The 72089-nt window shown below is 44.2% G+C and overlaps 1 long non-coding RNA gene across 1 annotated transcript; it reads right to left on the bottom strand.

Moving 5' to 3' along the window:
* Window positions 1–23440: 23440 nt before the first annotated feature.
* Window positions 23441–35559, bottom strand: LOC124019276. The gene is made up of 3 exons (XR_006835758.1): window positions 35548–35559; window positions 26253–26255; window positions 23441–23672 (listed from the first exon to the last, which is right to left on the bottom strand). It is a non-coding gene; the product is annotated as an uncharacterized LOC124019276 (long non-coding RNA).
* Between the last annotated feature and the right edge of the window lie 36530 nt (window positions 35560–72089).

Genomic DNA, 72089 nt, shown 5'->3' on the forward strand with positions numbered 1-72089 from the left:
GCCCAACTAAGAAATAATTCCTGGCTAGGGTGAAACTGGCATTTTGATCAGACCCTGGAGAGGGCCTATCCAAACCCAGAAACCCAATAGTTAAAAAATAAACTAAAATATGCTCTCCCTCTTATATTTCACTGGAAATATGAAGTTGGGGGAGTACAGAACAAAGCATAGGGAATGTAAGATAGAATGATGCTTGTGGGTAAGTATGTTTTTAATTATAGTTGGCGTCCCCAGCGCCACCATATTAGGATTGTATTTGGGCCTAAAATACGATCAAGAAAATTTAGAAATGGGAAAGCAATATACCTAGAGCAACAGGAAGAGTAATACTCTTACCTAGAGTAAGTAAAGTAATATACCTAGAGCAACAAAATATGTGAAAGTGACTTAATCACATTTAGAACATACACAAACAAATGGGGCATCCAGGTACAATGTGACACAGCCAATGAAACTGAGTGTCCAGGTTTCCCCACTGTAAAGCTAAAAATGTTATGCTGGTGAATGAGGACCCAAAAGCGACTTAGCGAAAACAGAGTCTTTATTCCAGTAAATGGCAAAAGTAATAATCCTGGAACACTAAAGAAGAAAACAAAACAGGAAAAAACTTAAATCCACTCGTAGTAACGAGGACAGACTGGAGACTCGACCATTGACTGCAGGTTGCTTCGGGAAGGCACCGACCGTAGCAGACTAAGACACCTGCTCACACGCAGCATCTGAAGGAGACAAGACACGACAGGGCGAGACAAGGACACAGCACAGCGAACATCATACAAGGATCCGACAAGGACAGAAGTGGAAAACAAGGGGAGAAATAGGGACTCTAATCAGAGGACAAAATAGGGGACAGGTGTGAAAAGACTAAATGAGTGAGTTAGGAGAATGAGGAACAGCTGGGAGCAGGAACGGAACGATAGAGAGAAGAGAGAGAGGGAGGGGGAGAGAGAGGGATAGAAAAAGGGAACGAACCTAATAAGACCAGCAGGGGGAAACGAACAGACCCACTCCAATTTGCTTACCGCCCAAATAGGTCCACAGACGATGCAATCTCAACCACACTGCACACTGCCCTAAACCATCTGGACAAGAGGAATACCTATATGAGAATGCTGTTCATCGACTACAGCTCGGCATTCAACACCATAGTACTCTCCAAGCTCGTCATCAAGCTCGAGACCCTGGGTCTCGACCCCGCCCTGTGCAACTGGGTACTGGACTTCCTGACGGGCCGCCCCCAGGTGGTGAGGGTAGGCAACAACATCTCCTCCCCGCTGATCCTCAACACTGGGGCCCCACAAGGGTGCATTCTGAGCCCTCTCCTGTACTCCCTGTTCACCCACGACTGCGTGGCCATGCACGCCTCCAACTCAATCATCAAGTTTGCGGACGACACAACAGTGGTAGGCTTGATTACCAACAACGACTAGACGGCCTACAGGGAGGAGGTGAGGGCCCTCGGAGTGTGGTGTCAGGAAAATAACCTCACACTCAACGTCAACAAAACTAAGGAGATGATTGTGGACTTCAGGAAACAGCAGAGGGAACACCTCCCTATCCACATCGATGGAACAGTAGTGGAGAGGGTAGCAAGTTGTAAGTTCCTCGGCATACACATCACAGACAAACTGAATTGGTCCACTCACACAGACAGCATCATGAAGAAGGCGCAGCAGAGCCTCTTCAACCTCAGGAGGCTGAAGAAATTCGGCTTGTCAACAAAAGCACTCACAAACTTCTACAGATGCACAATCGAGAGCATCCTGGCGGGCTGTATCACCGCCTGGTACGGCAACTGCTCCGCCCTCAACCGTAAGGCTCTCCAGAGGGTAGTGAGGTCTGCACAACGCATCACCGGGGGCAAACTACCTGCCCTCCAGGACACCTACACCACCCGATGTTACAGGAAGGCCATAAAGATCATCAAGGACAACAACCACCCGAGCCACTGCCTGTTCACCCCGCTATCATCCAGAAGGCGAGGTCAGTACAGGTGCATCAAAGCTGGGACCGAGAGACTGAAAAACAGCTTCTATCTCAAGGCCATCAGACTGTTAAACAGCCACCACTAACAGCCACTCAACTCCAGCCACTTTAATAATGGGAATTGATGGGAAATGATGTAAATATATCACTAGCCACTATAAACAATGCTACCTTATATAATGTTACTTACCCTACATTATTCATCTCATATGCATACGTATATACTGTACTCTATATCATCGACTGCATCCTTATGTAATACATGTATCACTAGCCACTTTAACTATGCCACTTTGTTTACATACTCATTTCATATGTATATACTGTACTCGATACCATCTACTGTATCTTGCCTATGCTGCTCTGTACCATCACTCATTCATATATCCTTATGTACATATTCTTTATCCCCTTACACTGTGTATAAGACAGTAGTTTTGGAATAGTTAGTTAGATTACTTGTTGGTTATTACTGCATTGTCGGAACTAGAAGCACAAGCATTTCGCTACACTCGCATTAACATCTGCTAACCACGTGTATGTGACAAATAAAATTTGATAAATTTGATTTGATTGGATTTGATTTGATCCCGGGCTGTATCACAACTGGCCATGATCGGGAGTCCCATAGGGTGGCGCACATTTGGCCCAGTGTTGTCTGGGTTAGGGGAGTGTTTGGCCGGGGTAGGCCGTCATTGTTAAATAAGAATTTGTTAAATAAAGGTTAAATAAAAAATGTAATACAAAATACATGAGTATGCAACAAACAACTTTTACCATAACATTAATATTTTATTCCAGATTTAATACATTCACTATACTTGCTTAATCAATCCCCTCAGACGCAGTTATTTGAAGAACCTGTTAATTTTGTTACATGAGGATCATGGATGCAACATAATAACAAAAAATTGAAACTTTTCCCATAACATAAATATTTTATTCCTTTCAATACATTCATTATACTTTCTTATTCAGTCCTTTCAGACGCAGTTCTCCATAGTCTGCCCTGTATATGTTCATGGCATGTTGTAAGGCAAACCCATTGACACAGACTGCCACAATACCAGGGTCATCTGCCATGCAATAGCATGGTTCTTCTGCAGGCACCTGCCAACGACTTCTTGGCACTGACGGAAACATGGATCACCACAGACAACACTGCTACTCCTACTGCTCTCTCTTCGTCCACCCACGTGTTCTCGCACACCCCGAGAGCTTCTGGTCAGCGGGGTGGTGGCACCGGGATCCTCATCTCTCCCAAGTGGTCATTCTCTCTTTCTCCCCTTACCCATCTGTCTATCGCCTCCTTTGAATTCCATGCTGTCACAGTTACCAGCCCTTTCAAGCTTAACATCCTTATCATTTATCGCCCTCCAGGTTCCCTCGGAGAGTTCATCAATGAGCTTGATGCCTTGATAAGCTCCTTTCCTGAGGACGGCTCACCTCTCACAGTTCTGGGTGACTTTAACCTCCCCACGTCTACCTTTGACTCATTCCTCTCTGCCTCCTTCTTTCCACTCCTCTCCTCTTTTGACCTCACCCTCTCACCTTCCCCCCCTACTCACAAGGCAGGCAATACGCTCGACCTCATCTTTACTAGATGCTGTTCTTCCACTAACCTCATTGCAACTCCCCTCCAAGTCTCCGACCACTACCTTGTATCCTTTTCCCTCTCGCTCTCATCCAACACCTCCCACACTGCCCCTACTCGGATGGTATCGCGCCGTCCCAACCTTCGCTCTCTCTCTCCCGCTACTCTCTCCTCTTCCATCCTATCATCTCTTCCCTCTGCTCAAACCTTCTCCAACCTATCTCCTGATTCTGCCTCCTCAACCCTCCTCTCCTCCCTTTCTGCATCCTTTGACTCTCTATGTCCCCTATCCTCCAGGCCGGCTCGGTCCTCCCCTCCCGCTCCGTGGCTCGACGACTCATTGCGAGCTCACAGAACAGGGCTCCGGGCAGCCGAGCGAAATGGAGGAGAACTCGCCTCCCTGCGGACCTGGCATCCTTTCACTCTCTCCTCTCTACATTTTCCTCCTCTGTCTCTGCCTCTAAAGCCATTTTCTACCACTCTAAATTCCAAGCATCTGCCTCTAACCCTAGGAAGCTCTTTGCCACCTTCTCCTCCCTCCTGAATCCTCCCCCCCCTCCTCCCTCTCTGCAGATGACTTCGTCAACCATTTTGAAAAGAAGGTCGACGACATCCGATCCTCGTTTGCTAAGTCAAACGGCACCGCTGGTTCTGCTCACACTGCCCTACCCTGTGCCCTGACCTCTTTCTCCCCTCTCTCTCCAGATGAAATCTCGCGTCTTGTGACGGCCGGCCGCCCAACAACCTGCCCGCTTGACCCTATCCCCTCCTCTCTTCTCCAGACCATTTCCGGAGACCTTCTCCCTTACCTCACCTCGCTCATCAACTCATCCCTGACCGCTGGCTACGTCCCTTCCGTCTTCAAGAGAGCGAGAGTTGCACCCCTTCTGAAAAAACCTACACTCGATCCCTCCGATGTCAACAACTACAGACCAGTATCCCTTCTTTCTTTTCTCTCCAAAACTCTTGAACGTGCCGTCCTTGGCCAGCTCTCCCGCTATCTCTCTCTGAATGACCTTCTTGATCCAAATCAGTCAGGTTTCAAGACTAGTCATTCAACTGAGACTGCTCTTCTCTGTATCACGGAGGCGCTCCGCACTGCTAAAGCTAACTCTCTCTCCTCTGCTCTCATCCTTCTAGACCTATCGGCTGCCTTCGATACTGTGAACCATCAGATCCTCCTCTCCACCCTCTCCGAGTTGGGCATCTCCGGTGCGGCCCACGCTTGGATTGCGTCCTACCTGACAGGTCGCTCCTACCAGGTGGTGTGGCGAGAATCTGTCTCCTCACCACGCGCTCTCACCACTGGTGTCCCCCAGGGCTCTGTTCTAGGCCCTCTCCTATTCTCGCTATACACCAAGTCACTTGGCTCTGTCATAACCTCACATGGTCTCTCCTATCATTGCTATGCAGACGACACACAATTAATCTTCTCCTTTCCCCCTTCTGATGACCAGGTGGCGAATCGCATCTCTGCATGTCTGGCAGACATATCAGTGTGGATGACGGATCACCACCTCAAGCTGAACCTCGGCAAGACGGAGCTGCTCTTCCTCCCGGGGAAGGACTGCCCGTTCCATGATCTCGCCATCACGGTTGACAACTCCATTGTGTCCTCCTCCCAGAGCGCTAAGAACCTTGGCGTGATCCTGGACAACACCCTGTCGTTCTCAACTAACATCAAGGCGGTGGCCCGTTCCTGTAGGTTCATGCTCTACAACATCCGCAGAGTACGACCCTGCCTCACACAGGAAGTGGCGCAGGTCCTAATCCAGGCACTTGTCATCTCCCATCTGGATTACTGCAACTCGCTGTTGGCTGGGCTCCCTGCCTGTGCCATTAAACCCCTACAACTCATCCAGAACGCCGCAGCCCGTCTGGTGTTCAACCTTCCCAAGTTCTCTCACGTCACCCCGCTCCTCCGCTATCTCCACTGGCTTCCAGTTGAAGCTCGCATCCGCTACAAGACCATGGTGCTTGCCTACGGAGCTGTGAGGGGAACGGCACCTCAGTACCTCCAGGCTCTTATCAGGCCCTACACGAGAAAAAAGAGCACTGCGTTCATCCACCTCGGGCCTGCTCGCCTCCCTACCACTGAGGAAGTACAGTTCCTGCTCAGCCCAGTCAAAACTGTTCGCTGCTCTGGCCCCCCAATGGTGGAACAAACTCCCTCACGACGCCAGGACAGCGGAGTCAATCACCACCTTCCGGAGACACCTGAAACCCCACCTCTTTAAGGAATACCTAGGATAGGATAAGTAATCCTTCTCACCTCCCCCCCTTTAAGATTTAGATGCACTATTGTAAAGTGACTGTTCCACTGGATGTCATAAGGTGAATGCACCAATTTGTAAGTCGCTCTGGATAAGAGCGTCTGCTAAATGACTTAAATGTAATGTAATGTAACATCTTCTGATAACCTATTGAAATAAGCTATGCTGTAATATTGCATGGTAATGCTGATAAAGTCTTTAAATGAACTACAAAGAATCCTACACAAACCTGTGTAATCTCCTGGCAGTAGACGTTCTCCACCTCGGTTGACATTGTCTGACGCTACAATGCCCACAGGTACACCTGTGAGACAGCATGTCTGTCGCTCACTGTCCACAGTCTCCAATAAGGACGTTCAAATTTCAGGCAACATCGTTCAATACTTGTCCACCAAAATGCTCAAATTATAACCGTGTATAGTTTGCTATGGAAAGCATATTCAGTCGAAATCATATCTAGCCAAGATGACAGCTAGCTATAACGCTAGCTTATAGATTATGATCTAGTATAGCTTATACGTTGAAATCAAATGTCAAATCAAACAATTAGCCATCTAACAAGCTAATAGGCATGCAGTACAGTAGCAACACAACACATTTTCATATGAAGGATTTGCGATACGTTTTTTAATTGTCCATCAGGAGATTTAAAATGTAGCGTGCACTGAGAATCAAGCTAACTGCAACCTAGCTGGACATAGCCACACTAACATTAAGGGTTGCAACGATTTCCAAATAGACTTACCACTTTGTTACGTCCTGCATACCCCTTGGGTTTTGCGCCCATCACCTTCAATCATTTCAGGGTCAGACTCATACATGTTGGCTGTATACTATCTTGCGCCACTGCTGGGCTAACGTTAGAGTTTCATTTCTGAATAAGAAGCGTGGTGAGTTTGTTTTAGTTTGCATCAGCCAATTAGAACTAAGATACATTAATATTTATCATGTTAAACTCACGCCCATAACTTTCGCCAAGTGTGTTTCCAGGAGAGATTCTGGCTTCAGTAAAAGCTGTTTTTAAAATACTTTTTGACGAGTTTGATTGAAAAGAACGACACATAACAAGCTTGATGATACTTCGAGATCACTGTTTATTGAAATCAAGTGAAACTAAAATGACTGGCATGAACCTTTAACAGTTTGGCCTTTTAATTGATCACTGTGGGTGGAGTTGTCACGGGAGGAGCAGGATATTTGTGATAGTCACAGAGTTGGTAGTGTTTCAGACCTGTCAATTAATTATTAGGGGTGGGATTTTCAGGGAAGGGAGTAGATTAATAATCTAGACATTACAACACTTTTTCAATATCATTTATTGGGGCAAAACCTAAAAAAGATAGTTGTGTTCTGTTCATAAATATGGAATCCTCCAGTTAAGGAAAAGTATGGAAATGACCCCCCTGAACCCGCACGGTCTGGTGCCCATTAATAGAACAATGAACAAATGTAGAATGTTGCATTTCTCCAAAGTAAAACCAGGAATTACATGCATAACCAGGTAAAGTTGAAGTCTGAAGTTTACATACACTTAGGTTGTAGTCATTAAAACTAATTTTTCAACCACTCCACAAATTTCATGCTAACAAACTATAGTTTTGGCAAGTCGGTTAGGACACCTGCTTTGTGCATGACACAAGTCATTTTTCCAACAATTGTTTACAGACAGATTTATTTCACTTACAATTCACGGTATCACAATTCCAGTGGGTCAGAAGTTTACATACACTAAGTTGACTGTCCCGTTAAACAGCTTGGAAAATTCCAGAAAATTATGTCATGGATTTAGAAGCTTCTGATATGCTACTTGACATCATTTCAAGACATCATGTCAAGGACTACCTTCAAAATCACTGACTTTTTGCTTGACATCATGGGAAAATCTAAAGAAATCAGCCAAGACCTCAGAAAAAGAATTGTAAACCTCCCCAAGTCTGGTTCATCCTTGGGAGCAATTTACAAAAGCCTGAAGGTACCACGTTCATCTGTACAAACAATAGTACGCAAGTATAAACACCATTGGATCATGCTGCCGTCATACAGCTCAGGAAGGAGACGCCTTCTGTCTCCTAGAGATTAATGTACTTTGGTGTGAAAAGTGCAAATCAATCCCAGAACAACAGCAAAGGACCTTGTGAAGATGCTGGAGGAAACAAGTACAAAAGTATCTATATCCACAGTAAAACGATTCCTATATCGGCATAACCTGAAATGCCGCGAAGCAAGGAAGAATCCACTGCGTCAAAACTGTCATAAAAAAATTCAGACTACGGTTTGCAACTGCACATGGGGACAAAATCATACTTTTTGGAGAAATGTCCTCTGGTCTGATGAAACAAAAACAGAACTGTTTGGCCATAATCACTATCGTTATGTTTGGAGGAAAAAGGGGGAGGCTTTTGCAAGCTGAAGAACACCATCCCAACCATGAAGCACGGGGGTAGCAGCATCATGATGTAGGGGTGCTTTACTGCAGGAGGGTCTGGTGCACTTCACAAAATAGATGGCATCATGAGAATTAACATTATGTGGATATATTGAAGCAACATCTCAAGACATCAGTCAGGAAGTTAAAGCTTGGTTGCAAATGGGTCTTCCAAATGGACAATGACCCCAAGCATACTTTCAAAATTGTTGCAAAATGGCTTAAGGACAAAAAAAGTCAAGGTATTGGAGTGGCCATGACAAAGCCCTGACCTTAATCCCATAGAGAATTTGTGGGCAGAACTGAAAAAGCATGTGCGAGCAAGGAGGCCTACAAACCTGACTCAGTTACACCAGCTCTGTCAGGTGGAATAGGCCAAAATTCACCCATCTTATTGTGGGAAGCTTGTGGAAGGCTACCCAAAACGTTTGACCCAGGTTAAACGATTTAAAGGCAATGCTACCAAATACTAATTGAGTGCATGTAAACTTCCGACCCAATGGGAACGTGATGAAATAAATAAAAGCTGAAATAAATCATTCTCTCTACTATTATTCTGACATTTCACATTCTTAAAATGAAGTGGTGATCCTAACCGACCTAAGACGGGGAATAATAGGATACTGGGAATACTAGGATTAAATGTCAGGAATTGTGAAAAACGGAATTTAAATGTTTTTTGACCAAAATCTAATCAAATCAAATCCAATTGTATTTGTCACATACACATGGTTAACAGATGTTAATGCGAGTATAGCGAAATGCTTGTGCTTCTAGTTCTGCGCCTTCTTCACCACGCTGTCTGTGTGGGTGGACCATTTCAGTTTGTCCGTGATGTGTACGCCGAGGAACTTAAAACTTTCCACCTTCTCCACTACTGTCCCGTCGATGTGGACAGGGGGCTGCTCCCTGTGCTGTTTCCTGAAGTCCAATATCATCTCCTTGTTTTGTTGACATTGATTGTGAGGTTATTTTCCTGACACTACACTCCGAGGGCCCTCCTCCCTGTAGGCCGTCTCGTCGTTGTTGGCAATCAAGCCTACCACTGTAGTATCATCTGCAAACTTGATGATTGAGTTGGAAGCGTGCATGACCACGCAGTCATGGTTGAAAAGGGAGTACAGGAGAGGGCTGAGAACGCACCCTTGTGGGGCCCCAGTGTTGAGGATTAGCGGGCTGGAGATGTTGTTTCCTACCCTCACCACCTGGGGGCGGCACGTCAGGAAGTCCAGGACCCAGTTGCACAGTGTGGGGTCGAGACCCAGGGTCTCAAGCTTAATGACAAGTTTGGAGGGTACTGTGGTGTTGAATTCTGAGCTGTAGTCATTCCTCTTGTCCAGATGGGTTAGGGCAGTGTTCAGTGTGATTGCGCTTGCTTCGTCTGTGGACCTATTGGGGCGGTAAGCAAATTGGGTCTAGGGTGTCAGGTTGGGTGGAGGTGATATGGTCCTTGACTAGTCTCTCAAAGCACTTCATGATGATGGAAGTGAGTGCTACAGGGGATAGTCATTTAGCTCAGTTACCTTAGCTTTCTTGTAAACAGGAACAATGGTGGCCCTCTTGAAGCATGTGGGAACAGCAAACTGGCATAAGGATTGATTGAATATGTCCGTAAACATACCAGCCTGCTGTTCTGCGCATGCTCTGAGGACGCGGCTAAGGATGCCGTCTGGGCCGGCAGCCTTGCGAGGGTTAACACGTTTAAATGTTTTACTCTCATTTGCTGCAGTGAAGGAGAGCCCGCAGGTCTTGGTAGCGGGCTGTGTCGGGCCGTGTCAGTGTATGTAAACGTCCGACTTCAACAGTACATTTGATGCTGGTCGGTAAAGGCTGGGGTTTAATCCAATTGCGTTTGTATACAATGCAGCGTTCAATGGCAATGTTACCATGTTTGCGGAGATTGCATTACAAGGTAAACACTGCTGATGCCGGCTCAACTGTACTTTACTCAAGTAAAAGTGAAAGTCACCCAGTCAAATACTACTTAAGTTAAAGTCTAAAAGTATTTGGTTTTAAATATACTTAAGTATCAAAAATAAATGTAATAGCTAGAATATACTTAAGTATAAAAAGTAAAAGTATAAATCATTTCAAATTCCCTGTATTAAGCAAACCAGATGGCACAAATGTCTTGTTTTTAAAATGTACGGCTAGCCAGGTGCACTCTCCAACACTAAGACATTACTTAAAAACAAGGCATTTGTGTTTAGTGAGATCAGAGGCAGTAGGGATGACCTGGGTATTCTCTTGATAAGTGAGTGAATTGGACAATTTTTATTGTCCTGATAAGCATTCAAAGTGTAATGAGTACTTTTGGGTGTCAGGGGATTTATATGGAGTAAAAAGTACATTATTTTCTTTAGGAATGTAGTGAAGTAAAGCAAAAGTTGTCAAAAATATAAATAGTAAAGTCAACTACAGATACCACCAAAACAATACTTAATTAGTACTTTAAACTTTACACCACTGAGTTACAGCAAACATCCAGTGTGTATTTGATTGGACACGCAATGTATCCTTTTTGATGGTTATATGAAACATCTGATGACCTATTATGTTTATAAGACTCACTGTAAACTAGTCCCAGATCTGACTGCAGTGGCACTCCTGCAACGACGCAGAGACGTTTCTCTGTCTGGACTCATTCTCCCTGTCACGTCCTTCTTTGGAGTTGCCGTGACTCCCTAAGGAACTTGCTTGTGCTTAATGGCAGCGTAGCGTGGGACGACCGAGGGCCAGGGGCCAGCCGGAGGACAGGTGGCAGGCTAATCATGTGGAAAATGAGTTGGAAGGAGAGTGAGAGGGAGGGGACCAGACTGATGAGGGGTGTATGCCCTACCTGCACTCTCAGGACCAGTTCCAGCTAGAACGGGACCACCTCAGTGGCACTCCTGTCTGCCGGTTCAGCACCCTTACCCCACCATAATGTCCCCAGTCCACCCATACCTCTTCCTGCACCATTCTAGACCTGTTACTCTGGTTACTGTTACTGTTGTTCCTGGCAGCCTTGTTGCTCAGACTAGTTTATTTTATAACCCTTATTTTACCAGGTAAGTTGACTGAGAACACATTCTCATTTACAGCAACGGCCTAGGGAATAGTTACAGAGGAGAGGAGGGGGATGAATGAGCCAATTGTAAGCTGGGGATGATTAGGTGACCATGATGGAATGAGGGCCAAATTGGGAATTTAGCCAGGACACCAGGGTTAACACTCCTACTCTTACAATAAGTGCCATGGGATCTTTAGTGACTACCGAGAGTAAGGACACCCGTTTAACTTCCCATCCAAAAGACAGCACCCTACCCAGCGAACTGGGATTTTTTTAGACCAGAGGAAAGGTTGCACTGCCACTCCAACACCACTTCCAGCAGCATCTGGTCTCCCATCCAGGGATCGACTAGGACAGAAGCAAGTCAGCAGAGGGATGCAGGGTGGTATGCTGCTGGCTTGATATAACATAGTAAGCTTACATTTGTGTACTTCCCATTAGTATGATCTCTTATGTTTGGTATGGTTACATAAGACAGTAAGCCAATAACCAAAGGAAGGTTGGTCGGGGAGGATGGGTGGGTGTATAACGTGTTAGAATCACATCACAGGCAATTTAGCAACTATTTACTACTTTTTAACTAATTTAACTAATTCAACTATTTATCATGTTAGTTTACCCATCCCCTAACCTCAACCTTAATCCCAACCCCTAAACCCCAACCTTAACCCCTGACCCTAATCTCAAGCCTAGATAACGTTAGCACCTAGCTAACATTTGACACAAAAAATGGATATTGTAACATATCATACATATTGCCAATTCATAACATATTGCACGCATTGGAATTCGTAACATATCATACTAAATGGTAGGAAACACATGTACATGTCCTATGTTATGTCGAGGTTGGTTGTTCCTTTTTACAGAGAAAGTTCATTTTTTTGTGTTCACCTTGCTTGAGAAATACCCAGTTAGATCAAAATGTGTTGCTGCCATCTTGGTAAACATCTTGTGATAATTATTTTAAAACTGTGGTACCTCTATGCTATAGTTTTTGAAAACTACTAATCAAACTGGGCATCTGACATGACCTATACTTTCACTTTAGTTCACAGGGAGAAAAGAGCTTTACAAAGAAACTTCAAAAAGTATTTTATAGTGTGAAAGGTTTCCAACAAATCGGTCCAAGCCTGTGTAGTGGTGTTTGCACAGTGAATGCTGCGTGATAGCGGAACTAGACTACTGCTACATGCTACAATGGTCCTGACCACATGGCCACAATGGTAGTTGAGCCTGAAATGTCAATCTATTCCTTATGTAGCACTCATAGGATTCTGGTCAAATGTTGTGCACTTTATAGGAAAAAGGGGGCCATTTCAGGCAGAGACAATATTTCTCTCCTGCGTAACCATATCTCGGAGAAAATGACAATGGCTGCAGGGAGGAAAAACAGGTCAATAAGGCAGTGTCTTTCATAAAGCCATATTGCTGTATGTGCTTGCATAAAGTCCCGTGGGGAGGTATTGATTAACCATACACCATGAAAGTGAAATGCTTGTGTGCTTACCCCTCAACAATACAGTACAATAATCAATATAAATAATAAAAATTCAAATCAAAACAACATGTAATAGAAGAGGTAGTATGGATAGTAAAACACTGCTATGTACACAATAGGATATACAGTATATACAGTATTATGAATGTGCTATGTCAAGTATGACTGTATTAACAATATTATGTGGGTAGTGTGTGTTAGCTTGTGTGGGGAGAGTCAGTGCAAATAGACTCAAGGTGAAAATATCTCTAAGGTGCAGGTCTGAGCAGTAGACAGCTAGGGTTTGCTCTTCAACAGTCTGATGGCCTTGTGGTAGAAGCTGTCCCGGAGCCTCTTGGTCCAAGTCCTGAAGCTCTGATAATGCCTGCAGGATGGTAACAGTCCATGGCACGGGTGACTGGATTCCTTGACGATCTTCCAGGTCATCCTCAGACATCTCCAGGTGTAAATTTCCTGGAGGGAAGGGAGCTTGCCACCAGTGATGTATTGGGCCGACCACACCACCCTCGGTAGAGCCTTGCGGTTGATGGCGGTGCAGTTACCATACCAGGTAGTGATGCTGTCAAGATACTCTTGATGGTGCAGCTGTGAAACTTTTTGAGGATCTGAGGGCCCATGCCAAATTTCTTCAGTCACTGTTACATCTTTTTTTACCACGATGTCAGTGTGATTGGTCGATGTCAGGTCCTCTGTGATGTGCACGCAAAGGAACTTGAAGCTTTTGACCCTCTCCACTGCAGCCATGACGGTGTCGATGGGGGGCATTCTCCTCCCCGTTTCCTGTAGTCTACGATCAGCTCTTTGATTTTGCTTATGTTGAGGGAGAGGCAGTTTTCCTGGCAACACTGTAACAGGGCTCTAACCTCGTCCCTGTAGACTGCCTCATCAGTGTCGGAGATCAGGCCCACCACCGTCGTGTTATCTTTAAACTCAATATTGGTGTTGGAGTTGTGCGTGGCCACACAGTCTTGGGTGTACAGGGAGTACAGGAGGGAGCTGAGCACACACCCCTGTGGAGCCACCGTGTTAAGGCAGAGGTGTTGTTGCCTACCCTCACCACCTGGAGTCTGCCCATCAGGAAGTCTAGGAACCAGTTGCAGAGGGAGGTGTTCATGTGTTGTCTGTGGATCTGTTGGGCCGGTATGCAAATTGTAATGGGTCCAGGGTGTCAGGTAAGATGGAGCTGATGTAGTCCTTGACCAGCCTCTCAATGCACTTCTTGACAATAGGAGTGAGTGCTATGGTGCGATAGACATTTAGGCAGGTTACCTTTGTTTGCTTGGGTACAGGGACAATGATTGAAGCATGTGGGGATTACAGACTGGGACAGGTTGAATACGTCAGCCACAGAAATTGAGAGCTTACAGTCCTCTACATCAGTGGGAGCCCTCGTATCAGGAACGGTGTTGTTTACCTTAAAGCAAGCATGAAAAGTGTTTAGCTCATCTGGGAGAAGGCATTTGGGTTCGTCCTGCAGCTTGTTTTTCCTTTATAATCTGTGATAGTTTGTAGTCCTTGACACATGCATCTCGTATTGGAGCCATTGAGATGCAGTTTTTGGAGGTCGTAGCTAGTCTTCTTATATTGATCAATTTCCCCAGCCACCCGGCCAGAGTTAAATGCGCTGGTCTGCGCTCTCAGTTTTGTGGGTACATTGCTATTTACCCAGGTTTTCTGGTTTGGGATATGTGTGAATAGTCATTATTGGGACAATGTCCTCTACCCCAGAAAGGGGGGAAGTGTAGAAATTATTCACACTGAGAAGTGGCTTTAGTTTAAAGTCAATTGTAATGAATGAACTGCATAAAATTGTAAATTCTTTACATAGGTATAGTGCGCAAATATCTTCTTTCCTCAAAATACATAGCATTTACACATTGTTAAAACCTTAATTGTGACATTGGTCAATTACAATAACTGTATACTTCATTATTATTATCTTTTACCTTGACTAACCTGTGCCCCCGAAAATTGACTCCGGTACCCCCTGTATATAGCCTCGTTGTTTTTATTATATTGTAATTTTTTTATTTTTTTAAATATTAGTTTATTTAGTAAAATATTTTCTTAACTCTTATTTTTCTTACAACTGCTTGTTGGTTAAGGGCTTGTTAGTAATATATTCACGGTGAGGTCTACACCTGTTGCATTCGGAGCATGTGAGAAATAAAATTTGATTTGAGACCCCAGACTACCTCTGGTCCCTAACCACAATCCAAAGGCTGCAAGAAAATTCTGGATCTCTGGGAGTCTAAGCCCTACATTGTTGTGGGACAGAATGGCTCAGACATGCCGGTTTCACTGTCCGTCCAGAGAAAGGTGGTAGGGAGCGTGTTATCCACAGGGATCAGATGAAACCTTGTACATTCTCGATGGTGTCGGAGAGGTGGAGATGACGAACGAAGAAAGGTCCTCACCTGCCGGTGTCTAATGAGAGTGTTGACTCTTTGTGGCTAGCCCTTACAGTGCTTGCTCAACTAAAAGTTTTGTGTTTATGCTGCGGGATTTAGAGGTAATTTGTGGTTTAGTACGGTAAGCTGCATCACTACTTCATTGCCCCAGACCAGCTCAACGGGGAGTTAAAGCACTGATTATGCTTTTGGGTCTCAAGGCGCTACTGTGTCTCTAAAAATAAACTTATTTTTTTGTTACTACTTCTCATTATTACTTACTAATAACGTTGCTACACTAAGGTTCTTATTCTAAGAGAAACTTAGCCAACAATTAAGGTGTGGAAAGGTTAGGATTATTTTGCTCTTACTGTAGTACTGTAGCCTACTCCTGACCAGCCACGTTGTACAGTGCAGCAGTCTAAGAAACTGCATTGCAGTGCAAACTGTTGCTTCAGATGCTGGTTCAATACCCATGCTGGCTGTGACCAGGAGACCCATGAGGTGATGTTAGGCTTTTTATTGCTCTCCCTCTAAAAACAAAAATAAATCTTTCTAAATAACAAACTGGCTTTATTTACAAATTAGTAACGTCTCACCCCATTTTCAAGAATGGCCTTTTTCTCGCTCACTTTATGTTATTTGAAAACAAAATCATCTCCAAAATAGTTATTTAAAAAAGCTATTATTATTATTAATTCATTTAGAATTCTATACAAGCCCCTTAGATATTCTCACAGATAGTATATTATTAACCCTGTTTTTCACAAGCGTAGCAGGCTGTGAATCCTGCAAACAATGTTTCTAGCAGGACAATATATATTGGTCATATTGGTCATGGCTCCAGAGTGGCGCACAATGGGATTGCCTTGTAGTTCTCCAGCTTTAGCCACTGAGATAGCGGTAGGCTCATGAGGTTCAAGGCACGAGGGCAGGAGGCACGGGACGGGCTGCAGAGCAGCACAGAAGATGGACCTAGCCCACGGACCTAGCCCATGCTCTGTGCTACCCGCCCTGCTGGGTAGCTCAGAGCAAAACTTCAAGGGGCATTGCAATAATAATGGTGCTGACTAGGGAAAAGTTCCTGCTGTTCTTAGTGCCTGTCTGCATGTTCAAACTAAAACAATGTAACTATTAATGGTGTGAAAAATGCCCCTTAAATATGAATTTGGAGGGCAGAAATAATGAAATATTAGAGCATTAAACCTCTCACTAAAGGTGTCAGTCAAATGTTATACTACAATCTGAACTGGATTTAATGAAAATTGACATGAAAAGCGCACATTTGTAAATCCCAAACTCTAAAACTATTTGGAAAGGTAGATACAAATTCTTTGTGACATTCCCCCTACCTGGGCTCGAACCAGCCACCCTCAAAGCATCGTTACCGATCGCTCCGCAAAAGCCACTGCTTGCTGAGCAAGGAGAACAACTACTTCAAGGTCTCAGAGCAAGTGACATCACCGATTGAAACGCTATTAGCGCGCACCACCGCTAACTAGCTAGCCATTGCACATCGGTTACACTTACAATAAAGATTGTAAACAGGATGTTAACAAGATGCTGTGTTTTTATTTACAGTAGTGATGGTCAGCTGGAGGCATTTTGAAAACAGGTTTCAAACATTTGTTTTTCAAGTGTACTGTAGTACTGTCCATGACGAATGCAACCCAAAAAAGTATTAAAGACAGAGTTAATGAGTACTTGAGGTCACCAAGAAAGTCTGGACTCAGCCTGCTCTCCCTTATGTAAGGAATTAGGCACTTTATGTGTTGTGGGCTGTGTTTACTTGTCAGACTGCACAGTAACCTAATAAACAAAGGCAGGCGGCTTCTATTTATTTCACCTTTATTTAACCAGGTAGGCAAGTTGAGAACAAGTTCTCATTTACAATTGCGACCTGGCCAAGATAAAGCAAAGCAGTTCGACAGATACAACGACACAGAGTGACACATGGAGTAAAACAAACATACAGTCAATAATACAGTATAAACAAGTCTATATACAATGTGAGCAAATGAGGTGAGAAGGGAGGTAAAGGCAAAAAAGGCCATGGTGGCAAAGTAAATACAATATAGCAAGTAAAACACTGGAATGGTAGTTTTGCAATGGAAGAATGTGCAAAGTAGACATAAAAATAATGGGGTGCAAAGGAGCAAAATAAATAAATAAATAAAATACAGTTGGGAAAGAGGTAGTTGTTTGGGCTAAATTATAGATGGGCTATGTACAGGTGCAGTAATCTGTAAGATGCTCTGACAGTTGGTGCTTAAAGCTAGTGAGGGAGATAAGTGTTTCCAGTTTCAGAGATTTTTGCAGTTCGTTCCAGTCACTGGCAGCAGAGAACTGGAAGGAGAGGCGGCCAAAGAAAGAATTGGTTTTGGGGGTGACCAGAGAGATATACCTGCTGGAGCGTGTGCTACAGGTGGGAGATGCTATGGTGACCAGCGAGCTGAGATAAGGGGGGACTTTACCTAGCAGGGTCTTGTAGATGACATGGAGCCAGTGGGTTTGGCGACGAGTATGAAGCGAGGGCCAGCCAACGAGAGCGTACAGGTCGCAATGGTGGGTAGTATATGGGGCTTTGGTGACAAAACAGATTGCACTGTGATAGACTGCATCCAATTTGTTGAGTAGGGTATTGGAGGCTATTTTGTAAATGACATCGCCAAAGTCGAGGATTGGTAGGATGGTCAGTTTTACAAGGGTATGTTTGGCAGCATGAGTGAAGGATGCTTTGTTGCGAAATAGGAAGCCAATTCTAGATTTAACTTTGGATTGGAGATGTTTGATATGTGTCTGGAAGGAGAGTTTACAGTCTAACCAGACACCTAAGTATTTGTAGTTGTCCACGTATTCTAAGTCAGAGCCGTCCAGAGTAGTGATGTTGGACAGGCAGGTAGGTGCAGGTAGCGATCGGTTCTATCTTCAAAATGCTTTAAATGCTTTATTATCCAAATGTTTAAAGTGTGTGTGGACAACCTCATTGTCACGAATATTACCGAAGGTGACTCCCCTTCTTGTTCGGGTGGCACTCGGCGGTCGTCGTCGCCGGTCTACTAGCTATCGCCGATCCGTTGTTCTGTGTTCGTTTAGTTTTGTCTAATTGGTAGCACCTGTTTCTTGTTTGGTTGTTAGGATAGGGTTATATATAGTCTGTTCAGCCCGCTTCTGTTTCGTGCGGGCTTGTTCTCCTGTTTCCTTGTTTGAGTGTATTTTTGTTGGCATTTGGGTTTCACGCTGTCCGTTTATATTTCTGTTCATTTGTGTTTCCACTTTTGTTCATGTTATGTTGCCAGGACATTAAAGCGTGTTGTTTTTCCCACATCCTTTGCTCTCTGCGCCTGACTCCACACCTCTTCACTCATTTATTCTTAACAGAAGCCCGCACCTTCTATGGAGTCAGCAGGAGCAGCGACCACTCCTCTTCCCACTATGGAGGAGCGAGTTCAACATCACACGTCCATCCTCCATCGCCTAGGATCAGCGATGGATCAGATGATGGAGAGGATGGATCATTGGGAGAGGAATGGTTTCCCTACGACTACCCCACCGACCCTCCTACCAGCAACTCTACCATCTCCCCCATCTGGATCCGGTTCCAGCGCTCTGCACATGACGCCTCCGAGGAATTACGATGGAGCAGCGACGGGGTGCCAGGGATTCCTGCTGCAATTAGACCTCTACCTGGCCACCGTTCGGCCGGCCCCCTCGGAGGAGGAGAGAGTAGGGGTCCTCATCACCTGCCTGACCGGTAGAGCCCTGGAGTGGGCTAATGCGGTCTGGAACGGGCCCGACTCAGCGAAGGACAACTACCCGGAGTCCATCCGCCGTTTCAGGGCCGTGTTCGATCACCCTCCAGAAGGTCGAGCGGCGGGTGAGAGATTGTTCCATCTTAGACAGGGGACGAGGAGCGCACAGGACTTCGCGCTGGAGTTCCGGACCTTGGCTGCAGCAAGAGTGCGAAACTCTATAGAGTAATCCGTTATGGATCGATCACCTTGACATAGGGAAGCCAGGGCCCTGGAAGCCTCCTTACCAAAAACTGAACGATCAAAAACCCGTATCATCTCCTCTTTAAAGTTCAGATAATTGTTAGAACACTCAGCCCTTGCCTCCCAGATAGCTGTGCCCCACTCCCGAGCCCGACCAGTAAGGAGTGAAATGACGTAAGCGATCCGAGCTCTCTCTCTTGAGTATGTGTTGGGTTGGAGAGAGAACACAATATCACACTGGGTGAGAAAGGAGCGGCACTCAGTGGGCTGCCCAGAGTAACATGGTGGGTTATTAACCCTAGGTTCCGGAGACTCGGAAGACCAGGAAGTAGCTGGTGGCACGAGACGAAGACTCTGAAACTGTCCTGAGAGGTCGGAAACCTGAGCGGCCAGGGTCTCAACGGCATGACGAGCAGCAGACAATTCCTGCTCGTGTCTGCCGAGCATTGCTCCCTGGATCTCGACGGCAGTGTTGCGAGAATCCGTAGTCGCTGGGTCCATTCTTGGTCGGATCCTTCTATTATGCAGGTGAATGAGGACCCAAAAGCGACTTAACGAAAACAGAGTCTTTATTCCAGTCTTAGACAAAAGCGATAATCCTGGATATTATCTAGGTAAAAGCAAACACAGGAAAACTGAAATCTACTCGTCAGTAGAGAGGAATGACTGGAGTCGCGACCACAGACTGCAGGTCGCTTCGGGTAGGCATCGGCCGTAGCTGACAATGACACCTGCTCACACGCAGCATCTGAAGAAGGTAAAACACGACAGGGCGGAACAAGGACACAGAACAGCGAACATCATACAATGATCCGACAAGGACAGAAGCGGAAAACAGAGGGAGAAATAGGGACTCTAATCAGAGGGCAAAATAGGGGACAGGTGTGAAAAGAGTAAATGAGGTAGTTAGGAGAATGAGGAACAGCTGGGAGCAGGAACGGAACGATAGAGAGAGAGAGCGAGAGAGGGAGAGAGGGAGGGGGAGAGAGAGGGATAGAAAGAGGGAAAGAACCTAATAAGACCAGCAGAGGGAAACGAATAGAAGGAAAGCACAGAGACAAGACATGATAATCAATGTTCCAAGATCAAGTTCCAAAGCCTTGGCATTGTAGTGACAAGAGACCCTGATCAGCTTTTGAAAGCGAATTGGGACATGAAAATTTATCAGCTTAAACAAAATATAGATTTTTGGAAAACTCTGCCTATCAACTTGGTTGGTCGTATAAACGCTATTGAAATGGTTGTCCTACCCAGGTTTCTTTACCTCTTCCAATGTCTACCCAATTTCATACCACAAAGCTATTTTAATAAACTGGATTCAATAGTAATTCCATTTTTATGGGATAACAAGGCAGCCAGAATTACAAAGATGCATTTATGCAAGTACAAGATAGAGGGGGGCCTTTGGCCTTCCTCACTTTAAACTGTATTATTGGGCTGCTAATCTGAACATTGTGTCTTTCTGGAGGGAAAGTTTACCTGGGATGTGACAGAATGAAATACCTTCATGGCTTTTGATTGAGCAGGCCTCCTGTCAACGTTCCTCACTCCCTGCACTTGTTAATAGTTCATCTGTCGTGATACGAAACCTTCAGCCCCACCCCTTGGCCGGCAGCAGGGTGCTAGAGGTGGTTAGCGTCCCGTTCCCTGGATTGGACAGGGCACTATAGATACTTCAGGTTATCTCGCTATAACCAGGACCGCTCACGTAGCCCTGCCTCTCTTTCTATATCGAAGCGTTGTTCGCGTAGAGAGTTCTTTTGCCTTGTCACTCTCAATGGTCTAGCTCTAGCTGGGATGTGTGAACCCCACCTTTATCCTCTAGACTCTTTGCTTCACCACTAATTGGTCCTTGAGTTATTATTAAGCACTAGTCCTACCAGTCTCTATATGATTTCCCTGTGGTTGAGTGTTTCCCCTCTGTGATGTATCTAGTTTAAAGTGTGAAGACCTTTAGTCAACTTAGTCTCACTACTCTGCCCGTCGGCTATGTATCGCTTGGAAAATAAAACTTAGATAGATCGATAAGACAATTAAATGAATCACTACTGGACACACCTTCCTCCTTGTCTTTTAATGGTAACTCATTCTGTCATAGAGCATTGATCCCCGTTTCCAGTGTCCCAGTAGCGGGGAGTGTCAGAGTTGCTATCTCCAGTGCCGTTAACTGTCTTTGAGAGAACCTTTTGCTCGAGACAAAATAAGACTACCGTTTATTTTTGAAAACACTCTGTTTTTTGTCTTTTACAATCAAACACGCTTCAAAATACACAATTTGTTACTCAGTCACACACAGCGTTAATCAAAAACATGCAATTGACTTAATGCTCTTATAAAATGCCTGGTACAATGACAACACTTATCTCTATATTAAATACTTATAATAGTTATTTAATTACCTTTGAGAGATGACAAGGAGACCCACAAGATCAGGAGCAGAGTTTCAATCGGTCAGAGTTCTTTTAGAATTTAGTTAGTAGCGACTCCCCTCTACTGGCTGAGAGGTTGACTTGGAGTCGGTGCTTTACTAAATTGAGAGATTCAAGTTTGGACTGGATGGGAGAACCCGCTGGTGATTCCCTGCCCCAAATGGAATATCAAAAAAGTATGTGTCCGCAACGAGGTCGCGATACTGAGCTCAATCGAGAGGCTACAGAGAACTCTCTGGATATATTTGCATCAGCACCCACGTACCTGGCGCAAAACCACAGGGTCAATTCAGACATCCATAAGAGAAAGCAAGGGATAACCTTAAGGACTAGAGTGCCTCTCAACCCCGTTGAACTACCGCAGTGTCAGTGGCTCGCAACGAGGTCGAAATGCTGAGCTCAATCGAGAGGCTACAGAGAACTCTCTGGATATATTTGCATCAGCACCCACGTACCTGGCGCAAAGCGACAAAACAGCTGTTCGATAGTTAAACGGTATATCGGAGAGTCACTTCTCAGATCCAACAAGTTAGAATCTTTTAAGTAATTTGAGTCAGGTGTCAATTTACCCGAAGTCAAATGGTTGTCTAAATTAATTCAGAATTCAAGAAGTCAGCGCCAAAGTAATGGCAAATGTCTCTTTATATACCTTTTGATTCTCTGCACCCGATCAGCTGCTCCTCCCATTCCCTCAGAGCAGAGAGGGTGATGACATATCTTACAACAGGAAATACTTTTCTTACAGTGCATATATGGGCCTCTGGTTATGACAGAGCCTATTACTCTAGCAACAATGAGGAAATACTTTTCTTACAGTGTGCATATGGGCCTCTGTTTATGACAGTGCCCTTACTCTATCAGCAATGAGTCTGTTGAGTCTATCAGCTGTTCCCATTCAGAGGTGTCACTTGAGGCAGAGGGTGATTCTTCCTGACACCAGTCAGGTTCAGTAGTTGGTTGGCTTGAGTCGTATTCTGGTGGCTTTACCCAATCCGGTATTTCAGTAGGCGAAGTCATCTCTGTCTCTACCCTTGGTGGGTAAGACAGGGGAAGAGGACCAGGAGGTAGATCCATTTGGCGTTTTACTACACCCTCTCCAGGATCTACCCCTGTCTCTTTTCTCTTAGTGCCTTTAACCGGACTCTGATTTCCAACTCTGGTTATCCCTAGCACTAGTCCGTCTGACCTAGCCGTTATTCCCCATACTGTTGCCCAGCTACGATGTCCCGGCATTGTTGCCGTATTATCAGCTCTGGCCCTCATTCTCAAATATACACCATCTGTATGTCCACATCTAGTAGCTATTCTACCATGTTCAAATATATCAGCATATTCTCTCTCCATAGGCCAAACCTCATGTTCGTCCTCGCTATACCACTCCTGCCTTTTTCTAGCACAACTCTGACAACATAAGCATCTCTTGCAAAGCGGCATAACACTAACACCATCCTTATTGCCCCACTGGGAGGTGTACTTTCCTCTGGTTCCTGATTCACAGCCTGTGCATCTTTGAACCCGTCCTTCTTCTACAACCTGTTGAATAGGTCTCGTAAGCCATCCCATGTAATTCAACAGTGCCAATTCTCTTATCCCAGTCTACTTCTTGTCCCTTGTAAACCATTGTTAAATTTAACTCTTCTGGCTCTTCTACATGTCCCCATCTATCTCCCTTGTTTACTATGGGTTTTAGGGTTGGCCACTTATCTCTGCGGGCTAGACACAACATACATGCGTTGTCTAACATCCGTACTCTTAACATTGATCTCCCTCTGAGTACCCCCTCAGTACTTCTATCACATGAGCCACATGTTTTAAGAGCGGCAGGGTGAGGAATTATTACTACTGGTGCTATCCACCCTACAGGATAATCGCTAGTGTCTGGGACTCAGTCATACCCTTACGTTCTAATTCTTGCCATCTGGTTATTACTCTGTGCCCTATTGGCCTATTAACTTCTTCTTCTTCCCAATCTTCTTCCCCGGACTGGGTGTCTTCCATGGGGCCCTGGAGAAAGAAAGGTTATTCTCCTATTGTCTACCTTGCTCCTTCCTGGTTCTCTTTTTGTCCCTGTGACTTTGAGGTCCATCGTTCCCCTGGGGTCTTTCTGGGTCAGAGCTCCTACAGCTCTTTCTGCGGCCAGGGTCAAGTCGGCCAGTCTATGGCCTAAGCATGAGAGGTTCTCCCTATATCTTAGCTCTAACTTTGTGTCTGGACCATTCCTTTCAGGCCCTCTTTGCTCAGGTCTGGGGGGCACTGAGGTAATACAAGTGTATTAATGTCTATGATTCCCTGGCTCCCTAAGCCTGAACCCATTTTGCCTCCTAAGGCCTCTTTGGGTTCCTCTTCTGTGCTTCCTACTGAAGTCAGCCAGAGTTTCACTTCCCCCTGTCTCAGTACACCCAATCACTTTGGACATTGGCTCTCTCCTAGCCTTTACGGCCACATAATTGCTTAGGTTCCACTGGTCACAGCTGAGTCTTTCCCTTTTTGGTGGGAAGATTTGGCAACTCAGTAGTGGTCTAGCACTCCCGTACATGAACCAAGGGCTCTGTTTTAGCATGGTGAGGTCTTCCTGAGACCAATGGGCTTCCAGGTCTTTGACTACCAGAGCCTCGTCCCACTGCCCGGTCAGCGTACCATTTCCTATGTCCCCAGCCACCCTCCGGTGGTTAAGGGTCAAGGTTCGGTATCCCGGCTTCCTCCATGCCTTTCTGGGCCATGATTCGCTTTTCCAGAGATTCAGGTTGGGTCCGTTGGGACTCAACTTCCTGATCCATCTGTCCCCCTCCTCTGTTACTGGCCCCGTGGCTCCCCACGAAGTCACTGGGCCCGCATAAGTACCAATGGGGTCATGGCTATGCCTAATGCGGTATGCTACACACCCTTGGTAACAATGAGCACATATGAAGGTGATTCCGCCTAACACTACCCCGTTGGTAGAGTCTATCCCTAGTGGCAATGGTTCCAATTGGCCACAACCCCCACAATTTGTATATGCCTTAAAGGCATCTAAATGTCTTGCCCACATGTCTATGAACCATATTCTACTCTCCTCTACCACTATTAATACCCCTGCTTCCCCTATTGGTTCTGTCACTGGGGGGCGGCACTATTACTTTAGCCATCCTTACCCCATCCCATGGCTTGACGTGTTCCTCCTGGTCCTGCTGGGAGTGGGGGGAAAGAATATGGGTAAACACAATCCCCAAACTACTTTCAAAATGTTTGTGGGCCACCCCATTTCTTCTCCGCAACATCGGATCAATAGGACAGTTACCCAGAGGACCAGTGGGACGGCCTTTAAGACTGTGTTCCACTGATCTTTTGGTTTTAGTTTTCTCATTAATTTGACTATTTGGACACATAGCATGGACACATGCTTCAATGATCCGCGCCACATAGTGTATTCCAATTATGGTAGCACACATAGGTTCCATTTTACCGTCTGTTCCGTTCTTCTCTATTGCACCTATTTTACTTACTACAGTCATAGCTGCAGCTAAAGCTTCTAAGCATAGACAGACCAAATAACATTTTCCTAATATTACAGTACAGTACATTACAGTACATCCTGTTCAACAGGAACTGCTGGTCCCTGTCTTCTAGGAGGATGCACTCTCTCATATACCATGCTCCAGATGATCAGTCCTTTTAACAACCATCTGATCCCCTTGAAGATTGACCAGGTAATTGTTAGGGCCAGTTTACTTATTTTGACCAGTAGTTTAAACAGCCCTTTCCAAATTCTCTTGAACACTTTGTCTATCGGCATGCCTCATTTTTTTGCATACCCTAACGCTGCCATTATTGTGACATTTTCACCTAGGCTGTTGTTCCACTAAGTTAGTGGAACAAGTTCTGCTTTTTTGTCATGTTTTTGTCTTATATTGTCTTGTCCTTGTGCTTTCCCTTCTGTTCGTTTCCCCCTGCTGGTCTTATTAGGTTCATTCCCTTTTTCTATCCCTCTCTCTCCCCCTCCCTCTCTCTCTTCTCTCTATCGTTCCGTTCCTGCTCCCAGCTGTTCCTCATTCTCCTAACTCACTCATTTAGTCTTTTCACACCTGTCCCCTATTTTGTCCTCTGATTAGAGTCCCTATTTCTCCCCTTGTTTTCCACTTCTGTCCTTGTCGGATCCTTGTATGATGTTCGCTGTGCTGTGTCCTTGTCTCGCCCTGTCGTGTCTTGTCTCCTTCAGATGCTGCGTGTGAGCAGGTGTCTTAGTCTGCTACGGTCGGTGCCTTCCCGAAGCAACCTGCAGTCAATGGTCGAGTCTCCAGTCTGTCCTCGTTACTACGAGTGGATTTAAGTTTTTTCCTGTTTTGTTTTCTTCTTTAGTGTTCCAGGATTATTACTTTTGCCATTTACTGGAATAAAGACTCTGTTTTCGCTAAGTCGCTTTTGGGTCCTCATTCACCAGCATAACAGAAGGATCCGACCAAGAATGGACCCAGTGACTACGGATTCTCGTAACACTGCCGTCGAGATCCAGGGAGCTATGCTCGGCAGACACGAGCAGGAATTGTCTGCTGCTCGTCATGCCGTTGAGACCCTGGCCGCTCAGGTTTCCGACCTCTCTGGACAGTTTCAGAGTCTTCGTCTCGTGCCACCAGCTACTTCCTGGTCAGCCGAGTCTCCGGAACCTAGGGTAAATAACCCACCATGTTACTCCGGGCAGCCCACTGAGTGCCGCTCCTTTCTCACCCAGTGTGATATTGTGTTCTCTCTCCAACCCAACACATACTCAAGAGAGAGAGCTCGGATTGCTTACGTCATTTCACTCCTTACTGGCCGGGCTCGAGAGTGGGGCACAGCTATCTGGGAGGCAAGGGCTGATTGTTCTAACAATTACCTGAACTTTAAAGAGGAGATGATATGGGTTTTTGATCGTTCAGTTTTTGGTAGGGAGGCTTCTAAGGGCCCTGGCTTCCCTATGTCAAGGTGACCGATCCATAACGGATTACTCTATAGAGTTTCGCACTCTTGCTGCCTCTAGTGACTGGAACGAGCCGGCGCTGCTCGCTCGTTTTCTGGAGGGACTCCACGCAGAGGTTAAGGATGAGATTCTCTCCCGGGAGGTTCCTTCCAGTGTGGACTCTTTGATTGCACTCGCCATCCGCATAGAACGACGGGTAGATCTTCGTCACCGAGCTCGTGGAAGAGAGCTCGCGTTAACGGTGTTCCCCCTCTCCGCATCGCAACCATCTCCTCCCTCCGGCTCAGAGACTGAGCCCATGCAGCTGGGAGGTATTCGCATCTCGACTAAGGAGAGGGAACGGAGGATCACCAACCGCCTGTGCCTCTATTGCGGTTTTGCTGGACATTTTGTCAATTCATGTCCAGTAAAAGCCAGAGCTCATCAGTAAGCGGAGGGCTACTGGTGAGCGCTACTACTCAGGTCTCTCCATCAAGATCCTGTACTACTATGTCGGTCCATCTACGCTGGACCGGTTCGGCTGCGTCATGCAGTGCCTTGATAGACTCTGGGGCTGAGGGTTGTTTTATGGACGAAGCATGGGCTCGGAAACATGACATTCCTCTCAGACAGTTAGGGAAGCCCACGCCCATGTTCGCCTTAGATGGTAGTCATCTCCCCAGTATCAGATATGAGACACTACCTTTAACCCTCACAGTATCTGGTAACCACAGTGAGACTATTTCCTTTTTGATTTTTCGTTCACCTTTTACACCTGTTGTTTTGGGTCATCCCTGGCTAGTATGTCATAATCCTTCTATTAATTGGTCTAGTAATTCTATCCTATCCTGGAACGTTTCTTGTCATGTGAAGTGTTTAATGTCTGCTATCCCTCCTGTTTCTTCTGTCCCCTCTTCTCAGGAGGAACCTGGTGATTTGACAGGAGTGCCGGAGGAATATCATGATCTGCGCACGGTCTTCAGTCGGTCCAGAGCCAACTCCCTTCCTCCTCACCGGTCGTATGATTGTAGTATTGATCTCCTTCCGGGGACCACTCCCCCTCGGGGTAGACTATACTCTCTGTCGGCTCCCGAACGTAAGGCTCTCGAGGATTACTTGTCTGTTTCTCTTGACGCCGGCACCGTAGTGCCTTCTTCCTCTCCTGCCGGAGCGGGGTTTTTTTTGTTAAGAAGAAGGACGGTACTCTGCGCCCCTGCATGGATTATCGAGGGCTGAATGACATAACGGTTAAGAATCGTTATCCGCTTCCCCTTATGTCATCAGCCTTCGAGATTCTGCAGGGAGCCAGGTTCTTTACTAAGTTGGACCTTCGTAATGCTTACCATCTCGTGCGCATCAGAGAGGGGGACGAGTGGAAAACGGCGTTTAACACTCCGTTAGGGCATTTTGAGTACCGGGTTCTGCCGTTTGGTCTCGCTAATGCTCCAGCTGTTTTTCAGGCATTAGTTAATGATGTACTGAGAGACATGCTGAACATCTTTGTTTTTGTCTACCTTGACGATATTCTGATTTTTTCACCGTCACTCGAGATTCATGTTCAGCACGTTCGACGTGTACTCCAGCGCCTTTTAGAGAATTGTCTCTACGTGAAGGCTGAGAAGTGCGCCTTTTATGTCTCCTCTGTCACTTTTCTCGGTTCTGTTATTTCCGCTGAAGGCATTCAGATGGATCCCGCTAAGGTCCAGGCTGTCAGTGATTGGCCCGTTCCAAGGTCACGTGTCGAGTTGCAGCGCTTTCTAGGTTTCGCTAATTTCTATCGGCGTTTCATTCGTAATTTCGGTCAAGTTGCTGCCCCTCTCACAGCTCTTACTTCTGTCAAGACGTGCTTTAAGTAGTCCGGTTCCGCCCAGGGAGCTTTTGATCTCCTCAAGAAGCGTTTTACGTCCGCTCCTATCCTCGTTACTCCTGACGTCACTAAACAATTCATTGTCGTGGTTGACGCTTCAGAGGTGGGCGTGGGAGCCATTCTATCCCAGCGCTTCCAGTCTGACGATAAGGTCCATCCTTGCGCTTATTTTTCTCATCGCCTGTCGCCATCGGAACGCAACTATGATGTGGGTAACCGCGAACTGCTCGCCATCCGCTTAGCCCTAGGCGAATGGCGACAGTGGTTGGAGGGGGCGACCGTTCCTTTTGTCGTTTGGACTGACCATAAGAACCTTGAGTACATCCGTTCTGCCAAACGACTTAATGCACGTCAAGCTCGTTGGGCGTTGTTTTTCGCTCGTTTCGAGTTTGTGATTTCTTATCGCCCGGGTAATAAGAACACCAAGCCTGATGCCTTATCCCGTCTCTTTAGTTCTTCTGTGGCTTCTACCGATCCCGAGGGGATTCTTCCTTATGAGCGTGTTGTCGGGTTGACAGTCTGGGGAATTGAGAGACAGGTTAAGCAAGCACTCACTCACACTGCGTCGCCGCGCGCTTGTCCTAGTAACCTTCTTTTCGTTCCTGTTTCTACTCGTCTGGCTGTTCTTCAGTGGGCTCACTCTGCCAAGTTAGCTGGCCATCCCGGCGTTCGAGGTACACTTGCTTCTATTCGCCAGCGCTTTTGGTGGCCTACTCAGGAGCGTGACACGCGCCGTTTCTTGGCTGCTTGTTCGGACTGCGCGCAGACTAAGTCAGGTAACTCTCCTCCTGCCGGTCGTCTCAGACCGCTTCCCATTCCTTCTCGACCATGGTCTCACATCGCCTTAGACTTCATTACCGGTCTGCCTTCGTCTGCGGGGAAGACTGTGATTCTTACGGTTGTCGATAGGTTCTCTAAGGCGGCACATTTCATTCCCCTCGTTAAGCTTCCTTCCGCTAAGGAGACGGCACAAATCATCATCGAGAATGTGTTCAGAATTCATGGCCTCCCGTTAGACGCCGTTTCAGACAGAGGTCCGCAATTCACGTCACAGTTTTGGAGGGAGTTCTGTCGTTTGATTGGTGCTTCCGTCAGTCTCTCTTCCGGTTTTCATCCCCAGTCTAACGGTCAAGCAGAAAGGGCCAATCAGACGATTGGTCGCATACTACGCAGCCTTTCTTTTAGAAACCCTGCGTCTTGGGCAGAACAGCTCCCCTGGGCAGAATACGCTCACAACTCGCTTCCTTCGTCTGCTACCGGGCTATCTCCGTTTCAGAGTAGTCTGGGTTACCAGCCTCCTCTGTTCTCGTCCCAGCTCGCCGAGTCCAGCGTTCCCTCCGCTCAGGCGTTTGTCCAACGTTGTGAGCGCACCTGGAGGAGGGTGAGGTCTGCACTTTGCCGTTACAGGGCGCAGACTGTGAGAGCCGCCAATAAACGTAGGATTAAGAGTCCTAGGTATTGTCGCGGCCAGAGAGTGTGGCTTTCCACTCGTAACCTTCCCCTTACGACAGCTTCTCGTAAGTTGACTCCGCGGTTCATTGGTCCGTTCCGTGTCTCTCAGGTCGTCAATCCTGTCGCTGTGCGACTGCTTCTTCCGCAACATCTTCGTCGCGTCCATCCTGTCTTCCATGTCTCCTGTGTCAAGCCCTTTCTTCGCACCCCCGTTCGTCTTCCCTCCCCCCCCCCGTCCTTGTCGAGGGCGCACCTATTTACAAGGTACGTAGGATCATGGACATGCGTTCTCGGGGTCAGCTTTTCCAAAAGGGGGGCGGGGCAGGGCCTTATATGCGTCGCGGAAGTTATAGTAACAATGATCCAAGGTTTTTCCACCCCTGGTTGCGCAATCGATATGCTGATAAAATTTAGGTCTTGTTTTCAGATTAGCCTTGTTAAAACCCCCAGCAACAATGAATGCAGCCTCCGGATAAATGGTTTCCAGTTTGCAAAGAGTTAAATAAAGTTCGTTCAGAGCTATCGATGTGTCTGCTTGGGGGGGGGGGGGGGGGGGATATATACAGCTGTGATTATAATCGAAGAGAATTCTCTTGGTAGGTAATGCGGTCTACATTTGATTGTGAGGAATTCTAAATCAGGTGAACAGAAGGATTTGAGTTCCTGTATGTTTCTTTCATCACACCATGTCTCGTTAGCCATAAGGCATACGCCCCCGCCCCTCTTCTTACCAGAAAGATGTCTGTTTCTGTCGGCGCGATGCGTGGAGAAACCCGTTGGCTGCACCGCATCGGATAGCGTCTCTCCAGTGAGCCAACTTTCCGTGAAGCAAAGAACGTTACAGTCTCTGATGTCCCTCTGGAATGCTACCCTTGCTCGGATTTCATCAACCTTGTTGTCAAGAGACATGGACATTGGCATGAAGAATGCTAGGGAGTGGTGCACAGTGTGCCCATCTCCGGAGTCTGACCAGAAGACCGCCTCGTTTCCCTCTTTTTCGGAGTCGTTTTTTGGGGTTGCAGCATGCGATCCATTCCGCTGTCCTGTTTGAAAGGCAGAACACAGGATCCGCGTCGCGAAAAACATATTCTTGGTCGTACTGATGGTGAGTTGACGCTGATCTTATATTCAGTAGTTCTTCTCGACTGTATGTAATGAAACCTAAGATGACCTGGGGTACTAATGTAAGAAATAACACGTAAAAAAAACAAAAAACTGCATAGTTTCCTAGGAACGCGAAGCGAGGCGGCCACCTCTGTCGGCGCCGGAAGTACACTGGGATCGAACCAGGGTCTCTAATGACGCCTCTAGGACTGAGATGTAGTGACGCCTCTAGCACTGAGATGCAGTGCTTTAGACCACTGTGCCACTCTGAACCCAAAACAGTAATGAACAGGATCTTCACATAATGAGTGTATCATGTTCATAGAAATACAAAAAACAAGGTACAAGTATTTATTTTTCACAAGTTAGCAGGTGGTACTATTTGGACAGATGTTGGGGGATCAAGCTGACCAAGTTAACAAGGGAAGCTGCTGCAGAATACAGGATATCCTTTGATGTCTGACCAGTCTGAGTGATGGGAGAGAGATAGGCACTCAATCCTGTAGAGAGTGAGAGACACATTTAAATAGACACTCCTTCATGATGATAAAAAGGAAAAAGTCTCAGTGAAATCTAGTAGTACAAGACAGACTCAGTGTTAAGAGAGGAGGGATCACACCTGAGATCAAAAAGGGGGATGGGGCAATGTCAGTTAATCTAGGAAGTAGCCGTGCAAGACAGGCTCATCATGGATGAAGGGTGTTGGAGAAGAGCTCAACATGTCCGCTGAGGGCAGGACAGGATTTTACTGGAAACACAAAAAAACGTACACAACACTGTTAGACAAAAGATCTATGAATGAAGGACTTAGTCCAAGCAGTGAGTGAAAAATATGTACAGTATACAGTATGAATATGATATTTATTTATGTATTTAGGGTTTTCCTCCTCTTCGTCTGAGGAGGAGAAGCGAGAATGATCGGAGGACCAATGTGCAGCGTGGTAAGTGTCCATGGTTCTTTAATAACAGAAACTCAACATGAACACACTATAAAACAATAAACGTGGCAAAACTCAAAAACAGTCCTATCTGGTGCAGAAAACACAGAGACAGGAAACAATCACCCACAAATCCCAACACAAAACAGGCTACCTAAATATGGTTCCCAATCAGAGACAATGACTAACACCTGCCTCTGATTGAGAACCATATCAGGCCAAACATAGAAATGGACAAACTAGACACACAACATAGAATGCCCACCCAGCTCACGTCCTGACCAACACTAAAACAAGGAAAACACACAAGAACTATGGTCAGAACGTGACAATTAAGTTACTGGTTTACTATGGTATTTATCCAAACATGAGAGCGCTACTCACACACACAGTGAGCACATTTACATGAAGAGTAATAATTCGATATTAAACTGACTATGGCAGTAGGCAGATTATGCAATAATTATGTAACCACCTTACTAGCACTAAAGGGCAAATGTATGTGTCTTAGAAGTAACTTTATATGTCCACACTCAGTATCAAATATGCTTCCCAAAAATAACATGGTCGCTGTGGTAGAACGTTTATTTTGATTGCCGATTTTCTGCATTTATCAGTGCCATCGGGTAGCCTGATTTCAGTGTCCATGTAAACAGGCTTATTAGGGAAATTATTTATCTTGCAAAGCATGTAAACATTTTAATCAAACTATCATATTCATCTGACTATCCACAATAATTGCATTATTGTATGCATGTAATCATACTCAGTGTTGGGAAGGAATCACTATTATGCTGATGAATGAGGACCCAAAAGCGACTTAACGAAAACAGAGTCTTTATTCCAGTTCTAGACAAAAGTGATAATCCTGGAAATTATCAAGGTGAAAACAAAACAGGAAAACTGAAATCCACTCGTCAGTAGAGAGGACTGACTGGAGACTCGACCACAGACTGCAGGTTGCTTCGGGAAGGCACCGGCCGTAACAGACCTAGACACCTGCTCACACGCAGCATCTGAAGAAGGTAAAACACGACAGGGCGAGACAAGGACACAGAACAGCGAACATCATACAAGGATCCGACAAGGACAGAAGCGGAAAACAGAGGGAGAAATAGGGGCTCTAATCAGAGGGCAAAATAGGGGACAGGTGTGAAAAGAGTAAATGAGGTAGTTAGGAGAATGAGGAACAGCTGGGAGCAGGAACGGAACGATAGAGAGAGAGAGCGAGAGAGGGAGAGAAAGAGGGAAAGAACCTAATAAGACCAGCAGAGGGAAACGAATAGAAGGGAAGCACAGAGACAAGACATGATAACCAATGACAAAACATGACAATCACAGCAGTGATTGAATGATAGTAAGACTTGATGTCTTCAGAGGCTTGACTTCAGGATATGACAAGACGGGGGTTGATGTCTTCAGAGGCTTGAATTCAGGACACGACAGGGCAGGGGTTGATGTCTTCAGATACTTGAATTCAGGACACAATATGCTCATCATGGATGTAAGGCGTTGGAGAAGTGCTCAACTCTTCCGCTGAGAGTACACAACACAGTTAGACAAAATGAATGACTTCAAATCAAATCAAATCAAATTTATTTATATAGCCCTTCGTACATCAGGTGATATCTCAAAGTGCTGTACAGAAACCCAGCCTAAAACCCCAAACAGCAAGCAATGCAGGTGTAGAAGCACTTAATTCAAGCAAGTAGTAACATCTCATTAATGAGTATTAATGTGATTGTGTTAGTGAATTTCATTAACTGTCGTAGCCACTGGAGCACACCCTGATAAATCTGGACCCGTTCCTCGTTCATCCTGATCCTACTCATCCCTTTGTGGTGGAGGTGGACGCCTCGGACACTAGAGCAGGGGCAGACCTTTCACAGTGGAACGAGGGGGACAAGAGAATGCACCCATGTGCCTTCTCGCCAGAGGAACGCAACTATGATGTAGGCAATCGGGTGGTCTTGGCAGTCAAGTGGGCCCTTGAGGGGTGGAGACACTGGTTGGAGGGGGCACCTCATCCTCTCGTGATCTGGACGGACCATTAGACTTTGGTCTCCATTCAAGAGGTTGAATGCTCACCAGGCTGGGTGGGCTCTGTTTTTTTAATTAAGAGGTTAAACTTCACTCTAGCCTATCACTTGGTATCTAAGAATCAGAAAGCAGATGCCCTGTCCCGCCAACACGATGTCTCTGACGAGGAAAGGGACTCCGAGCCTATCATCCCCAGCTCCCGCATTGTGGCTCCCGAGTTGTGGACTGTAGAGACCATGGTACGACAGGCCCAGGCCCGAGAATCTGACCCTGGTGGGGGTCCCACTCACAGACTTTATGTTTTGCGATAAGCCCGTTCTCGAGTGCTACCATGAGGACACTCCTCAAAATGAACTGGGAATCCAGGGGTTAATTGGACACTGGAGTTCCTGAAGCAGAAAATCTGGCGGCCTGTTCCACCTGTGCCCAAAGCAAGTCCTCATGACAGCAACTGGCTAGGTTGCTCTGCCCATCCCCATTCAGCCCTGGTCCCACCTGTCTGTAGATTTTATCACAGGGTTATCTCAATCGCAAGGGCTTACCACTATCCCGGTGGTCGTTGATCGGTTCTCCAAGGTAGCCCATTTCCTTGCCTTACCCAAGTTGCCTTCCGCGAAGGAGACCGCTGATCTTATGATTACCCATGTCTTTCGACTACACAGACTTTCCAAGGACATTGCCTCGGATCGTGTGCCCCAGTTCGTCACACAGTATTGGAATGCCTTCTGCTCCCTGTTGGGGGCGTCGATGAGTCTCTCCTCGGGGTTCTACCCACAGTCAAATGGGCAAACAGAGCGGGCCAACCAGGAACTGGAGAAGGTCCTCTGCTGTTTCGTCTCCACCCAGGCAAGTAACTGGAGCAAGTTCCTCATCAGGGCAGAGTATGCTCACAACACAGTGCTGAACTCGCACACTGGACTGTCACCGTTGGAGTGACAGATCCCCAATCAGAGACAACGATAGACAGCTGCCTCTGATGGGGAACCATACCCGGCCAACAAAGAAATAGAAAACATAGATTGCCCACCCTAGTCACAACCTGACCTAACCAACTAGAGAATTAAAAGGATCGCTAAGGTCAGGGCGTGACAGAAAGAAATAAAACCTGAAATAAATCACTACTATTATTCTGACATTTCACATTCTTTAAATGAAGTGGTGATCCTATCTGACCTAAAACAGGGAATTTTTACTTGGATTAAATGTCAGGAATTGTGAAAAACTGAGTTTAAATGTATTTGGATAAGGTGTATGTAAACTTCCAACTTCAACTGTATATGGACAAGGTGAAATCTGATTCAATTGGGTGTTGGAATGCACTGCTATATTAAAGCAATTCAGAGCTAACTTGTTGACATGTTCTGTTGCAGATTCAAAGCCAGATTAACTCATTGCAGAATATATCCTTAGTCGTGAATGAATAAGCATATTTATTTGACACAAATGCACCTAGTCACCCATCAATCATGCCAAACAGCTGAAGTCCAACCATTACATTGTTTTAAAGAAATCAAATAGTAAACAATGCATACAGATGCCTTTTATACATTACATATCTGATTTATTCATTAATGCCACAAAGCTGGCACATCGAAGAGCACCATATGAATTATTATTACTATCAGAGAGCACACAGATTATTCTGCTTTTCCATTTAAGGAATAAAACCAGCAAAAATAAAACAAAATGTAAAACAGCATACTGTGATTTTGGTGGGTGAGTTACAAATGCAAAACCTGGATGTTTAACAGCGAACATATCAATGTTTTCTCTCGATTTGGCAGTCTCGTCCAGATCAACATAGCCCTGGTGGGTGGTGTGAAGCTTGAGACAGGCATTTGTAGTGAGCTCCAACATTTTTTTTGCAGTTTTACTTTAGTGCCATAATAATGCAAACAGGGTGCATGTTTTGGTATATTTTTATTCTGTACAGGCTTCCTTCTTTTCACTACGTCATTTAGGTTAGTATTGTGGAGTAACTACAATGTTGTTGATCCTTCGTCAAGTTTTCTCCTATCACAGCCATTAAACTCTGTAACTGTTTTAAAGTCACCATTCCCTCATGGTGAAATTATACATGAAACATAGCCCTTATTTGAAGTGTTTCTAAAATCCACAATGGATAAAATGAATGGTGGAAAAGAAATTGGAACCATTTCCGTGTTTGACTGCTAGGTTTTATGGGTATTATGACTCATACTATGGTAGGCTATTACTTGTTGGCAAACATTCTGATGCTGTATTATTATTATTTCATTATAACACTAAAGCATATTTCATTATATCACATATGCACTTCCTGATGATCATCAGATTGGGTAGTGTGGTGGTGTGGTTTGAGAGAAGCATTCAAGCTCTCTTTTTGAACTCTATTCACCTCTGTCCTTGTGCTTCATTGTTATATCATCATCCTCGTCATCATCGCCGTCATCAGCATTGTAATCATCATCATCATCAGTTTGTTAAATATCATCACCATCTTAATTATCCATCATAATTTTGGTCAATATCATCATCATCATTTTGATCAATAACTAGGCTACCCTATCTGACTTCTTTCCCTGCCTGAGCTGACCTACAACAATACCACACCCGTGACTGTCACCTGAAATTACTTATCTGCTGAAATGACTGAAATCACTTGCTCTCTGGGACCCACAGACATTTTTTTCATGAATCATTGCTGAACTGCAGCCAGCGGCCTCTAATTGTTTGTTTTGGAAAGTAATCACATTATTTTGGGAGAAGAAAAAAATAAGAGAAATTGCAGCTAAGTGAGTCATTTCTACTGTTAAGCTCTGAAACAAATAATCACAAAAGTGTTCTGTCATGCATATTTCATGAGAGACATCATAAAATCAGCTGGCATTTCTCCTAAAATAACGAGGAACTTTTATAGATGTAAATACTCAAGTTCATTCTGGTGTTCTCTTCACACACTACACTAAACCAGTTTGGAACAACTCAAACAAACTAGGAATGTTTACCATCAACTTTTTTCTCTGGATAAATTTCGGCCCTCATCCATTGACCCTTGCCTATGGCACAGAAATGTTATTCTACACAGAATAAAATATAAACGGAACATGTAAAGTGTTGGTCCCATGTTTTATGAGCTGGAATAAAAAAATCACAGAAATGTTCCATACCCACAGAAATGTTCCATACCCACAGAAATGTTCCATACCCACAGAAATCTTATTTCTCTGTGCACAAATGTGTTGACATCCCTGTTAGTGAGCATTTTTCCTTGCCAAGATAATCCATCCACCTGACAGGTCTGGCTCCACATCTGGCTTCTTCACCTGCGGAATTGTCTGAGAGGGGGTGAGGTGGGGGGGGGGGGGGTGCACTGAGGAGTTTTTCTGTCTGTAATAAAGCTGTTTTGTGGAGAAAACCTCATTCTGATTGGCTGGGCTTGGTTTCATAAAGCCTTCATAATGCCTTCGTAAGCACTAACATAAATGTGTTACAAAGCATCTATGTCATGCTTTATAAAGGGTTCATACATTTGGCGTAACTGTGTGCCATAGTCAAATGTGACATAAACAACAATGTAGAATATGATATAAACATATGCTTTATAAAGGGTGACATGTTGTGGTGAAGGATGGTACACGCTCTAAACTGAAGAAAAAAAATGTAGAGTCATGTTAGTCACATTACACTTCATCTCATTCCCAGACAGTTCCGCCCAAATGTGAGGAAGGTCTGGCGGACCAATGTATCAAACTTGGCTGGGTTAGGGTTTAAAATAAGATTTTAAGAAGATAATTATGGAAATAGTCAGGATTTAGCCTTAATTACGACTTTGTGGCTGTGTTAACTAGTGACGAGTAGTGAAATGTTTTTGCAAGCAAAATATATAGCCTGATTACAAATACATTATTCAGTAAGGTCACTAACATAGAATTCTCTGTTCACTCCCAACTTTGAATGCTTGATATCTCAGGCTTATATGTGCTGTGTAAGCAATAGCCAGGGTATGACGTTAAACCAAGAAACACTTACCTTGATGAAAGCCCCCAACATAAGGACATTGAAAGTGCCTTTCTTCAGAAACCATGTTCCTCAGTATACAAACACATACACAACAACATAAAGAGCCATACCGTGCGGTGCTGGTCCCAGTCGGGTCTTTGACAATTCACCTACTACCCCTTCTGAAAGATCAGCCACAAAATGTTGGCACCATTGTTACAGGTTGTAATCAATCCCTGGTCTCCAGCATGGGAACGGACAAGGAATACCTGGTGCAATAGTCTCAGGTTGGACTACTCTAAATCTTCTTGGCTCTGACACACACACACACACACACACATATATAAACACACGTTTTGTAGGTCCATCAACCAATTTAAATACCTCTCACAACCTACAGTAACCTGTGGATCATGAGAACCTTCATAAATCAGCAGAATGTTAATAACCTATTTATTGACACTTTATGTAGTGTCCTGTAATGCTTTGTTTGAAGTGATACAGTCGGTCATTCATAATACATCCATAAAGACTCTATATTGCATGACGCTGTACTTACTTTAAAGTTAGACCCTTTTGGTCATTTATAGTACATACATACATACCCCTTGACTTTTTCCACATATTGTTATGTTACAGACTTATTCTAAAATAGATTCAATAAATGTTTTTCTTCATCATTCTACACACAATACCCCCATAATGACAAAGCGAAAACAAGTTTCTTCAAATGTTTGCAAATTTATACCGTATTTACATAAGTATTCAGACCATATGCAATGAGACTCAAAATTGAGCTAAGGTGCATCCTGTTTCCATTTATCATCTTTGAGATGTTATTACGACTTGATTGGAGTCCACCTGTGGTAAATTCAATTGATTGGAAATTATTTGGTAAGAAAGACACCTGTCTATCTAAGATCCCACAGTTGACAGTGCATGTCAGAGAAGAAGAAAAAAAGCCATGAGGTCGAAGGAATTTTCCTTAGAGCTCCGAGACAGGGTTGTATCGAAGCAGAGATCTGGGGAAGGGTACCACAACATTTCTGCAGCATGGAAGTTCCCCAAGAACACAGCGGACTCCATCATTCTTAAATGGAAGAAGTTTGGAACCACCAAGTCTCTTCCTAGAGCTGGACGCCTGACCAAACTGAGCAATCAGGGGAGAAGGGTCTTGGTCCGGCAGGTGACCAAGAACCCGATGATCACTCTGACAGAGCTCCAGAATTCCTCTGTGGAGATGGGAGAACCTTCCAGAAGGACAACCATCTCCACAGCATTCCACCAAGCAGGCCTTTATGGTAGAGTGGCCAGATGGAAGCCACTCCTCAGTAAAAGGCATATGACAGCCCACTTGGAGTTTGCTAAAAGGCACCTAAAGGACTCTCAGACCACGAGAAACAAGATTCTCTGGTCTGATAAAACCAAGATTGAACTCTTTGGCTGAATGCGTCAAGTCTGGAGGATACCTGGCACCATCCCTACTGTGAAGCATGGCAGCATCATGCTTTGAGGATGTTTTTCAGCGGCAGGGACTGCGAGACTAGCCAGGATCGAGGGAAAGACGAACGGAGCAAAGTACAGAGAGATCCCTGATGAAAACCTGCTCCCGAGCAGTCAGGACCTCAGACTGGGGCGAAGATTCACCTTCCAACAAGACTATGACCCTAAGCACACAGCCAAGACATTTACATTACATTTAAGTCATTTAGCAGACGCTCTTATCCAGAGCTACTTACAAATTGGTGCATTCACCTTATGACATCCAGTGGAACAGTCACTTAACAATAGTGCATCTAAAACTTAGGGGGGGTGGGGTGAGAGGGATTACTTAACCTATCCTAGGTATTCCTTAAAGAGGTGGGGTTTCAGGTGTCTCCGGAAGGTGGTGATTGACTCCGCTGTCCTGGCGTCGTGAGGGAGTTTGTTCCACCATTGGGGGGCCAGGGCAGCGAACAGTTTTGACTGGGCTGAGCGGGAGCTGTACTTCCTCAGTGGTAGGGAGGCGAGCAGGCCAGAGGTGGATGAACGCAGTGCCCTTGTTTGGGTGTAGGGCCTGATCAGAGCCTGGAGGTACTGAGGTGCCGTTCCCCTCACAGCTCCGTAGGCAAGCACCATGGTCTTGTAGCGGATGCGAGCTTCAACTGGAAGCCAGTGGAGAGAACGGAGGAGCGGGGTGACGTGAGAGAACTTGGGAAGGTTGAACACCAGACGGGCTGCGGCGTTCTGGATGAGTTGAAGGGGTTTAATGGCACAGGCAGGGAGCCCAGCCAACAGCGAGTTGCAGTAATCCAGACGGGAGATGACAAGTGCCTGGATTAGGACCTGCGCCGCTTCCTGTGTGAGGCAGGGTCGTACTCTGCGGATGTTGTAGAGCATGAACCTACAGGAACGGGCCACCGCCTTGATGTTAGTTGAGAACGACAGGGTGTTGTCCAGGATCACGCCAAGGTTCTTGGCGCTCTGGGAGGAGGACACAATGGAGTTGTCGACCGTGATGGCGAGATCATGGAACGGGCAGTCCTTCCCCGGGAGGAAGAGCAGCTCCGTCTTGCCGAGGTTCAGCTTGAGGTGGTGATCCGTCATCCACACTGATATGTCTGCCAGACATGCAGAGATGCGATTCGCCACCTGGTCATCAGAAGGGGGAAAGGAGAAGATTAATTGTGTGTCGTCTGCATAGCAATGATAAGAGAGACCATGTGAGGTTATGACAGAGCCAAGTGACTTGGTGTATAGCGAGAATAGGAGAGGGCCAAGAACAGAGCCCTGGGGGACACCAGTGGTGAGAGCGCGTGGTGAGGAGACAGATTCTCGCCACGCCACCTGGTAGGAGCGACCTGTCAGGTAGGACGCAATCCAAGCGTGGGCCGCGCCGGAGATGCCCAACTCGGAGAGGGTGGAGAGGAGGATCTGATGGTTCACAGTATCGAAGGCAGCCGATAGATCTAGAAGGATGAGAGCAGAGGAGAGAGAGTTAGCTTTAGCAGTGCGGAGCGCCTCCGTGATACAGAGGAGAGCAGTCTCAGTTGAATGACTAGTCTTGAAACCTGACTGATTTGGATCAAGAAGGTCATTCAGAGAGAGATAGCGGGAGAGCTGGCCAAGGACGGCACGTTCAAGAGTTTTGGAGAGAAAAGAAAGAAGGGATACTGGTCTGTAATTGTTGACATCGGAGGGATCGAGTGTAGGTTTTTTCAGAAGGGGTGCAACTCTCGCTCTCTTGAAGACGGAAGGGACGTAGCCAACGGTCAGGGATGAGTTGATGAGCGAGGTGAGGTAAGGGAGAAGGTCTCCGGAAATGGTCTGGAGAAGAGAGGAGGGGATAGGGTCAAGCGGGCAGGTTGTTGGGCGGCCGGCCGTCACAAGACGCGAGATTTCATCTGGAGAGAGAGGGAGAAAGAGGTCAGAGCACAGGGTAGGGCAGTGTGAGCAGAACCAGCGGTGTCGTTTGACTTAGCAAACGAGGATCGGATGTCGTCGACCTTCTTTTCAAAATGGTTGACGAAGTCATCTGCAGAGAGGGAGGAGGGGGGGGGGGGGGCGGAGGATTCAGGAGGGAGGAGAAGGTGGCAAAGAGCTTCCTAGGGTTAGAGGCAGATGCTTGGAATTTAGCGTGGTAGAAAGTGGCTTTAGCAGCAGAGACAGAGGAGGAAAATGTAGAGAGGAGGGAGTGAAAGGATGCCAGGTCCGCAGGGAGGCGAGTTTTCCTCCATTTCCGCTCGGCTGCCCGGAGCCCTGTTCTGTGAGCTCGCAATGAGTCATCGAGCCACGGAGCGGGAGGGGAGGACCGAGCCGGCCTGGAGGATAGGGGACATAGAGAGTCAAGGGATGCAGAGAGGGAGGAGAGGAGGGTTGAGGAGGCAGAATCAGGAGATAGGTGGGAGAAGGTTTGAGCGGAGGGAAGAGATGATAGGATGGACAACACGGGGGTGGCTTCGGGACGAGTTTCTGGATGTCCTTGAGTGGCCCAGCCAGAGCCTGGACTTGAACACAATCGGAAAATCTCTGGAAAGACCTAAAAATAGCCGTGCAGCTGCGCTCCCCATCCAACCTGACAGCTTGAGAGGAGATGCAGAGAAGAATGGGAGAAACTCCCCAAATACAGGTGTGCCAAGCTTGTAGCGTCATACCAAAGAAGACTCGGGGCTGTAATCGCTGCCAAAGGTGCTTCAACAAAGTGCTGAGTAAAAGTCTGAATACTTATGTAAATGTATATTTCAGTAAAAAAAAATGTATATATTAGCAAAAATGTCTAAAAGACAGTTTTTGCTTAGTCTTTATGGAGTATTGTGTTTAGACTGCTAAGGGAAAAACAATTTAATCCATTCTAGAATAAAGCTGTAATGTTACAAAATGTTGAAAAAGTCAAGGGGTCTAAAGACTTTCTGAATGCACTGTAAATGTCTTGTATCATATGACGCTGTACTTACTATAAAGTCAGACACATTTGGTCATTCATAACACACACATGAATGCTTAATGGTGTTAACACAGATGTATTAACACTTAGGGAATGATCACTAACAGCTAAAACAAATAAACATTACCATACATTTCCTTTTATTTTTACATTTTTTAATCACTACAAATATAAGTTTGAAAAAGTCCAGCAATGCAATTACATTGATCATTACACAGGGCTGTGAATAGTGTAGCTGGTCCTTGAGGTGGTGGGCGAATGGTTCTTGCTGGAGGTACTGCATGTTGGTTCCAACCTTAAAAGTAACAACAACAAAAAGTTACCAGGTCTGTTAGGAAATGCTTTTGTCACACCATCTGGATAAAGGTATTTCTGTGCAGCGCCAGAAATACTCTAAATGTTTTTTGCATGACTGCACTTTAGAATCGTGTCATCCTGCAGCACAGCATTTTGGGGTAAGTTGAGGTCAGGTCCAGTATTGGCTATGCACCCAAGAGGGAAAGAGGTTTGGTCATTCTAGAAATATTTTAGAGTAATATAATTAAGAAATAAGACTCGAGGAGATGTGGTATATGGCCAATATACCACGGCTAAAGGCTGTTCTTATGCACCGTGAGTGCCTGGATACACCTATTATCCAGGGTATAAATGGCATTATACCACAAACCCCTGAGGTTTGCTATTAGAACAGTAAAAATAAAAGTTTTGTCATACCCGTGGAATACAATCTGATTTAGCACGTATTTCAGCCAATCAGCATTCAGGGCTCAAACCACACAGTTGGTAATATTATATAATATATAATATATAAAATTTAGCAGACAATTTTATCCAAAGCAATTTACAGTCATGTGTGCATACATTTGTTGGTCCCGGCAATCAAAACCACAATCCTGGCGTTGCAATGCTCTACCAAGATGCATGACCAGGTTATAAATGCTTTGTGAGCCTCAATTTAATATGATTGATAAAGCCTTTATTAAGCAGTGCTTATGCCACTCTTTATAAAGCACAATATTATGTCATATTTGACATAGTGGATTATGTCACATTTGACATTGGTGGATATGTCACACAGTTATGCCACATTTACAAACTATTTATAGAGCATGACATATGGGTATAGATGATTTGTGACACATTTATGTAGTGTTTATTAAGGCTTTATGAAGCCTTAATAAACAGCTGCAAGTCATTTAAAGCGGGACCATTTTACCTATATTTTGCAGGGATATGTAGTTCTAGGGGCGGCAAGGTAGCCTAGTGGTTAGAGCGTTGGACTAGTAACCGAAAGGTTGCAAGTTCAAATTCCCGAGCTGACAAGGTACAAATCTGTCATTCTGCCCCTGAACAAGGCAGTTAACCCACTGTTCCTAGGCCGTCATTGAAAATAAGAATTTGTTCTTAACTGACTTGCCTAGTTAAATAAAGGTAAAATAAAAAATAAAAAATAATCTTAAAGCGGAACCGTTTTACCTATAATTTGCAGTGATATGTAGTTCTATGTGCCTAGTCCTAGTGAATTACAGTACATGAGATATTCCCCTGTAGTTAAATTGAACGTGTAACCTAGTTTACTTATCATGACACTTGACACATCATGACACCTCTTCCTAAACAAGTCAACAAGGGCATATCTGGGTCAGTTCCTCACATTCCTATATTTCACATTTCCAAATTATTTCTTAGAAGTAATTCGATTTTGAGTGTGTGTGAATGGACAAAAGAGACACAAGACAAGCTGTACAACTCACCAGAAGGGAAATCAACTTTCTTTGCCTTGGCCATATGTTACCACGATGACGATCCATGACATCAATCTCTCTGTTGACATATGCCAGCAGCCTGCGTTTCTGGTGCTTGTGCTGGTCGTCTGTATGTCCATCTGGGCCACAACTGTCTGTCTGTTGGCATCTGTAAAACAGGGACAGAGGGAAACTGGATTTTTCTCTGCCAAACGAGATTAAATGGCATCAATGCAGCATATAAGAATTGAGAAGCAGATAAGATAAGGTCATCTTTGGTATCAGGTTTGGTACCCATTTGTGCTGAATAAATGCATTGTTACCAGCCCATGCAGTAACACAATAGTATGTTAGATTGAATCTCAGTATTTACACTTACAGGACCATGTGATACTAATTTCAGGACCGCTTGGCAACCTGATAATGTGTATTGTTTATTTTATGCCGGGTCCATCCAAGCATACAGTATTCAGACCCCTTGACTTTTCCCACATTCTGTAACATTACAGCCTTATTCTAAAATGAATTAAATTGTTCCTTTCCCACATCAATCTACACACAACACCCCATAATGACAAAGCAAAAACAGGGTTGTAGAATTTTTTTGCAAAAATGAAATAAAAACTGTCACTATTACATACAGTAAGTATTCAGACCCTTTACTCAGTAATTTGTTGAAGAACGTTTGGCAGCGATTACAGCATTGAGTCTTACTGGGTATGACGCTACAGGCTTGGCACACTTGTATTTGGGGAGTTTCTCCCATTCTTCTCTGCAAATCCTTTCAAGCACTATCAGGTTGGATGGGGAGCGTTGCTGCACAGCTATTTTCAGGGCTCTCTAAAGATGCTCGATCCGGTTCAAGTCCGGGCTCTGGCTAGGCTTCTTGTCCCGAAGCCCCTCCTGCGTTGTCTTGGCTGTGTGCTTAGGGTCGTTGTCCTGTTGTAAGGTGAACCTTTGCCCCAGTCTGAGGTCCTGAGCTCTCTGGAGCAGGTTTTCATCAAAGGTTCTCTCTGTACTTTTCTCCACTCATCTTTGCCTCGATCCTGGCTAGTCTCCCAGTCCCTGCCACTGAAAAACATCCCCACTGCATGATGCTACCACCACCATGCTTCACCTTAAGGATGGTGCCAAGTTTCCTCCAGACATGACGCTTGGCATTCTTGATCTTGATTCTCTTTAGGTGCTTTTTCGCAAACTGCAAGCGGGCTGTCATGTGTCTTTTACTGAGGAGTGGCTTCCATCTGACCACTCTACCATAAAGGCCTGATTGGTGGAGTGCTGCAGAGATGGTTGTCCTAAGAGTCTTAGTGGAGGCCACTGTGTTCTTAGAGACCTTCAATGCTGCAAAAATGATGTGGTACCTTCCCCAGATCTGTGCCTCAACACAATCCTGTCTCGATGCTCTACAGTCAATTCCTTTGACCTCATGGCTTTGTTTTTGCTCTGACATGCACTGTCAACTGTGAGACCTTATATTGACAGGCATGTGCCTTTCCAAATCATGTCCAATCAATTGAATTTACAGGGGTACTACAATCAAGTTGTAGAACCATCTTAAGGATGATCAATGGAAACAGAATGCACCTGAGTTTAATTTCGAGTCTCACAGCAAAGGGTCTGAATACTTATGTAAATAAGGTATTTCACTTTTCTTTTTTTATACATTTGCAAAAATGTATGAAAACCTTTTTTGACTTTGTCATTATGGGGTATTGTGTGTCGATTGATGAGGATTTTTATTTAATCCATTTTAAAATAAGGCTGTAACATAACAAAATGTGTAAAAAGTCAAGGTATCTGATTACTTTCCAAAGGCACTGTATGTTCCCTGGGTCAGCCTCCTTCGAGCATTTAGTCTGATTAAGGTGAATGGTTCTGCTAGAGTGATTGTCAATATTGACAACACACATTCACCAGACTGTGAAGTGATTCAGGATTAGTTGGGGTCACCCTGGATTTACTTTTCATGCTGGAATATTCTCACAATGAGAATAGCCTGATATATGGCCATCCCAAATGACACCTTATCCCATACAGTGCACCACTTTTGACCATAGCCCTATGGGCTTTGCACTGTATAGGAAATAGGGTGCCATTTGGGACGCAGTCATGGTTATTTGATAGCAGAGGTTCCACCACCTTTATCCTACTCGATATCATATATATCAACGTATGAATCTTTTGTAAGTGAATCATGGCCATGATACCGTTTACAATGGGAGACACAACAATTACAATGTCAAAGCAACCAATTTTGTCAGTCATCATTTCACACTATTTCTACAGATGGCTAACTTCGATACCTGTGCCATATTTTAGCCACAATGGGCACAACAGTGCATTAATTCAATCTGATCACTATGTCAGTAATCATGGGATACAGAGGGGCATATCCATTCTATCTATTGTATTTCTTTGGCATGGACATCGCTAGCGGCAAGACAGTGGGGTGTGCGGCTGTATTCTAAGAAGCCCCTGGACTGCTGCTAGAGAGATTTGCAGGCAAGAAGGAACAGAGGAAGAGAGCGGAGGGATAGAGGAAGAAAAAAAGAAGCCTTTTGTCCCACCCCCCATTCATCTGAAGAACATAAGGAAATGCCAAGGGGATTAAATGTGTTACTCCAAAAGCTTTTTTCTTCTCGCTGCTCAGACTGCAAATTAAAAGATGGGGAAAGGGGAGTGGGGGGGTTAAAAAAACATTAATTGCTTGCCAATCGATAATTCTATAATTACTTTGCGACAAATGGCTCGCTTGTAGTGTCAGGGTGGGTTCAGAAGGGAGTGGGAGGTTACTGGTGGGTGGGGATTTTTGAAGGGATTGGCTACGATCAGAAAAGGAAATATTTGCTTGTGTCTACAAGCGTGGCCGCCCCAGCATTGTGACAGGGAATTTGTGTCAGGTTTAAACAAGAAGCACAACCCTCTAGGGAACCTTCTAGGGCTCAAAGAAGAATGGACACACACATACACAAACCATCAAGCCAAACACCCTTTACAGAGAGCTGGTTATGTAGAAAAATACCTAACTATTTGTTCAGAGTGTAGATCATCGTTTTAAAACATACACACGCACACACACACATAATGAAAGTTGTCGGAAAGTCATCAGTAGCGTAGAGTATTCTGTCAAAGCCATAAAATAATAACTTGTAGGGCTATTCAAGTCCTGCTCTCAGAGGCTGAAGTACCAAAGTGCCACGTCTTTTCTTCCTGATGTTAATTGATTTATTAATAACCTCTTTGGGCTAGGGGGCACTATTTTCACGTCCGGATGAAAAGCATGCCCAAAGCAAACTGCCTGTTACTCAGGCCCAGAAGCTAGAATATGCATATATAGAAAACACTCTAAAGTTTCTAAAACTGTTGAAATGGCAGGCAAAACCCCAAGGACAACCCCCCCCCAAAAAAATCCTCCTACCACCGATTTCAATGGCTGGCACTTTTATTATAAGGCAAAATCCTCCCCAATTGCAGTTCCTAGGGCTTCCACTAGATGTCATTATTACACACGCCTCTATGAAGAGGGAACGCAACACCCTGCTACAACTAAACTCTCCGTGAAGTGAAAAAGGTATGGACTGTAGGTGCAAGTAAGAATGACAACAGGCAGAATGTGGTACCGTTTACAAGGACTTTATTCCGTCACACAGTAATATGGGGAAAAGGGGCTGGACAGAACCAAAGCAAAGAAAGTAAATCTCAAAGCCCCCCCTCTCCTATCTTACCTGCCTACCCACTACTTACCTTATTTAGCACCACCTGGTGCCCTAACCAAAATACAGGGGGTGGTCCATCCAGGTCTTACCTAGTGTGCCTAGACAGCGAATATGCTACGGGTATATGTATGCCCGCGGGCCTCTTGCCTAAGCACTCCCTAGGTGCCTTCCCCTTCCCCCCTGGGAACAAATGAAACAGAATATTAAACAACTTCACAAACAAACTAAGAAACAAAGGACAAAGCTCTATCTGAGCAACAAACTCACAAAACATACCAACTTCCCAGCAATGAACTCCCTCAATATCAACCCCTAGCAAAATCTCTAGCAAAATCTCTGCAATGACCTCCCAGCAAATCTCTCTAGCAAAATCTCTGCAATGACATCCCAGCAAAACTCCTCCCTCCTGAAAAGAACACTGGCATTTATATAGCTTCAGAATGAATGGGTAATTGGAGACAGCTGTGTCTTGACGAGGGGGCGTGGTCAGCTCTCCAATTAGCCATGGAGTCGACCAATCAGCTGCTTGAGGGATTTCAGGAAGCCATTTCCTGAAATAAACACATGCAAATACACAAACTACAACACATAAACTGGGGAATGTAACAGTCAACAGTCTTTAGAAAGAGTTTCAGGCTGTTATTTGCAAAAGTAAGTTGTAGTTTTTGTAAGTGGCTCCCATTTTGGCTTGTAGTGTTTCCATGCACATGGACGAGTGCACGTTCTTTTTGTTTATCTCTGGTAAAGACAATAACGATTCTCCGTTTTAAATGTTATCGTTTATTTACATATAAGGGTACCTAAGGTTTGATTATAAACGTTGTTTGACATGTTTGGAAAGGTTTATTAGTAACGTTTGGGATTCATTTTGTATGCATTTTCATGGAGGGAAACCAGTGGATTATTGACTGAAGCGCGGCAGCTAAACTGAGCTATTATAGATATAAAGAAGGACTTTATCGAACAAAAGGACCATTTGTAATGTAACTGCGACCTTTTGGAGTTCCAGCAGAAGAAGATCTTCAAAGGTAAGGCATATTTTATATGGCTATTTCTGACTTTCGTGTCGCAACCGCCTGGTTCAAAAATGATTGTCATGCATTTGTATGCGGGGCGCTGTCCTCAGATAATCGCATGGTATGCTTTCGCCGTAAAGCCTTTTTAAAATCTGAAATCTGCAGCTGGATTAACAAAAAGTTAAGCTTTATTTTGATGTATTGCGTGTGTATTTTCATGAATGTTAAATATTTACAATTCTGTATTTTGAATTTGGCGCCCTGCAATTTCACCGGTTGTTGGCCAGCACAGTGTGTGTAAGATTAGAAGTGGAACATTTCCCCCATTATCTTCTGAGTGACACAGTAGAGCTTTGTCTCTATGCTGTTTATATGCACTTTCTACAGTATAAGATGTGTCAAGGGCTAATCAAAAATGGGTTTACTGGACAAGTACCCAATAAGAACTGGGTTTACTGGACAAGGGACCAATAAGAATGGTTGGTTTACTGCGTAAGACAGAACACTCTACCACTTTTAGAATGTGCCTTTGGATTAATGTTAGCAATACAACAATGGCCATAATGTAAAGTAAAAACAAACACCAGTGTACATGAATTAAATGTGCTATCTAGCAGGATGAATGTTAGTTCACAAACTTTGCTCCAATACAGTCAAGTTATATTGAATACAAATTTCCGATAACAGTTGTGTAATTACATGTGGCTACATAGTAACTGCTCCTGTAACCTCTACTGAATCTGGAATTTAATTAAAAGTCTGGTGATTGTCATTTTATTTCTAATTAATAATTAATAATTATTATCAGTTCCATTAGAATTTATAGGCCCACAACAGTTTCCCGGACCCAGATTTAGCCTATTCCAGAACCAAAAAGCACTTTCAATGGTGAATATCCATTGAGCTATTGACCCATAGATTGGGTCACACCACATCATAATTGGGTCATATTTGGTTGAGACGTTGATTAAGGAGATTACAACCTACAGTGCATTCAAAAAGTATTCACACCTCTTGACTTTTTCAAAATTATGTTGTGTTACAGCCTGAATATAAAATGGATTAAATTGAGATTATATGGCCTACACACAATACCCCATAATATCAAAGTGTTATTATGTTTTTAGACATTTTTACAAATTCATTAAAATGAGTGTGAGTCTTTCTGGGTAAGTTTTTACGAGCTTTCCACACCTGGATTGTGCAATACTTGTCCATTATTCTTTTCAGAATTATTCAAACTCTGTCAAGTTGGTTGTTGATCATTGCTAGACAAGCATTATCAGGTCTTGCCATAGATGTTCAAGTAGATTTAAGTCAAAACTGTAGGAAGGCCACTCAGGAACATTCACTGTCTTCTGGCTAAGCAACTCCAGTGTAGATTTAGCTTATTCTCCTGCTGAAAGGTGACTAATCTCCAAGTGTCTGGTGGAAAGCAGACTGAACCAGGTTTTCCTCTAGGTTTCTGCCTGTGCTTAGCTTCATTCTAGCTGCATTTTTCTATGGCTGGCCATGCTTCCAACCTGGCCCGGTCAACAGCTCTGCACCCCCCCCCACAGCAACTTGCCCAAGCCTCCCCCATTTCTCCTTCACCCAAATCCAGATAGTTGATGTTCTGAAAGAGCTGCAAAATCTGGACCCATAAAAATCAGCTGGGCTAGACAATCTGGACACTCTCTTTCTAAAATGATCCGCCACAATTGTTGCAACCCCTATTACTAGCCTGTTCAACCTCTCTTTCGTATCGTCTGAGATCTCCAAAGATTGAAAAGCTGCTACGGTCATCCCCCTTTTTCAAATGGGGACTCCAGACTCAAACTGTCACAAACCTAAAGTATATCTATCCTACCCTGACTTTCCAAGGTCTTTGAAAGCCAAGTTAACAAACAGATCACTGACCATTTCAAATCCCACCGTACCTTCTCCGCTATGCAAGCTGTTTTCCGAGCTGGTCATGGGTGCACCTCAGCCATGCTCAAGGTCCTAAACAATATCGTAACCGCCATCGATAAAAGACAGTACTGTGCAGCCGTATTCATCGACCTGGCCAAGGCTTTCAACTCTGTCAATCACCGCATTCTTATTGGCAGACTCAACACTCTTGGTTTCTCAAATTACTGCCTCGCCTGGTTCACCAACTACTTCTCAGACAGAGTTCAGTGTGTCAAATCGGAGGGCCTATTGTCCGTACCTCTGGCAATCTCTATGGGGGTGATACAGAGTTCAATTCACAGGCAGACTCTTTTCTCTGTATACATCAATGATGTCGCTCTTGCTGCTGATGATTCTTGGATCCACCTCTACGCAGATGACACCATTCTGTATACTTCTGGCCCTTCTTTGGACACTGTGTTAACAACCTCCAGACAAGCTTCAATGCCATACAACTCTCCTTCTCTGGCCTCAAACTGCTCTTAAATGCAAGTAAAACTAAATGCATGCTCTTCAACAGATCGCTGTCCGCACCTGCCTGTCCAGTATCACTACTCTGGACGGTTCTGACTTAGAATATGTGGACAACTACAAATACCTAAGTGTCTGGTTAGACTGTAAACTCACCTTCCAGATATTAAGCAATCCAAAATGAAATCTAGAATCTGCTTCCTATTTCGCAAACAAAGCATCCTTCACTCATGCTGCCAAACATACCCTCGTAGTACTGACTGTCCTACCGATCCTTGACTTTGGCGATGTCATTTACAAAATAGCCTCCAACACTCTACTCAGCAAATTGGATGTAATCTATCACAGTGCCATCCATTTTGTCACCAAAGCCCCATATACTACCCACCACTGCGACCTGTATGCTCTCATTGGCTGGCCCTCGCTTCATATTCTTCGCCAAACCCACTGGCTCAAGGTCATCTATAAGTCTTTGCTAGGTAAAGCCCCGCCTTATCTCAGCTCACTGGTCACCATAGCAGCACCCACTCATAGTATGCGCTCCAGCAGGTATATTTCACTGGTCACCCCCAAAGCCAACTCCCCCTTTGGCCGCCTTTCCTTCCAGTTCTCTGTTGCCAATGACTGGAACGAATTGCAAAAATCACTGAAGCTGGAGACTCATATCTCCCTCGCTAACTTTAAGCATCAGCAGACAGAGCAGATTACAGATCATTGCACCTGTAAATGGCCCATCTGTAATTAGCCCACCCAACTACCTCATCCCCATATTGTTATTTAACATTTTGCTCCTTTGCACCCCAGTATCTCTACTTGCACATTCATCTTCTGCACATCTATCACTCCAGTGTTTAATTGCTCAATTGTAATTATTTCACCACTACAGCCTATTTATTGCCTTACCTCCCTAATCTTACTTCATTTGTGCACACACTGTATATAGACTTTTCTATTGTGTTATTGACTGTACGTTTGTTTATTCTATGTGTAACTCTATGTTGTTTGTGTCGCACTGCTTTGCTTTATCTTGGCCAGGTCGCAGTTGTGAATGAGAACGTGTTCTAAACTGGCCTACCTGGTTAAATAAAGGTGAAATAGAAAAATATAATAAAATTCAGTTGCTTCTTTATCCTGAGAAACTCTCCGGTCCTTAACGATTACAAGCATTTCCATAACAGGATACAGCCATCACTATGCTTGAAAATATGGAGAGTGGTACTCATTAATGTGTTGTATTGGATTTACCCCAAACATAAGACTTTGTATTCTGGACATAAAGTGAATTGCTTTGCTACATTTCCAGCAATATTACTTTAGTGCCTTGTTGCAAACAGGATGCATGTTTTGGAAAATGTTTATTCTGTACAGGCTTTCCCCTCTGTCAATTAGGTTAGTATTGTGCAGTAACTACAATGTAGTTGATCCATCCTCAGTTTTCTCCTATCAAAGCCATTAAACTCTTGACACTGTTTTAAAGTTACCATTGGCCTCATGGTGAAATCCCTGAGCTGTTTCCTTCCTCTCCAGCAACTGAATTAGGAAGGACGCCTGTATCTTTTAGTGACTGGTTGTATTGATACACCATCCAAAGGATAAGTAATAACTTCACCATTCTCAAAGGGATATTAAATTTCCCTTATTTTTACCCATCTACCAATAGGTGCCCTTCTTTGTGAGGCATTGGAAAACCTTCCTGGTCTTTGTGGTTGAATCTGTGTTTGAAATTCACTGCTCGACTGAGGAACCTTACATATGTGTGGGGTACAAAGATTAGGTAGTCATTAAAAAATCATGTTAAACACTATTATTGCACACAGAGTGTCACAACTTATTAAGTGGCGCAGCGGTCTATGGTACTGCATCTCATTGCTAGAGGTGTCACTATAGTCCCTGGTTTGAATCCAGGCTGTATCACATCCAGCTGTGATTGGGAGTTCCATAAGGCAGCGCACTATTGGCCCAGCATCGTCCAGGTTTGGCCTGGGTTAGGCCGTCATTATATACAGTTTTACATACACCTTAGCCAAATATAATTAAACTAATTTTTCACAATTCCTGTCATTTAATCCGAGTAAGAAGTCCCTGTCAAAGGTCAGTTAGGATGACCACTTTATTTTAAGAATGTGAAATGTCAGAATAATAGTGGAGAGAATTATTTATTTAAGTTTTTATTTCTTTCATCACATTCCCAGTGGGTCAAAAGTTTACATACACTCAATTAGTATTTGCCTTTAAATTGTTTAACTTGGGTCAAAAATTTTGTGTATACTTACACAAGCTTCCCACAATTATTTGGGTGAATTTGGGCCCATTCCTTCTGACAGAGCTGGTGTAACTGAGTCAGGCTTGTATGCCTCCTTGCTCACACATGCTTTTTCCGTTCTGCCCACAAAATTTCTACAGGGTTGAGGTCAGGGCTTTGTCATGGCCACTCCAATACGTTGACTTTGTTGTCCTTAAGCCATTTTGCCACAACTTTGGAAGTATGCTTGGGGTCATTGTCCATTTGGAAGACCCATTTGCGACCAAGCTTTAACGTCCTGATTGATATCTTGAGATGTTGCTTCAATATATCCACATAATGTTCATTCCTCATGAAGCCATCTATTTTGTGAAGTGCACCAGTCCCTCCTGCAGCAAAGCACCCCCACAACATCATTCTGACACCCCTGTGCTTCACGGTTGGGATGGTGTCTTCGGTTTGAAATCCTCCCCCTTTGTCCTCCAAACATAACAATGGTGATTATGGCCAAACAGTTATTTTTTTGTTTCATTAGACTGAGGACATTTCTCCAAAAAGTGTGGTCTTTGTCCCCATGTGCAGTTGCAAACCGCAGTCTGGCTTTTTTATGGCGGTTTTGGAGCAGTGGCTTCTTCCTTGTTGAGCAGCCTTTCAGGTTCATGTCATGTCGATATAGGGCTTGTTTAACTGTGGATATAGATACTTTTGTACCTGTTTCCTCCAGCATCTTCACAGGGTCCTTTTCTGTTGATCTGGGATGTATTTGCACTTTTCGCAAAGGACGTTCATCTCTAGGAGACAGAACGCGTCTCCTTCCTAAGAGGTATGACGGCTGCGTGATCCCATGGTGTTTAAACTTGCATACTATTGTTTGTTCAGGAAATTGCTGAAATCTGAGGTCTTGGCTGATTTCATTTGATTTTCCCATGATGTCAAGCAAAAAGGCACTAAGTTTGAAGGAAGGCCTTGAAATATATCCTCAAGTGCACCTCCAATTGACTCAAATTATGTCAATTAGCCTATCATAAGCCATGACACATTTTTCTGGAATTGTCCAAGCTGTTTAAAGGCACAGTCAACTTAGTGTATTTAAACTTCTGACCCACTGGAATTGTGATACAGTGAATTATAAGTGAAATAAATTTGTCTGCAAACAATTGTTGGAAAAATTACTTGTGTCATGCACAAGGTAGATGTCCTAACTGACTTGCCAAAACTATAGTTTGTTAACAAGAAATTTGTGGAGTGGTTGAAAAACAAGTTAATGACTGCAACCTAAGTGTATGTAAACGTCCGACTTCAACTGTATAATAATTTGTTCTTAATTAACTGACATGCCTAGTTAAATAAAGGTTAAATAAAAAAATAAAGCACATTTCTACTCCTTATTTACCTAGACTTATTTAATTGAATTCTTATTGACTCAAGACATTTCAGCTTTAATTTATAATTAATTTGTAAACATTTCGAAAAACATAATTCCACTTTAACATTATGGTGTATTGTGTGTAGGCCAGTGGCATTTAATCCATTTAAAATTCAGGCTGTAACACAACAAAATTTGGAAAAAGTCAAGGGTTTGAATACTTTCTGAAGGCACTGTATGTGACATCATCATACACAGTGGGGTAACTTCCTACTTACAGAAATGAACAACAACAACAATCTGCCTCGACTACCATTGTTGGCTCTTCTAAATGTAACCAAAGAACCTGAAGAGATTGAAGTGATGGGAGTTATTTATGCCTCTATACAGAGCAATTCAAAATGCTTTAGGATTTTGAGCCTGACAGCATGGAGGCATCCGGAGACCTGTGCAGGTCACAGCGTCAAAGAGAGCGTCAAATGTGCCAGGCTGAGATTGATGGCACACACTCACTCAAGTCAAATCACCTGTCAGCTGGCCGTCAATATTGAATGTGGCCATTAACCTTGAAACACCTGGATTAATTTCCTGCCCTTTCCACGAGCTGGCCTTAGACCTTTGTTCACTTTAGCCATCTGCCGCCAACCTGTAAATGTGTTTGGTTGTTTTTTCTTTGTGTTTTATATCCAGAAGCCTACTTTAAACATTAAACAAGGCAACATTTGTCAGTTACTCCACAAAGTCAAAAACCAAACACTTTCAGAACATACAACAAAGAACCCTTGTCTGCAGAGAAAGAAAACAGAGAACAACAGAGAACAACAGAACAACAGCAGTAAATCTAATTCTGTGATTCCTGTTTGGGCCTATTGACCCAGACATTTTGGACAGGCCCTTCAGAAGGTCCTCCTGGGGTCCTGTTGTGTTTTGGGTGCTTGTTGATTATGAGCTACATGTTTAAGTATCAGAGGATGGCTAATGAAGTGTGATGGGAGGGGAGGCAGCTGGGGAACGGGCCGCTGAACCTGACACAGAAGGGAAGCAACAGGAGGGCTGGAGGGAGGGACTTTCTGCTTGTTAGCAGGAGCCCAATTTGGAATACAGTTGTGAGCCACTATATTCTCATTACTAATCACACTCCTGTTCCCAAGCTCTCTCGCTGAACTCTACGCTCTGATGCAAAGAGAAAACACTGTCAGAGAAAAGCACTCTGAATATCAGGGTGGGAGAGTAAGTAATATAATAAGTACAGGACAAATTATGATCCTTTTGTAGTGTTCAACGTACATGAAAAGCAACTAGTAACACATTTGTTTAGGCACCCTACAGTAAGATTATAAAATGCAATCATAAGCATCTTCATAAGGCGATGAAGATTCATGAATGCTTGTCATCATAGTTGTTTAGAATCCCTACAAGTTTAATTAAAACACACAAACAACATGCACAACATGGTAATTGAATTGTCACATTCATGGTACAATGTACAGTGGGAACATTGGTGTGTGACCTGGTCTTAGACCATTTCATATTATTCTCTACGTAAATCAGAGACATTCCATTTAGTATGATATGCTATGTTTCATATGGTATCTATTCTTTTGTGGATGTCCGTCATCCATTCCATATGATATGTTACAAATTACAAATCGTAATATATAATTTGAAAAACATACATAGCTAGGTGGTTAACATTAGCAAGCTGGCTAAAGTTAGCTAGGCTAGGGGTTAGGGTTATGTTTAGGAGTTTGGTTAAAGGGTTAAGGTTGGGGTTAGCTTAAAGGTTTAAGGTTAGGGTTAGCTAACATGCTAAGTAGTTACAAAGTAGCTAATTAGCTAAAGTTGTCTGTGATGAGATTCGTTGATGTCCTGTTTCTTCTCTGACTTTTCTTAAATATTTTTATTTTACATTGCTCAGTTGAATTTTTAAATCACCAAATGAACTTAAAAAAGAAAACCTCTTACTGCATTATATTACTTACTAGTAATCAACTCTGATAAAATGTAATAAATTGTAGTGTTTTTATAGCAATAAAAACGAAAATACATGCTGCAGTACTTTTTACAATGGTATTTATTTAGGTTGATAATAACACAGCAGATGCATCTCAAAGGGGACACCCAACACTGTTCTCTAGCTGCTACGCTGAGAAAACCAGCGGTTGTATTGTTAAAGGGCGCACCTCTTTACACCCAGAAGCAACAGTTTGTTAGCCTAAGGATTGTTTGGTCTAATGAGGTAAGACATGTATTATATATCAAACGATATGTGTGGGTGTATGTCTTGCACACAGTACAGAAAGGTAGCTGGGGAAACAGTGAGATAACCTTAGCTATTTTCGGTCTGATTTTTTTTTGTGCATGAATTCTGCAAAAGGAGTGAGTTGACCATCGCAAATCAAGATTCTCCCCTACAGTACACTAGGTCTGAGATGCCCTGGGAGAATTCCCGCACAGATGGGACATTCTGGGGGAGATAGATAGAAGAGACATGTCGGAGGCAGGTTGCCAGACAGATAGACAGAGAGAGAGAGAGAGCACTAGCTGGCACACACACACATTAAGAGACGAGTGACAGCCACCGGCATGCAGGTCTTATCACCGCAACACGGCACCTTGGCCTGTGCTATTATCGGCAAGATGGTCAGTGGACTGCCCACCCGCTGTCTCCGAGGAGAGGAGCTGAACACTGATTGGGTTTCATCTCAACCCAACCACCTTGGCTTCTCTCCCCCTCTATCAACTATTGATGTTCTACGTTGCATGGTATTATGTGCTGGAGCGTACCCATGCACATTGCACAAATACATTACTAGTAGTGCTGTAAACTTGACATAAGCGTAACACTTTATTTGTATCATAGCATCATAACACTGTATAACACCTTATATCCCAGTCAAAACCATGTCATAACAGTTGACTTAACTTTTCACAACCTGAAGTCCCAAAATATAGCAAGAAACCATAATAATCCAGCAGTAAGAAATTACATAAGCATTGATTTTACCAGTTAGGTCTGTGTAATAAGCCAAAGGATACTAGTCCACAGAAGAAAAGCCAAAAACATATAAGTAGACCTTAAAACTTCTTGGTGACAGGGGGGCAGTATTGAGTAGCTTGAATTGTCACGTTCTGGCCTCAGTTCTGTTATTATATTTTTGTTTTAGTATGGTCAGGGCATAAGTTGGGTGGGCAGTTGGGTGTTTTTCTATGTTTTTTTTTTTAGTTCGGCCTAGTATGGTTCTCAATCAGAGGCAGCTGTCAATTGTTGTCCCTTTTTGAGAATCATACTTAGGTAGCCTGGGTTTCACTTTTGGGTTGTGGGTGTTTGTTTTCCGTGTGAGTGTTTGGTGCACACGGTACTGTTTTCAGTTTTGTATATTCACGTCATCGTTTGTTGTTTTGTCCGAGTGTTCTATTGTCTTTATTAAAAAACATTATGGACACTTAACCACGCTACACATTGGTCCTCCGATCCTTCTCGCTACTCCTCCTCAGAAGAGGAGGACGAGAACCCTGACAGAAACACCCACCACCAAAGGACCAAGCAGCGTGGTAATGGGCAGCAGCAGCAGCAGCAGAGATCGCAGGACTCCTGGTCATAGGAGGAGATACTTGACGGCAAGGGACCCTGGGCACAGGCTGGGAAATTTCGCCGTCCCAAGGCAGAGCTGGAAGCAGCGAAAGCTGAGCGGCGGCGATATGAGGAGGCAGCACGAGAGGCAGCCCCCCAAAAAATGTGGGTGGGGGCACACGGGGAGTGGGGCAGAGTCAGGTTGGAGACCTGAGCCCACTCCTCGTGCTTTTCGGAGGAAGCGCAGTACTGGTCAGGCACCGAATGATGCGGTCAAACGCATAGTGTCGCCAGTATGCGCTCATAGCCCGGTGGGCTATATGCCAGGCCCCCGCAAGTGCCATGCGAGAGTAGGCATCCAGCCGGGAAGTGATGTGCCAGCCCAGCGTGTTTGGTCTCCAGTTCGCCGTTTCGGTCCAGGGTATCCTGTGCCGGCGCTGCGTGCTGTGTCTCCAAGGCGCTGGGAGGGTGCAGTGCGTTCTATGCCTGCGCTCCGCCCGTGACGGGCGAATGTGGGTATTGAGCCAAAGGGAGAGGTGCGAGTGGTATGCACCAGAGCTCCAGTGCTTACCCACAGCCCGGTTCAACCTGTGTCTGCATTCGGGAGGGTCCGGGCTAAAGTGGGCATCCAGCCTGGAGGAGTTTTCTGCCCCTCCCAAAATATATAATTTGTAGATAATTGGCCCTCTTTCTGCGACTCACCCACAAACAGGACCAAGCCTGACCTGCTGAGGAGTGACGGACTCCATCCTAGCTGTAGGGGTGCTCTCATCTTATCTACCAACATAGACAGGGCTCAAACTCCTCTAGCTCCACAATGAAATAGGGTGCAGGCCAGGCAGCAGGCTGTTAGCCAGAATGCCAGCATAGTGGAGTCTGCCACTAGCACAGTCAGTGTAGTCAGCTCAGTTATCCCCATTGAGACCGTATCTGTGCCTCGACCTAGGTTGGGCGAAACTAAACACGACGGTGTTCGCCTTAGCAATCTCACTAGGATAAAGACCTCCTCCATTCCTGCCATTATTGAAAGAGATCGTGATACTTCACATCTCAAAATAGGGCTACTTAATGTTAGATCCCTTACTTCAAAGGCAATTATAGTCAATGAACTAATCACTGATCATAATCTTGATGTGATTGGCCTGACTGAAACATGGCTTAAGCATGATGAATTTACTGTGTTAAATGAGGCCTCACCTCCTGGCTACACTAGTGACCATATCCCCAGTGCATCCCGCAAAGGCAGAGGTGTTGCTAACATTTACGATAGCAAATTTCAATTTACAAAAAAAAATGACGTTTTCGACTTTTGAGCTTCTAGTCATGAAATCTATGCAGCCTACTCAATCACTTTTTATAGCTACTGTTTACAGCCCTCCTGGGCCATATACAGCGTTCCTCATTGAGTTCCCTGAATTCCTATCGGACCTTGTAGACATAGCAGATAAAATATTCACATTTTTGGTGACTTTAATATTCACATGGAAAGGTCCACAGACCCACACCAAAAGGCTTTCGGAGCCATCATTGACTCAAGGAGTTTTGTCCAACATGTCTCTGGACCTACTCACTGTCACAGTCATACTCTGGACCTAGTTTTGTCCCATGGAATAAATGTTGTGGATTTTAATGTTTTTCCTCATAATCCTGGACTATCGGATCACCATTTTATTATGTTTGCAATTGCAACAGATAATCTGCTCAGACCCCAAACAAGGAAAATCAAAAGTCGTGCTATACATTCACAGACAATACAAAGATTCCTTGATGTCCTTCCAGACTCCCTCTGTCTACCCAAGGATGTCAGAAGACAGAAATAAGTTAACCACCTAACTGAGGAACTCAATTTAACCTTGTGCAATACCCTAGATGCAGTTGCACCCATAAAAATTGAAAATATTTCTCAAAAGAAACTAGCTCCCTGGTATACAGAAAATACCCGAGCTCTGAAGCAAGCTTCAAGAAAATTGGAAGGGAAATGGTGTTACTCTGGACCCTGATCTCTCTTTTGACGAACATATCAAGACTGTTTCAAGGACAGCTTTTTTCCATTTACGTAACATTGCAAAAAATCTGAAACTTTCTGTCCAAAAATAATGCAGAAAAATGAATCCATTATTTTGTTACTTCTAGGTTAGACTACTGCAATGCCCTACTTTCCGGCTACCCGGATAAAGCACTAAATAAACTTCAATTAGTGCTAAATACGGCTGCTAGAATCCTGACTAGAACCAAAATCATATTACTCCAGTGCTAGCCTCCCTACACTGGCTTCCTGTCAAGGCAAGGGCTGATTTTAAGGTTTAAATACTAACCTACAAAGCATTACATGGGTTTGCTCCTACCCATCTCTCTGATTTGGTCCTGCCCTACATACCCACACGTACGCTACGGTCACAAGATGCAGGCCTCCTAATTGTCCCTAGAATTTCTAAGCAAACAGCTGGAGGCAGGGCTTTCTCCTATAGAGCTCCATTTTTATGGATTGGTCTGCCTACCAATGTGAGAGACGTAAACTTGGTCTCAACCTTTAAGTCTTTACTGAAGACTCATCTCTTCAGTGGGTCATATGATTGAGTGTAGACTGGCCCAGTAGTGTGTAGGTGAACGGAAAGGCTCTGGGATAACGAACCGCCCTCGCTGTCTCTGCCTGGCCGGTTCCCCTCTTTCCACTGTGATTCTCTGCCTCTAACCCTATCACAGGGGCTGAGTCACTGGCTTACTGGTGCTCTTTCATGCCGTCCCTAGGAGGGGTGCGTGTCTTGAGTGGGTTGAGTCACTGATGTGATCTTCCTGTCTGGGTTGGCGCCCCCCCTTGGGTTGTGCCGTGGCGGAGATCTTTGTGGGCTATACTCGGCCTTGTTTCAGGATGGTAAGTTGGTGGTTGAAGATATCCCTCTAGTGGTGTGGGGGCTGTGCTTTGGCAAAGTGGGTGGAAAGGCTGGAAATGGGGGAGGGAGGAGTTCCGGGGCCCTGGGTGGCCCCCTCTTTGCCTTCTCTTTCACTCCTGTCAGAGATAGACCTCCCAGGTATGGCCCAGAGTTGGGCAATGGAGGGGGGTCCAAGTTTCCTGTTGGTGACGCGGGGTCCTCAGTAAAGAGCCCGGAGGGAGGTAGGGTGGTGGATTTTGGCGTGAGGCATTTGATGCGGGTTCCGCAGGTGCCGGGTGCCGTTCCTGCATCCAGAGATAGGGGTAAGGTGGTCGACGGGGGGGAATCAGGAGTGGAGAAGGCATCCCCGTCGGCCAGGACAGAGAAGGGGAGCATAGGGTAAGAGAACACCCCCCTGAAATGTACAAAAATGAATGGGAAGTCATTAGCACTGGACAAACCATATACACGGTGTCCAATACCACTCAATTTGGCGTTGTTTCATTCAAAGTTGATTGCAGATGCCATATGGCAAATGCCAAGTGTAACACTTTAAAAATCCATCAGATGGCGAGTGCGCTCCACCGTGGTTTTTCATATTGCAAATGTAACACAAGTCAACATCCAAAAGTAAAATTTTGAAAAACTGAAACATTTTTCAAAAACTTATCACCCCCTTAACCTCTTAGGCCGACCCACACCGCATTCGGTCGCGTAATCATAGCCTCAAACTCATTACCATAACGCAACGTTAGCGATTTCTAAAAATCGCAAATGAAATAAATATGCCTGTTCTCAAGCTTATCCTTTTCTTAACAATCCTGTCGTCTCAGATTTTCAAAATGTGCTTTAGAACCAGAGAAAATCAATAATTTGTGTAAGAGTGGTGATAGCTAGCTTAGCATTTAGCGTTAGCATTTAGCACGCAACATATTCACAAAAACCAGCAAAGGGATCAAATAAAATAATTTACCTTTGAAGAACTTCAGATGTTTCAATGAGGAGACTCTCAGTTACATAGCAGATGTCCAGTTTTTCCTGAAAGATGCTTGTGTAGGACACAACGTTCCGTTTTGTTACTATGCATTTGGCTACCGAAACTAACCGAAAATTCAGTCACCTACACGTCGAACTTTTTTCCGAATTAACTCCATAATATCGACTGAAACATGGAAAACGTTGTTTGAATCCATCCTCAAGGTGTTTTGTCATATATCTCTTCATTGAAATGCCATTCCTGGAAGCCTGCATTGTTCTCAAATTCGGATGGAAAAATACTGGTAGGTGACTTTTGCGCACCAATTTCCACACAGACACCGTGCGGGACCCCTGGTAAATGTAGTCTCTTATGGTCAATCTTCCAATGATATGCCTACAAATACGTCACAATGCTGCAGACACCTTGGGGAAACGATAGGAAGTGTCCGTTCATTCCTGTCGCATTCACAGCCATATAAGGCGATCATGGAAAACGTGCCATCAGAAATCCTGTTGATTTCCTGGTCGCTCAAACATCTTGGTTTTGCCTGTAGGTTTTGTTCTAAGGCACTCACAGTGAAAATCTTTGCAGTTCTGGAAACGTCAGAGTGTCTTCTTTCCAAAACTATCAATTCCAAGCATAGTCGAGCATCTTTTCGTGACAAAATATTGCGCTAAAAACGGGCACGTCTTTTTATCCAAAAATGAAATACTGCCCCTAGAGTCTTAAGGGGTTAAAAAAGTGCTTTCTGGACCCATTTTTCGAAATTCTTTAGATTTTTTTGTCAATTACACATGTATAAGAAGAACTGTATGAATATACTTTTGTCCAATTTTATTTTTTTACTTGTGCATAAAGCATATGTTTTGTCCATTTGCAATATGATTTCATGGGAAGTCAAAAGTCAAAAGTCAAAAAAAGCAAACATTTTGAAAACTTATCACACCCTTAATAAAGTGGTTTCTGGACCGTTTTTCGAAATTGTTTTGATTTTCGTGTCAATTAAACATGTATAAGAACTGTATATCAACATACTTTAGTCATATTTTATTATCATCATTTTATTTTTTATTTTTTACTTGTATCGAATAGATATGTGAAAAACACCTCTGGGATTGATTCTAAACAACGTTTGCAATGTTTCTGTCGATATTATGGAGCTAATTTTGAAAAAAGTTTGGCGTTGTAGTGACTGCATTTTCCAGTCAATTTCTCAGCCAAACATGGAGAACAAACGGAGCTATTTCGCCTACAAAAAGAATTTGCTATCTAACTGGGAGTCTCCTGAGTGAAAACATCTGAAGTTCTTCAAAGGTAAATTATTTAATTTGATTGCTTTTCTTTTTTTCGTGAAAATGTTGCCTGCTGGTAGCAGAGCCTAGCATAGCATTATGCCATGATAAAATTACACAAATGCTTGTCTAGCGTTGGCTGTAAAGCATATTTTGAAAATCTGAGATGACAGTGTGTTTAAAAAAGTGCTTTCTGGACCGTTTTTCGAAATTCTTTTGAATTTTGTGTCAATTACACATGTATAAGAACTGTATCAACATACTTTAGTCATATTTTATTATCATATTTTTACTTGTGCATAAAGAATATGTTTTGTCCATTTGCAATATGATTTCATAGGAAGTCAAAAGTCGAAAACTTTTTTTCAAAAATGTATCAATCCCTTAAAAAAGTGCTTTCTGGACCGTTTTTCGAAATGTTTTACATTTTTTGGTCAATTAATCATGTGTAAGAAATGTATGAATATACTTTTGTCAAAATGTATTGTCATCAATTGTTTTACTTGTGCATAAGGTTTGTCCATTTATAATATGACTTCATAGGAAGTCAAAAGTCACTTTTTTGGCCATATGCCATAAGAAATGTCAAAATGCAGATTTGAAAATGCCAAATCAGGATGTTATGTCCATTTGCCATGTACCATCACAAATTTGACATGCTCAAAAATACTGCAGAAATGCAAAATTGACTGGCCTGATGAACACTCCATCGCTCGTTGTGTTGATTTCATCATTTCCATTTGGTGATGTTTTTTCACTGTTGAATCATATTGCAAATGCACGTGCATTTGCAATATGTTTCAATGGGCATTTACCATCACACATTTCTCATGCTCAAAACTCCTGCAGAAATGCTAAATTGACTGGCCTGATGAACACAGGATGGCCGGACAGTGATAGTAGTTCCTCTCCATCGCTCGTTGTGTTGATTTCAGAATGTCACTTTGGTGATGGTACCTCACTGTTTAAACATATTGCAAATGTACAAAAGTCAACTAGCAAGTCAGTGTCCATCAGTCAATTAGATGTCATTCTGATACCAAACTGATACAAACTGACACCAAACCCACTTTTTCCAACTCATTTAGAAGCCAACTATCACATATTTCAGAGAAGGCCCATATTCACAGCGCCTTCAGTTTAAAACATAATAAAAACGTAAAACACATAGTTATGTTCTAGCTGCAGGTCCAGTCTGACATTATGTGTCGGCCTATGTGAGGCGACCCCAAATCCCGAGTTTCGGCTCTATAGGTCCTTCGGTGCCCGAGCAAGACCTTAATTGGTGCTGAAAATCCACTTTTTTCCATGCCTTGCTACGGGGTCCTTGAATGAGCTATCAGACAGAAATTTTGGGGTCCATCTCTATTGGCCGAGCCGGTTTCTAAATGTCGTCATTTTCGTAATGGTCTAAATGAATTGAAGTCATTGCAAATGTACGAGGCTGTTTCTCGGTCCGAGAACTGTCTAAAGCCAAGTAACTCACCACCCACTATCAACCTGAGGTCTAGAACAGGTTTGTCACGAGTCCGACCGAGGGTGGTTCCCCTTCCCGGGCGGGTGGCGCTCGGCGGTCGTCATCACCGGCCTATTAGCTGCCACTGATTGTTTTTCCTCCCCCTCCTTGTATGTTTAGTGGTAGCACCTGTTTATGTTTAATTAGTTTGTCTTTATTAGACAGCCGGCCCGCCTGGTTGTTGTGCGGGATTATTTCATTGTAAACCTTCGGCTCTGTTGTAGAGGTACGTGCTTAGTCGTGATTTTTTCTATTTGTACTTTTTCCCCTGTGTTTGGGAACGTTACTTTTGTGTGCACCCTGTGGTGCGTTGGTGCTAGTAAAGACGCACAGCATTGAACTCTGTCTCCTGCATTTGACTCCACACCCACGACACCCGGAGCATTACAAGGTTTCTAAAGTTTCAAAACTCTAGGTCTGACGGTTCTTTTTTAGCTCGAACAAAGGTAACTATTGCAGGTACTGTCTGTCTCTACGCACCACACTGTGTCCCTTTGTCCTAGCTGTGTGTGTGTGTGTGATTTTTTTATTGGAAATTTTATGGGAGAAATTATTTACAATTCATGGAGGTTGCCTAATCACACATATGAAGTTTTGAAAAGATCTGACCTTTTTAACCCTTCGAAACAGCCACTATGACACCATTTAAGTCACTTCCGAAACTATAAGTAACCTCATATCTTGATTGGGGTATGCCTTTACAGAATCCTGAGTTTTAAGTGTTTACGTTAAGAACTGATCGATTTACACAGGGTTGAATGCATTATTTATCACAAACTGCTGGTTGGGTATGGAAAAACACTTTTAGGGTGATTTTAAACACTTCCGGTTGCTTCAGGAAGCTTAGAATCGACACAGGTAGACCTTATAGTGTCCTGGTGGACTATCATTGAAGACAGGTTCATAAGGCATTCATAACCCACATATAGGCTTCAGGTTGTCTTTCGAGGAGCAGGCAATGTAGTCCTATGGGGAGAGATGTCATTGTAATCTGTGAGATAAAAAAAACTGTTTTACTGTTAAGGGTTAATGCCACACGGTCGAGGTTAGGCTTGCACAGATCGGGAGGACCTCGGGAACATTCCTGCGGTTGAATTGTCCTTCTAAACCTAACGTTTCCGCCGCTGTCCCCAAAAACACAGTCTGGAGACTATGGTGATGCAATTTTTAGTGTTGATTTCAGAATGCCATTTTGATGATGGTCCCTCTCCGTTTAAACATATTGCAAATGTACAAAAGTCAACTAGCAAGTCAGTGTCCATCAGTCAATTAGATGTCATTCTGACACCAAACTGATACCATCTGACACCAAACCCACTATTTCCAACTCAAACAATTGAGAATGAGAATGTACCCTTAAATGGAAACGATGGGCTCGTGGTAATGGCTGGAACTGAATAAATGGAAAAGTATCAAACACATCAAACACATGGTTTCCAGGTGTTTGATACTATTCCACTCACTTCATTCCAGCCTTTATAATGAGCCGTCCACCCCTCATTCCTGTGGAATGTACAGATGTAGGATCTTAATTTGATCGTCCTGTTACAGGAAATGTAAAACTTGTAGTATATTTTAGGTTTAAAAAGGCTTCTGAAGTTTGCAATTTCCCTTTATGAAAAATGTATCAACCCCTACAAAAATGTCCATTCATTATAATCCACAAAATAATTCACTGATCATGTTGCTGCAGGATTATTTTCCTGCTTTAGCAAACTGTCTCAAAATAAGATCCTACATCTGTACTGCATAAAACTGTGTGTGAAAGTCTGAACAAATATGTAAAACTGTCCTTGTGTGTCTGTATCTGCAAAGTACAGTAGCTCCAAAGCCCTTGTTAACCCTTTGGTTTTATCAGTCTTCTGCCAAATCAGTTATGCAGCATAACATACTTTTACTTAAAGAAAAACATATTCGCCATAGTGGACTGTATCCTAGTAAAAACCTATGCTGAACATTGACATCATCATTTGCATGGGTTACTGTATGTATGATACATCTATATGAAGCATAGTTATGAGCAGATGTTTGATGGTTTCACAGGCCTATAAAACGACGATTGGGCTGCCCATAGAATGCTCTAGTATTGATGGATGGTGGACAGGTGGGGCCCCGGGAGCCACCCTCAGACGGGCCCTGCTTATTTATTCAGTCTGTCGTCTGCCCACATCGCCCAGCACTGGGCAGGATCTGTTACATTTAGCGACATCTACAGAGACAAAGTATGCTAATGAGGCTCCTGACTGAGCCTGTTTGGGAGAAACTGAGAAACTTAACACCATCCTCTTATGAACATTCAGTTTTTTTTCGCCCAGCTATTATCACCCTATGAATCCTCCTAGGTTCTCTCCGAATAGGAGAGAACCTAGGACAGGAGAAGGACAGGAGAAGGACAGGAGAAGTACTCCAGATATAACAAACACCCTAGCCCCCCGACACATAAACTACTGCAGGTCAGGTCTCTCCACGATTAGAGGGATAAGATCCAAATATAATTGGTATAGTATTGTATGTGTTGTATTTAATTTTTTCTAATTAAAATGCTCTAGTTCTCACAGAGAGGGAGTTGGAGTGGGGGACATTTGTATTTTGCCTGGAGTCTCCTGGCTGCCCACCACTGTCCTTTCGATAAGGCTCCTAAATGTTTTAAGTCCATCACTAACTGTGCCTCTGTTTCCACCCCGCCACTTTCCCCTGTTCCAATTGTTGTGTGAGAGCATCCCATCAGCAGATCAGTCAGCACAGGAAAGAACACAGCAGCATGCTAGTGTGATGTGGTTGCCTATCGGGCAAATAACATTCTCCCTTCCTGTCTAGCAGCTATGTAGGCCTAGCTCAGCCAGCCTAGGTTGATATCTCAAAAGTACAGAACCATCTGCAATGCATTTGCCATGGCCGCAGTTCAGGGTGCCATAACATCAACATTTGGGCTCAACTAGCGCCGATAGAAAATTCTCCAACTCATTTAAAAAGCATATTAAGGCAAGCGTAGATAGGGGTATGCATAGTATCAGGCTCAGAACTGAAACTCTGGCTCACTTTGTCTCCATTTTGGCTCAAATTAATTAGACTGAGCCGACACCAGAGCTCATGTGGAGGTGTATCTTTCCCATTGTCCATCATTTTACATTTTTAATGTCATTGTTATGTGGTTTTCATCTGACATTGAGGGAGAGTATCTTATTGAACTCCTGGTAGTGATATGGAGTGAATGCCTGCTTCTAAGGTATGCGATTGGGGAGGTTCTTTCTGAGATGGGGCAGGTCGAGGGAAAGGAGTGACTTGGTGATATAAAACATTGATCAGCATTGATTCTGTGTCTGTGCGTGCTCCAGAATCTCTGTCTCTCCTCAATGATGGCCTAGGAACAGTGGAACAGTGGGTTAACTGCCTGTTCAGGGGCAGAACGACAGATTTGTACCTTGTCAGCTCGGGGGTTTGAACTTGCAACCTTCCAATTACTAGTCCAACGCTCTAACCACTAGGCTACCCTGCCGCCCCATATCAAGAAGCTGATAAAAAAAGAAAAGATCATTACGATAATTTATTGTCCCCCCGTGTGCTGGGGACAATAAAAGACCACTCTAAAATGTGCAGTTTTGTCACACAACACAATGCCATGTCTCAAGTTTTGAGGGAGTGTGGAATTTGCATGCTGACTGCAGGAATGTCCACCAGACCTGTTGCCAGAGAATTGAATGTTCAGTTCTCTACCATATGCCACCTCCAATGTCATTTTAGACAATCTGGCACTACGTCTAACCTGCCTCACAACCGCAGACCATGTTTATGACATTGTGTGGGTGAGCGATTAGCCGATGTCAATGTTGTGAACAAAGTTCCCCATGGTGGCGGTGGGGTTATGGTATGGGCAGGCATAATCTACAGACAACGAACACAATTGCATTTTATGGATGGTAATTTGAATGCGCAGAGATACCGTGATGAGATCCTGAGGCCAATTGTCATGCCATTCATCCACCGCCATCACCTCATGTTTCAGCATGATAAACGGCCCCATGTCGCAAGGATGTGTGCACAATTCCTGGAAGCTGAAAATGTCCCAGTTCTTCCATGGCCTGCATACTCAACAGACATGTCACTCATTGAGCATTTTTGGGATGCTCTTGATCGATGTGTACGACAGTGTGTTCCAGTTCCCGCCAATATCCAGCAACTTCGCACAGCCATTGAAGAGGAGTGGAACAACATTCCACAGACCAGAATCAACAGCCTGATCAACTCTATGCAAAGGAGATGTGTAAGGGGATACTGACTGGTTTTTCTGATCCACGACCCTACTCTTTTTAGGTATCTGTGACCAACAAACGCATATCTGTGTTCCCAGTAATGTGAAATCCATAGATTATTGCCCAGTGAATTTATTTCAATTGACTGCTTTCCTTATATGAACTGTAACTCAGTAAAATCTTTGAAATTGTTACATGTTGCGTTTATATTTTTATTCAGTATACTAAAAGAATCTCCCCATTAAGAAATGGTGACTTCAGTTGCTAGGTCGTCGTGTGTTGTCCATGCTGGACAAAAAGGCTCATGTTCTCTCTCTCTCACTCACTCTCTCCACACACCATTAGCATCTCTGAATAGCAAAGCCCAGTTCTTCTTCAGTTATCTAAGATCGAGGAGTCAGTCAGTGATTTGATGGGACTGTGAACTGCCATGCTGAGCATGTCACCCCTCCAGTAAGCAAACAGCATACGGCAGACCTGAGATCAGTGTGTGTCCCCAACAGGGGAGGGTGGATCTGAGTGTGTGTACAGGATACATCCCAAATGGCACTTTATTCCTTTTAAGTAGTGCACTAATAAGGGAATATGGTGGCATTTGGGACACAGATCCATCCACTGAGCAGAGCACAGCAGGTCTCAGGTCTATGGGAAAGTGTGGCTGAGAGTCTCTGCTGTGTCACGGCGGCAGGTGGCAGCTCTCCAGGTGGCTGCTGGGGAGCGTGGAGGCCACAAGGCTGAAAATCCCATCAAGTCCCATTTCCAGGCCTATGCGCAAACGCGCAATTGGACAGAAACAGCAAAATCCTGACACATGTCCTCTTCATGTCCCTCTTTCTTTCTTTCTTTCTAAATAATTTCCCCTCCTTCTTTTTCTTCCTTCCAGCAGAATACTACATGCCCAACAAGCCAGAATACGCCACAGTGTTGCCCCAGGGTTCGTGCCCTCGCTTGTTAAATGAAGGTGTTGACTGGCTGATTGATTGACCCTCACTAGTCCCTGCCCCCCACACGTTTCCCAGTTCGCCTTAAATAAGAATCCTTTGTTGGGCAGCCTGACTTGGGCATGTGTTAAATGTACAGTTTGATGGATGGCACCAATTTTACTCCAAACCCAGATGAGCCACCTGAGGAACACCCCCCCCCCCCCCCCCCGAAGACACACACACACAGCCCCCTCTTTCCTCCACAGGTAAGTCCCCAGTGTGCGAGAGGACAGGAGTATTCCAAAACGGTATCAATCACACCAAATCCCACACCGCCGCAGCACAATGTTTCAATTATACCTTATTGGACTAGTCAGAGGAGAGTCTCCAACCCTCTTATCACCGAAGTGCCTTCTTTATAATCCAATTTCATTGTTTGATTCACAGTTTTCTCCACTTCGATCACCCTGTCTGGTCTACAACACGATCCTCCCTTCCTTACCCCAATGTGCCACACGTCACACCAACCTCCGAGTGGACAGATACTGCCGTCGTCCAAAAAGGCCGTCTTCCACACCACAGAGCATGGCTGTATCTGAAAGGCATGGTTTGAGATCCGTAGAGTCCGGCCCGGCTGGGGCTTTGTCGGTCTGCTGCAGTGGGTCGGAGACAGACAGGCAGGTGGATAGAAGAGATAAACAGATGCGAGCCCACGGTCTCCAGTGTGTCAGGTTCATTTGTTACCTGGAAGGACAGACATATTCCCATCAGACAGGGCCACAGCAGCACTAGATGGGAGGTCAGTCCCGTGGCAGAATAAAAACCTTGGTTTAAGGATAAAGACTTTCATGGCTGTGGGCTTTTATTTCCCATGTGGCGCGTCCGAAGTAGCCAATACACCTAAGCACTCACAAGACTTATCCAAGAACTGTTGCTCTTTTGAACTCTTCTCTCTGACACTCCTCCTTTATGTCAGTTTTTCCACTGTTCTCTGTTTTATTTTATGAAATTAGCCAAATGTGATGCTGACTCTATTTTCAGGTTTTGTATACAGTAATTATTTAACACAACAGGAGCAGTCATTTGAAATGCTACATTAGATATTTCACTGAAAGGACTCAAGTCTTCAGTAAAATTCTTCACTCTCTCAAGTGCCCTTTTCCTCTTAAATGTGTATTTATTTAAATGTTTTGACATTTAGCAGACACTCTTATCCAGAGTGACTTACAGTAGTGAGTGCATACATTATGTTCGTACTGGTCACCTGTGGGAATCAAACAAACAACCCTGGCATTGCAATCGCCATGCTCTACCAACTGAGCCACACAGGACCATGTAACTTGTAGGGATGATGCATAAGGACCAGGTCCCATATCAACAGAAAAACTGACTATGAATACACTGAACAGCAACCAGATCAGAAACTCCTCTATGGAACCAACTGGTTGCATCCCTCATGCATGTCTGGTACCATGAACAACCACATTACCGGACAGAACTGGTTTGAACATCACAGGAAGCATTCCATCATACTGAACCAAACGTCTCCACCATCTATGCAATTCATTAGGTGAGTTTTACTATCATACTATAGCCATCGCTATGGATTAGCCTAACTAGATTTGATCAACGAGTCTTGCATAAACCTCATACAGTTGAAGTCAGAAGTTTACATACACCATAGCCAATACAATTAAACTCAGTTTCATAATTCCTGACATTTAATCCTAGTAAAAATTCCCTGTTTTAGGTCAGTAAGGATCACCACTTTATTTTAAAAATGTGAAATGTCAGAATAATACTTGAGAGAATTATTTATTTCAGCTTTTATT

This window comes from Oncorhynchus gorbuscha, linkage group LG03, assembly GCF_021184085.1.
Source record: "Oncorhynchus gorbuscha isolate QuinsamMale2020 ecotype Even-year linkage group LG03, OgorEven_v1.0, whole genome shotgun sequence".
NCBI lineage: Eukaryota > Metazoa > Chordata > Actinopteri > Salmoniformes > Salmonidae > Oncorhynchus > Oncorhynchus gorbuscha.